Source organism: Alosa pseudoharengus, unplaced genomic scaffold (genome assembly GCF_046254945.1).
Source record: "Alosa pseudoharengus isolate Yale_2024_CS ecotype anadromous, Long Island Sound unplaced genomic scaffold, YU_APseudo_1.1 YU_APseudo_1.1_scf_9, whole genome shotgun sequence".
NCBI classification, from domain to species: Eukaryota; Metazoa; Chordata; class Actinopteri; order Clupeiformes; family Clupeidae; genus Alosa; species Alosa pseudoharengus.
The window spans coordinates 36,148,975-36,221,063 of record NW_027468881.1 but is presented as its reverse complement, the minus strand read 5'-3'; the positions used below and the strand labels follow the sequence as shown (position 1 = coordinate 36,221,063).

At 40.6% G+C, this 72,089-nt stretch overlaps 3 protein-coding genes across 7 annotated transcripts; 1 reads left to right on the top strand and 2 right to left on the bottom strand.

Annotated features, from left to right (window-relative positions):
• Nucleotides 1–9,592: 9,592 nt before the first annotated feature.
• Nucleotides 9,593–15,423, bottom strand: klf15 (Kruppel like factor 15). Its single transcript, XM_076275951.1, has 3 exons — nucleotides 15,250–15,423; nucleotides 12,963–14,205; nucleotides 9,593–9,789 (listed from the first exon to the last, which is right to left on the bottom strand). Exons 2-3 carry the CDS (start codon nucleotides 14,138–14,140, stop codon nucleotides 9,621–9,623), a joined length of 1,347 nt encoding a protein of 448 aa, XP_076132066.1. The 5' UTR covers nucleotides 14,141–14,205; nucleotides 15,250–15,423; the 3' UTR covers nucleotides 9,593–9,620.
• A 2,222-nt stretch (nucleotides 15,424–17,645) lies between these two features.
• Nucleotides 17,646–27,595, top strand: LOC143115324 (cilia- and flagella-associated protein 100-like). The gene is made up of 14 exons (XM_076277294.1): nucleotides 17,646–17,676; nucleotides 17,962–18,068; nucleotides 18,887–19,064; nucleotides 19,783–19,847; nucleotides 20,328–20,491; nucleotides 20,628–20,708; nucleotides 20,853–21,073; nucleotides 24,889–24,979; nucleotides 25,099–25,148; nucleotides 25,701–25,854; nucleotides 26,289–26,424; nucleotides 26,843–27,045; nucleotides 27,301–27,394; nucleotides 27,482–27,595. Exons 1-14 carry the CDS (start codon nucleotides 17,646–17,648, stop codon nucleotides 27,593–27,595), a joined length of 1,689 nt encoding a protein of 562 aa, XP_076133409.1.
• A 5,420-nt stretch (nucleotides 27,596–33,015) lies between these two features.
• On the bottom strand, nucleotides 33,016–67,318 carry LOC143114100 (copine-9-like). Of its 5 annotated transcripts, none has more exons than XM_076275559.1 (21): nucleotides 67,239–67,318; nucleotides 63,030–63,070; nucleotides 60,120–60,166; nucleotides 57,845–57,948; nucleotides 56,420–56,459; nucleotides 56,134–56,136; nucleotides 53,343–53,419; nucleotides 45,702–45,765; nucleotides 45,135–45,238; nucleotides 44,789–44,893; nucleotides 44,416–44,457; nucleotides 44,046–44,121; nucleotides 43,857–43,910; nucleotides 43,679–43,740; nucleotides 43,041–43,087; nucleotides 41,161–41,342; nucleotides 37,576–37,703; nucleotides 35,916–36,018; nucleotides 35,138–35,195; nucleotides 34,463–34,536; nucleotides 33,016–33,195 (listed from the first exon to the last, which is right to left on the bottom strand). In XM_076275559.1, exons 1-21 carry the CDS (start codon nucleotides 67,316–67,318, stop codon nucleotides 33,016–33,018), a joined length of 1,671 nt encoding a protein of 556 aa, XP_076131674.1. The 5 variants fall into 5 exon arrangements, with proteins under 5 accessions (XP_076131674.1, XP_076131671.1, XP_076131672.1 ...); XM_076275556.1 differs by having other exon boundaries at nucleotides 44,371–44,457; nucleotides 67,239–67,315; XM_076275557.1 differs by lacking the exon at nucleotides 56,134–56,136 and having other exon boundaries at nucleotides 56,402–56,459; nucleotides 67,239–67,315.
• Between the last annotated feature and the right edge of the window lie 4,771 nt (nucleotides 67,319–72,089).

Sequence of the window (72,089 nt, the reverse complement as noted above, 5' to 3'; positions counted from 1 at the left end):
CTTTTGTATTCTTTGAATATGATGGTAGCTTTGAATAGAGGTAACTCTGCAGTACACGTTTCCTGTGAAACATTAAAAAAAAGTTTTAACACGAAAAAAAAGAAAAAAAAAAGTAATATGTTCCACTGATCATTCTGTATTTGGGAAAATGTGCATTATGGGTAACATCTGATGTGTCAAGTCTATAATGGTAAGCATTAAAAATGATCTTCCGTGCACATTGCAAGGACACCAGTCTTTATTTTATGATAACGTCAAAGTAATATGATATCCCCCATAATTCTTTGCCCGAGTAATGTCGTACACCACAGGGGTTACAAGCACATGGCCTTAATTGTCTCTTGCGTCCTGTAATTCGTGTCACTGTCGTTTCAAGGCCTGCCACAGAGGGCGAGGGGGGTTGCAAAGGGAACATTCAAAATCTCAAGTGTTAGCCATAAACACTATGTAACAGCATGGCATGGTGGAGCTCTCTCGCGTGTGCTTCATGAAGAATGACTCAGCAAAATATCAGGGAACACATGGTTAGAGAGACTGGGACTGGGTGTGTACTGGAAGTACTGGAAGTGCAGCTGTTGAACTCATTGCAGTTGGTGTTGAAAATGAGGTACACATTATATGGCGGAGAGGAGACAGACAGAGAGAGTCGGAGGGAGAGCGAGACTAACAAAGACTGAAGACCCTACAGACCAAAGATTCTAGAGCGGAGTTCTAGAATCTTTGCTACAGACCCTGCCATTTTTACTGTCCACGATGTATTACATACTGTAGATACACTGTCAATATGAACGATTGATAAGTAAGAGTGGTGCATTAACATATGTGTTTGTGTTGTTACAGATCCAATATTTCATAACATATGCATACTTGTTCATTCTCTTCTGTCAGAATATGTATAGCCTTATTGCTGTCATAGTGACTTGAAAAAGAGGGTAATATAGCAGGGATTACAACAATCAAAACCAATCTCCAACCTCCAGTTTGATTTTCATGGGCCACTGCCCATATATCTGGATGGCAAATAACCAGTCCTCTTACATTCTCTAATGATTGTAAATACCACACTTCTTCAGAGCACACTTCCCTGAGTCTCAAACCTGCCCAGCAAGTTCAACCTCAACTTCAGCTGGATTCATCCCCTGACTAGCTTCCCTTCCCATCTCGGCTAGTTCAAACCGAAAGCCTTTTTTCAAAAAACTACCAAAAGCTACCTTTTTAAAGTAAACAACAAGTAAAAAACAAGTACTGTAAGGCAGATTATTGCCATTGTCCAGCTCCCTGCAATGGACGGGAACGACAGGTGCATAGCCTGCTTGGGAGACCAGGGGGAGGAAATCGCATCCGGCCCCAGTGCTGATGCCAGCCTCTTGGCTGACTCGTACTTCCATCAGGAGCCTGTGGCAGAAACCACCAACCACTGCCTGGATGGACGGCTGCTTCTTCGGGGCTTTCCCCATGAAGCACGATCGACCACGACTGGCCTTTCCAGATTTCGCCCAAGGAATCTGTACTCCTGGTAAAACCCACTTTTACAGTCTGAAAGTTGCTAGTACATCAGTAACCTGCTCTGTGCTCTTTGCGCCAGTGATTTTCCCTCTTGTGCCAGTGAGCTGTCATTATAGTGGATGGAATCCACTATCTTGAAATCTCCTGGCTTCTTCTTCGTCTTATAACCTTTTCTTTTTACCTTTTCAAGAATGAATGCAACTCTAACTTACGCTTAATGTACAGACATGTTGAAATAACCGTTGTGTAGGTCTGGAGTTGGACAAGAGAGTTACTTTTTTTTGATTTTCTTAAAAGTTTATACTTTTTGAGAAACAGGGGATTAAAAATGTCAAAAAGCTCATTTTTCCCCCATAGACTTGTATGGCTGTGATGTCATAATGGCCTAAAGCCAGCTGCACTCTTTAAAGTGCGTATGCCAGGTTAAAAAACATTTTTGACAAATGAAGGGACATGAAGCAAGATAGTAGTGAGTAGTGATTTTTCTTGAAAAATCAACTTTAAATACAATAGAACAATATTTACAGCTATTTTTATAACTGAATTTATGAACATTCCAGGAAACATTCCAGACACAATGATGACCTCATAAGAGGGAGTCCAGCAAAGTTGGTCAATTAAAACACATGGGATAAGGGATCACACAGTAGGTTTTTTTACACTGATGAGGCCAAAAACATGACTTCATTCCAGTATGTCATGCTAGAGTCTACTACCTGCCTGACATAAAAATATCCCGATACCTTTTTTCTTTACTGGCAACCATTATTGATATTAAAATGTGATATGGGTAAGTAGCAATGCTTGAAAATGCCAGTTGTGTCACTTGCCATCACATATAGGCCATTATATAGCCTAAACTAAGTAGAATCAGTAAGCAACTCATTAGTCTGTGTTCAGCCAACCATGGGCATATATGCTTTTCTTTAGAGACCTGACTATAAAACCATCAGTGTATATGTGCTACCACACATTTGCTCTTTATATATCTGCTTATCAACTAATGTTAGCTATTGACAGACTATTAATTTGCTTACTGATTCTACTTAACTTGTTGTATATGAAAGCCTATGTGATGGCAAATGACACAACTGCCATTTTGAAGCCATGATACATACTAATAGTGATCCGATCCTACTCACACCCCTAATCAATTTCTCACTGATGATTTGATGGCCATGATTTACCTAAATTTTGTAGCCTATCCGTCTTTACTTTGTCCCTGCCAGTCAGGCTCATGCTTATGAACCACTGGTATGTCATAGAGAACATTTTTGGCCTTATTAGTGTAAAAGAAAATGCAGTTAAAACCAGGGCTCTCAAGTTTTGAAGTTTGCAAGGAGTGAGACTTTGTTTCTCGGGGGGGGTACATGAAAGTCGAAGTATATGAAAGTCCTATGTCTGCTTGAACTACTCGTGGCGCCACGCCCCCTCCCCTGATCAACAGACCCACCCTCCCCATGTCCCATCAACCCAGCTTCATGAGAGAGCACAAATTCCATTATTTCAAACACACTGTTTTATTTATTCTAGAACCCTATAGTAAATAATAATAAATAATAATAACGCATCACTGCAAACCTCAATCTGATGCAGGTTATGTTGACCAGCCTTTCTCAAACTTCTTTGACCTGAGGCCCAGTCATGGCAGACTTTGGGGTCATAGGGCTCATCTACACGTACCCAACCCCACTCCCTCCAAATCAAATTGTCATTATCATTATCACAATCATTATTATGCCTATATTGTTATACATGCACTTTCACTTAAATGTTTTGTGACATGCACATCAGAGGACTGCTTTACTAATGTAAGATATAATTAGTTCCATTGCTTTTGCATGGTTGCATGATGCTTGCATAAGAAGAATACTTCTCAAAACAGCAACAATTATATGGGTGCTATTGTTTTGGGATGTTTCCCTCATTCCTACATTGGTAGGAAATGGAGAAAAAAATACATGTTTTTTAATGAAGTTTAATTTGAATGCCTGAATGTAAGGATTCAGGAAACACAATACCAGCTTTTTTGGCGAGCAGATAGGCGTAAATCACTGATCTGTTGATCTTTAACAGATAGAAAGAAGGCTACAGTAGCTTTTGGCCACGTTATATTCAAATTTGACTATACAATACTCAGTGCTATACAGTGTATTATACAGTCTCTGCTCTGTTTCTATGGAAGTTCCAAAAATCAACGTTGTTCTATTAAGTGTCGTTAAACAATTAAATAGCATTCAACAGGTTGAAGCGGAGCTTTGATACCAACGTTATCGATTAGTTTCAGTTTCTCTCGCGCAGACGCCTGCATTGAATGAACGCTCATACCACCACTTTATTGTAGGCTATGGCTCCATGTTTAATGACCTCGATAGCAGAAACGTTTGTTTTCTTTTTTTGTCGGTCCGCGGTATCTTGATCAACTGCGCAGCAAATTATCAGACGAAGCACCGGGCCTAATTTCACTCCACGACTCCGCGGACCATCGGTCTCCACGTTGCGGACCCACATCAAAACAAAACTATTTCCTGATTGGTTGAGAAATCCTATTTTCTGATTAGCCGATAGGTTAGTAACTGAACAGCAGCTCTCTGAGCTGAATGAGCGCACAGACAGCAACGTTGTATGACACGTTTGTAAAATATAGACCTTAGAAATTTCTGTGCAAGTTAATAATTTCTCGGAGTGAGAAATGCCATGTGTGGCGTGCGAGCGTGTGAAGTCATTGAAATGCGTGTGTCTCACGCTCAATGCATGAGACTTGAGAGGTCTGGTTAAAACCCATTCTCCCCTATGCTCAACTTTGCTGGACTCCCTCTTATGAGGTCATCACTGTGTCTGGAATGTTCATAAATTCAGTTATAAAAATAACTGTAAATATTGTTCTATTGTATTTAAAGTTGATTTTTCAAGAAAAATCACTACTCACTACTATCATGCTTCATGTCCCTTCATTTGTCAATTTTTTTTTTAACCTGACATATACACTTTAAGCTCCCAGAGAAGTTCCCGGGCTAATCAGAACACTGGCACAGGTGTCACCTGTGAATTCAACTGTCTCAGCTTCTAATGCATACAATCTGGTGCTCCCTAAAACTACAGATCCTGTTTAAGTGTTTCCCGTCAAAATAAAAGTCACAGCCATATCTCATTCTTAGCGCATTATATCTCCAGAACGGCTTGACGCATATGCTTCAAATTTGGTACAAGTGTTTGTATGGACTCAAAGATTAAGTGAGCTGATGTTGGAGGTCAAAGGTCAAATCCATGAATACTCTGAGCGTGATATCTCAAAAATGCCTTGACATACATGCCTGAAATTTGGATTGAGTGTTTGTATGGCTTTAAAGATGAAGTGAATTGATGTTGGAGGTCAAATGTCAATGTGAAAAACACCTTGAGTGTTATATCTCAAGAACGCTTTGACACACAAGGTTTTTTGGTACGAGGGTTTGTATGAACTCAAAGATTCCCAATCCCCAATTTTCATCCACTATTGTAATTCCTCTGGCATTACATTTTCTAGTTGTTCATTGAAACTCCAGTACTCATCCGTGGTCTGCCTGTGCTGCATTGTCGGCATGTATCAACCATGTGTGCCTTGAGCCTCCTGTGTGAACACCTGTCCATCATCGCCAAAGAGGCGCTGATACATTGGTTAACGTTGCGTGAACTCTGCCAAAAGAGAATGTATGGTTTAGTATAACTTCGCTCTTCTGCTCCATTGGCATTCTGGACTTGGTCTAATTGATCCCTAAATAATGTAAATGAGGACTATTTTACTACACAGAATAGAACACTGGGTTGGATTTACAGGCATAGTTATCAGCTGGCTCAAATCATATCTACAAGAAAGAAGCTTCTTGTTGCCATTGGAAGCTTGTTGCCATTGGAAACTACCTCAACACTAGCATCTTTGACCTGTGGTGTTCCAGGGGTCGATCTTGGGGCCACTATTATTCAACCTCTATATGCTCCCACTTGGACAAATCATCCAAAATAATATGATTCCATAATATGCCGATGTCACACAAATTTACTTAGCTCTGTCAGTGGTCCCCTTGAATCTATGTGTCAGTGTATAGAACAAATCAACACCTGGATGTCTCAACATTTTCTTCAGCTGAACAAAGAAAAAACTGAAGTAATTATATTTGGTAAAAAGGAGGAAAGACTTAGGGTTGCCACTGTCCTTGATACAAAAGGGTTGAAGGCAAAGGATACTGTTAAAAATCATGTTGTATTAATTGACAATGATCTAAATTTCAACAGCCACATGAAAGCGATAATTAAATCAGCTTTTTACCACCTCAAAAATATTGCCAACCTTAGAGGGCTGATGTCAAAACATGACTTAGGAAAACTCATTCATGCATTTATCTCCAGCAGGGTTGATTACTGCAATGGACTGTTCACAGGCCTTTATTAAAAGACTATTACACAGCTTCAGGTGATAAAAAAAAAAGCAGCTAGGATTCTAACAAAAACTAAAAGAACTGACAAAATTACTCCAATTCTTAAGTCCCTGCACTGGCCTCCTAGCCTGACGAGCCAGATCCAGGATCTGGGGACTCACCATTCAGTGCCCAGTCTGAGGGGGGGATAAACGGTTGTCTTTCAAATTCCATCTGCACGCAATAGGATAGCACTACAACTCATGAGTCCCATGCATTTTCCCACCAGCGGAGCTAGTTGGCTAGTTGTTCAAACTATTGCCAACTTAAAAAAAGCTCAACTCGTGTGTTCGCCAACAGCAACATTCATCTTCTTCGTTTTCGGGAATTCACGCCGAACTGTCGCAACTCTGCCATCATTATTTTAAGCCTGCTTACCGACTCTATACACGATGTGATTGGCCTGATCGAAGTTTAATTTTTCAGCTCACAAGCCAACGGAGAGTTGCTAGAGGTGCGTCTAGATTTCTCGGCTACTGGCTTCCAGTTAGTCACAGGATTGACTTTAAATCATTACTGCTTGTTTATAAATCAGTCAATGGAGCAGGACCTAAATACCTATCAGACATGCTTCAGCAGTACACACTTTCTCGTCCTCTCAGGTCCCAGGTGAAAAACCTGTTAGTGAAACCTGCTGTTAGAACTAAACATAGTGAAGCAGCTTTTAGCTTATTTGCTTATTAATTATTCTTTTTTTTAAATGATTTTACCTTGTGAGTTTTTTTTATTATGATCTTTACCTTTTGAACTATTCTTTCACTATATTGCCCTTCTATGCTTTTATTTGTTATTACTGTTTGCTTTTGTTTATGTAAAGCACATTGAATGACCTCTGTATGAAATGCGCTATATAAATAAACTTGACTTGACTTGACTTGGTTCTTTGCAATGCGAATATATAAAAGCAATGACTCATGAACAAATCCCAAAAACGGGTAGTTGGAGATTGGTTCAGATGGATGACGTCATCCGTGAATGACTTTCCATTAGTTAACATCTTGTGTATTGCACTAAAGATCAGCCCTTTCATTCTACAACAGGCATTCACATCATTCATGATGGAAACAAGAACATTTCTAAGTGACTCCAAACTTTTGAACAGTAGTGTATATAAATGCATGGAGTATATCATGCTTTGTTTACTAATTGATAGTATTTGCAAACTTGTCAGAGGCAGCACAATGAACAAGACAATAATATAGAACTTTTACATTTATTTGTAAATGTATCTTAAGAAGACCAAGGGGAAAATATATTTATAAACTGTACTGAATTATGTACACTTTTTACATTTCTCACAATTTACACTGCTGCAGATTAAGATATATTATGAGAGGAATATCTCTTCTCCTGTGACATAGCCATGGTACACATCATTCCTCTCAATTACATTCAGTGGTGGCAACCAGCCAGCTAGCACCTGCTAGTACAAGAGTTTCAAATGGATCGAAAGGAATGTGTCGCTGACTGTGCATACTGTAGCTCACACCTCACTCTAAATCACTCACTCTCATGCCTGTATTACCTTGCCCTGGTGCAAACAAGAACAAAAGGCAAAAAGGAAATGAAAAAAAGAAAACATCCCCGGTATTCATTCACAAATATCTAAAACCATAAAATGAGTGACATGAAAGCCAAGATGTGGATCAAAGTGCAGGGGAAACAGCTTACTTTAAGGCCACAGCTCTTCAGAATGAAGTTTGCATACAACTGTTTATCACCTTACACATTTGAGGGGATTTTAGAAAGTCAGTCTTGCCAGTAGCACCAGTCTTGCCACCTTGAGAAGCATGCTTGTACAATCACAGAGATTGCGCAGGGAGATCCGTTTTCCCTCTTACACAGCCAATGTTTACATCCATTACATGTTTGATAAATACACACAGGGTCGATATTTCTATGGCCTTGACATCATACATTTTAGCACACTTCAACACTTGATGAACCCCACTGGTGCAACTGTGTAATTCTTATCTGTTGTTCAGCCTTCATAGCCAAACTATTACTACATTTTCCAAAATTGCAGTCATTTATCCGTTAGCCAGGTGCGTACCAGACTTTACTTTCCTCATGTTGGGCAAGGCCAGGTGCAATCTGCTCTACAGTTCACATCTACAGACAGAGTTGGGGGATGGTATGGGGTGACATTAAGGCAGTCCAGGGGAGTTTAGCACCATATGCCTTCAGTTAATGTTGAATAAATGTGCAACGACACATCAGGCAGGACAGGACAACCGCCAGTCCTTGAAAAAAGGCTTTTAGGGCTTCCAGTAGCTTCTGTAGCCATGAGCTGAGGCAGTCGTTTGTGTGTGACATAGAGGAGCTCTTCTTTTCCATGTCTGTAGCTGCTTAGTGTTAACCAAAGATTCTAGAACAGAGCTCCGCTCTAGAATCTTTGGTGTCAACAAGTATTCCAGAAAAGAACACAACACATAATCCAGTTATGGGGCTTACTGCAGGGCTGAGTCTGTCCATGGAATCAAAATAATTATTTAACATCACTTACTATGTACTTCACTTAAGAAGTGGACATATTTAAAACTTTAGTGCCATAACAGTTTCATTGGCCCCCAATTTGGACATAGATGATATACTAAGCCCAGCATATGTATAGCATTTTTGATATTCCAAGGTGAGTCTTCAAGAAACAATGACAATCATATACAGAAAAAATATATACACAGAAATATACTCAATCACGTGTTTAGGCCAAAACAATGTACAATAGGTCATATTCCTTCATAAATGGGATAGAAATCCAAATGTCAGTACTATAGAATAAGTACAAATGTGCGTATTTCCTTTAAGGGCATCAACGGTAGTCATGAACTGACCCATAGACCTAATTGGACTTCAAGCAAATCACAGTTATCCCTCAACAAAACACAAGGCAAAGGATCTCCCTCATTTGCCAATAGCTTATAATGGCATGATCCTGACAGTGATCAGTAGTTCAAATGAACCTACATTTTTGGTTTTGAGGATCTAAATAGCACAACTACATTGGCAAAGAGAGACATTATCATAGAGTAGGATAAGGAATGTTGATGCTTTAGTTATAGGCAGGTACATCAACAATAAAACATTAAAGTACTTTGAAAATTAAATTATGATATTTATTTTGTCTAAAATTTGGAATAGAAAAAAAAGAGTAAAAAAACTACAAAAATACACTCTAAATGAAACTCAAGACATCTTAATACCATATCAAGTAACAGATTTTGTTTTTTTCATGTTTGAAATCTTTCCCTTCAGTCATTTCCTTATTCAATAAATTATCACAGTACCACATTTAAACTTCTCTTCCTGGATCACCTCATCAACACAATCACACACACTCACACTCACCCACACACACACACACACACACACACATACACACACACACACACACACACTATCACACATATTCAGTCTTCCCATTCACCTTTTCAAACTCTCTCATCCTGTTTGACCCATTCTGTCTTTAAATCTCACACACAAGCTTTTTCACAGCCCTTGTTCCTTTTTTCTTTTTCCCATTTTTGCCTCTCCTCTCTCCTTTCAACTCTCTCCACTCTCTCTTGTTCTCTCCCCCCCCTCCCACCCCACTCTGGGCCCCAGTCCCCCCCCCCCCAGCCCTCTCTGGGCCCCAGTCCAAGCCAAGGGGGTTGTCTGAGGTCAGTTTGCAGAGCGCACTGTCCTGCTGCTTCGTGGAAAGCGATGGACTTTGATGTGTTTGGACAGGTGATCGCTGCGGGCAAACTTCTTCTCACAGACGGAACACTGGTATGGCTTGACTCCTGAGTGCGAGCGTCGGTGTCGCGAGAGCTCGTCTGACCTTGAGAACCTAGCGAGAGAAAAAAAGAAAACAAGAGTCAGCCAGGCGACCTGCTTCCAAATCTCATGCCACATCAAATGCGTTTCCAAATGCATTTGACATGTTGTAATCTCCCCTGCTCCAATACAACCAGTAGCACATTTGAGAGTGAGGATGGCATGGTAGTATAAACAACCACAAGTTTACATAATTTCCAAATTTATTTTAAAAATGTATTCTAATTGAACACAAATAGAATCTTTGTGAATGAGAACAAAAATCATCATCAGGTATCTCCATGGAAAAGATTACAGTCATATTATTGCTTGTTACTAGGCAGAGTCATATGTTCCTATGGATTTTACATATGTGCTGCCAGAGGACACCATGTGCGCTATCCTGGCAAATGTCACCAGCTCGTAGCTTTTTGCCCAACCCTTATTTGAAACAGCACATGTGTACCATAAATTCAGTCCTTGTCACATCACTGAGGTTACACACATTCTGGCTGTTTGCTGTTTGGCTGACAGTCCAGTTAGGAGTTAATCCTCTCCTGCCCTGGACTCTGACTTATTCATTCACATATTTAAGTCCAGCTTTCTCTGTGCATCTCTAAACAGTAGTACTGCATTTGTTGATTTTTTCTCCAAACATAACATTTGCATATTTTTTTTATAATAAGGAGCACAATGACAACAGGTCCAGTGCTGCCATAACTCACTGCTATTGCACACCTCTCAAATACGTTGTCTTTCTTTACATTTTTGGAGATGACCATGGACTTTACTGCAGAGTCATTAAGAACAGAATCTTGTGGACTTAGAATAGAATCCTGGGCCTCTTCAAGAGACCGCAAGACATATCAGTAACAATTACATAGCAATCAAGCACTTGGCATGACATAGAGGTTCATTTCCCCAGTGAGTGTAAAGAAAGGTTGAAGAGATTACTTCCACATCCCACAGCAACATACAAAAATACTATGTTATCAATGTGATCAATGTCCTCAGCAGACCTTACACCGATAATGACTTTATCAGTGGCTTTCCTTCAAGAAAGACTAACGTCCTCTTTGGCATCTCAAAGTGCAAAAAACCCCTATGATATTTCCACCAAGGTAAGTCCCCAGCCTCCCAAGCCCCAGAACGAATGCCTTTCTTTAATGTGCTCGTTGGAGATGTTGAGTGTGTTGGAGGAGGCCCTTGGGCATGGGTGGAGTGACCCCACTGCTGGGTACTTCTGTACTCCTAGTCATCAAAGCTCTCACACTGGGCTCTTTTGTAGCTTGTTGAGCTACAGCTGTAGTTTAAACTCATTGCCCTCTAGAGCACACATGTACATAGCATCAGTGGCAACACACACACACATGGACACACACACATGGACACAAACACAGACACACACGCAAATCATTCATTTTTTCATACAGCCAAATGCATGGAACTGAATTCCACAGCCAACACAGCATTTAACATCACCATCAAGCAATCATCTACAATTATACAAGCTGCAATTGCTTTGTAATTAATCTCAGACGCAGTCTGATGCAGTGTCAGCAGCCAATTCAACAGTTTTTCAAGAGTATTTTTTTCTAAGTCAAACACATACTACAAGATATACAACAGAAGAGGAAACAAGAAACTAGATTAAATAGAAGTGTTCTCTGCAGCAAGCACCAATTCACATCATACATCATGAGCCAACTAAATTTGGTTGTGTTTAAAACTCTACTATTCTATAAGGTAAATTAACTTCACTATTCTTATCATTGACAAATGCAGAAATATGAAACTATATGAAAACACACTTCAGAAGTTGTGACATCTACACATGTGTACTTAGAAAGTATGAAGTGTGCTTGCTCCTGTCGATTTGGATGTCACTTGGCCTCTTTTGCTGTTCGTGGGGAACCAAAGGAATGTGAAACATGCTCATAGAACTACGAGACAGCCAAATTACAGACGGCCAAAGAGGCATTCTTCTTCTCCCTCACATCCATTTCCTGACCACGTAGAGGAGGTCGCGGATGCCAACTTTGAAGGCCGCATACTGTCCTGAGGCAGTGCAGCTCTCCCTGCAGAGAGGCTAACCTAGGTCACTGATAAAGACAGTGGAGCCCAGAGTGTCTATAAGTGGCAGTCTAACGCTGGCACGAGGAGATAGGGTGAGGGCATGAATGCATACTATGGCTAATGTGAGACACTCTGACCTGGGACACCGAGACAGATACCAACAGCTACCACAACACTTCTGCCACCTACACCTTAGTCTTCATATGTATCATCCATAATAAGAAGTCATATCTATATCATAGCTTAGTCTTCATATGTATCATCCATAATAAGAAGTCATATCTATATCATAGCTTAGTCTTCATATGTATCATCCATAATAAGAAGTCATATCTATATCATAGCTGTTCAGCTATCACTGCTGCATATCTGTCTATTGTTTGTGGTTCTATGTAGACAAACAAAGACATTTCTGAAAACAATGCTGTTTGTGATATCTATAGCTGCAAGCTCCTTTGCTTCATTCAATTGACAATTCAAACCCATTAGATTAGTTTAAGCGTGGTTGAAACGGTTGACAGTGACCACTGACATGAAATGTCATGCTTCATCTCCGTCATTTAAAGTGTTTGTAGCATCAGCACATTTCAAGTTTGCGAACTTGACTGCAGTTTGGCTGTGTTTTAACAGAGCATGCAGCCAAGTGCAGACGGACAGCAAACACAGCAGATGCCTGAGGGAGCAAAGTCTTTCCTTACTTCAAAGGCTTTATCTAATCTAGAGCTTTGTGAGAGAGGGACAAAAATGGAGATAGGGAAAATGTGACAAAATATGCTCATGATCTTCTACCTGCATGCAAAACTCTGTGCAATCTGTTACTTATAATGATGTATCAATGTGTAGTCGAAAGTGGACTCTGGCCAGAGAGTTGTCCAGCCGATGGGACTCCATAACTTAGTTAAAGGATGTGCAGAGAAAGAAATATCCTAATCTCATGTCTTTATTTTGTAAGATTGGGAAGCAGGAATGGGAGATTTGATGTAATATTTCAAATAAAATCTTTTGGAATTATAACTGATTGTTTGAACATGTTATTCCTACTTGTGAATCCAAAGAACAATATTGTCATATCACCAATCTCTCTCTCTCTCTCTCTCTCTCTCTCTCTCTCACTCACTCTCTCTATCTCACCTCCAGCCACATCCAGGCCAGGTGCAGGCGAAGGGCTTCTCTCCTGTGTGCCTCCGGAGGTGTGCCTTCAGATGGCTGCTTTTGGTGTACATCTTGGCACAGCCTGGGAAGGTGCATTTGTGCATTTTGATGAGGTCTGCCACAGAGCTTTTCTGGAACTTCTGGCCCCCAACTAGGAGGCCCGTGCCCTGGGAACCAGCAATGCCTCCCTCTGCCAAACCCATGGGCTTGGCTGCGATGGGAACAGGGGCAATGCGGACAAACTTTGAGGAAGAGCCGTTACGATTAGCTGGCGGTGCCACCTGAGGAACCAGTGCGAAAGTCTGACCCTGGATGTTGACCAGGAGTTGGGCAATTTTGATGTCCGAGGCTGACGGGGTGGGCTGTGGTGCCGGAGATCCATTCGGGCTTTGCTCCTGTTTGATCTGGATGGGCTGTATTTGTAAAATGACCGGTACACTTGTCCCATCCGCCACTGCTGACTTGCTGGAGGAATCCTCCTTTTTAACACCCGATGCAGCACTCACAGGGGAACCCGTCATGAGCTCTGCATTCTCACTCTCAGTGTCAACAGTGACCAAATCAACACTGGTGGAAACAGTTTGGTCTGGGTTCTGTGCAAAAGCCTCACACCCAAAGATGTGTTCTATACCCTCCAGCAAAGTCTCATCGCTGGCCTCCTGCTTGAGAGCGACCACCTCCATGTTCTCCTCCAGAAACTCCTCAATCTCCTCCAGCGTGGGCTGAAACAGCAGCCGGGCATGGTCCTCCAGATCCGCCGGAAACACCGGGAAGTCGGAAGTCTCCTCTTTGGCCGTCCGCTCCCGCCGTGACTCCCAGGCGAGCCCCATGGGCAGAAGGGGAGGGACCGTGCTGGGGGCGCTGGCGGCGGAAGAGGAGGTTCTGCTCAGCGTGGCCTGCGAGAGCAGGAAGTCCAGGAGCCCATCCTGGCTCTCACCGCTGCTGCTGCTGCTGCCGTAGCTGGACCCCAGCACCTGGGACTCGGGGCTGGAGCAGGAGCGCAGGCTGGAGGTGTCGCTCTGGTCGTCCTCAGAGAAGGGCGAGGGCAGCATGTGATAGACACCCTCGTCTGTAACCATAGCTAAGTGGCTGTAGCCTGGTGGGGAACAAGAGAAAGGCAGGGAGGTCTCTTCTCTGGTAAGCAAGTGATCCACCATTCCCTGCTCCCTCCCACTAAAACCCAGCAGTTTCCTTTTGGGAGGCTTCAACAAGGTCCTTTTTCCTACAACGAGCATAAACAATACATTATTGTCAATACCACATGTAAAACACACACTAACACAGACACAGGCACACAGACACACACACACACACGCACACGCACACACACACACACACACAAATGTGGATCTCATCATTGGAAACTGAAACCCTAACCAACTTCTATAGTTTGTCAGGCACAAGGGGTATGACAGAGAGAACATATGTAACAAAGCTACAGCCTCACTACAGAATGGAAAAATGTACAACCTTGGGCTTGCTTCACCATTTATAATGAACTTACCTATTTATAAAATAATAACATTTAAATTGCAGGGAAAGCAAACTATATTTATTCTACTTTGGAACTTATAATTCTGATACAAACTGCATTAAACTGATCCTTGTAATGTGTCAAAGAACTTAACTGTAATATCGTTAAACCCTATGTGATCTTAACTAATAAACAATCCCATACTACTGTAACTACACACAGTCCACAGAATAAGCCTATGAAGAGCTTCGGGCGCCCAAATCCGCGTTGACAATTAACCGAGAATAACCCAACCTTCAAAGGGCAATGTCACCAGAACAGCATTGATGTGGATTACAGATATAGGACATATTTTTTTATATATTTGAAATATATTCAAATTATCTTACAAAAGTGAAAAACCTACAGTCGTATTATGTAATCAGGCAAGGTGCAGGAGCTAGCTATATCCTAAGTTGTAATAACTTTGATCCGTTGCATACATCTTGAACCTTTGCGCTGTTGTAATAACATGAATAACTTGCATACATCCTTTAAATCTTTATAGCGTCTTCGGAAGAAATAAGCAGCAAGCTTCTCAATGCAACCGGCGAGGACAACGAGTTGTTTCTGCATAGTTTCATTATGCCATTTGGAGGAACACTGAAATGCACTAAACTGTTCCACAAATGCATTAAACCCAGATATAAACCCAGATATGACCACCATTGTGGTCTCGTAAACAAACGCCTCCCCAGACTTAACATATGCAAAATAAATCTAGCAATAAATAACAAAATGAATCAAACTTACCTTTCAATTTAAAGTCTGGTATCCTATCTACAATCAAGTCCTATTCTTTCACCTACAGCGTCTTCTTAAATTCTGTACCAGTCGACGAGTGTGTGTGTGTGTGTGTGACCTTCCGTCAAGCTTCACATTGCAACACTGAGCACAGTGACGATCATGCGGTCTTTGCCTGTTGTAGACTTGGCTACTACTACATTACCATCACATGATTACTGCCGAGTAAGTTCAGAGAAAACTATGGGTAGGTTGTGAAGGCTCGTCTGCTGCCCTCTCAGGGATTGGTCGGATTTGTCAGAGGCTGGACTGTCGTCTGTGTGTCGTCAATGGAACAATTGCTGTTCAACAGCCGACAGCCACACCAAAGTTGCGCACAACTGGCTAACAAAAATGATTAAGTTTTACTATGGAAACTATCTATAATAGTCAATATTGGAAAACATTCCCCCCATGAGAACCAGAACATGTCCTTCCAATATGGCTGAGACACATGTTGTAGCCTATAGGCCTACATGTTGCCTAGACAGCTGGTATCGACTTTGGTGACCGTCTTGGCAAAGGATCTTCCTATTCAGATCTTCACAGTTCACAGCTGGTGCCATCGCTGTTGAGCCATTAGACAAGATCAAATGCATCATAGATTCTCAATGACATGCCATTTTGTAATGGCAGCAACAAAAAAAAAAAACACATCCAACAAATGACTCTACTTCAGATTAAAGAAAGTAATTCTAACACATTTACAATTTTAAACGTTCTTTTTTGGCATCAGTATTCATTACAGCACTCAACATAGCAGACAACATCTCCAGTAAAGTTGTGGGCAAAGTCAGTGAGGTATAGCCTACTGAGTAGCCTAAGTCAGTCAGTCATATTATCTATTAGCCACCTGGGCCTACCCATACTGATTAAAGTGTGACAAGAGAGGAGCTGACCTGCTGGTGAGGTTTGTGCCCTTCCCCAGCACACCAGCACATGCCTCTGACCCTGGGTTATCTGCAGCAGGGCTACTCTTTGTTTGTTAAATCCTTTAAAAACATGACAAGGTCAAAGGCTGCATGTTCTTTCACTACACTCAAGGGCATCTTCTACCAACAAATACTTCTTCTTGTTTTGGCCAGAGTTCAAAAAACAGGTCACTGGGATTATGTTTGTTCCATTTTGACTCAGTGGTATTCAATTGAGTTCGGAGGTCCACGTTACTCAGTGAGTTAAGCAATAATATCATCATTAGGCTAATGGCTATGGAAATGTTTTGTATGGTTAATTTTGTATTGTTTTATTGTCAATTTGGACAAAGGCTTTTGCTAAATTCCATAACCATAACCATACACATAAAACAATGTGTATAAAACTAGCCTAATTAATGGCGTTTTTTTCCCTTTCTCATAATAACCCATAACCTCAAGTAGGTCACATAACTGACTGTCTGGTCAAAGTTTCTATAGTTTAGTTAAAATCAATTTAGTTTGGTTCAAATTCATCATGCTTCAACAATAATGCAGTAGGACCTACCAATTAATGGAAACGTTTCACTGAGTCTTTTAATGAGAAAAATACACTTGCAAAGTCATCCCACTGCTCATTCAAAATTTCAGACAGTAGCTCTTCTCTTTCTGTGGAGAAACTGTGTCTTCATCGCCATCTGTCGGCTATGCAAGTAGGCCTACTAAATGTTTGAAGTTCAATTATGACGTTCCCGCCACTCATACTACAGAGCAAAGATTCTATATGATTCTAGAGCGCTCGGCTACAGAGCCAGATTTATTACACATTTATGACGCAGTATTGATTTGACGAGGAGGGTGTCAAGCAACATTCCTCAGAGATTATCCAGGATTAGGCCTATTTTATCCGCGATGATATTAGGGTAAATTCTCGTCATTTTGTTGATCAACTCTACCTGGTGTTCGTAGTACCTTCATAAATAAAACAACCTCAAACTGTAAGCTAACACTTTGTTTCTGACATTTTCAGACAACGTCTACATAGGCTAGATTAAATCAAAGATCGTTTTCATTCATGTGACTGGGTTTGTGAAATGCAAGCGTTGGTGAATCCATCTGACAAAGTAAGTAGGCCTAATTTTAGCCATGTAATTTGATGTTGCTTTAGTTTTTAATATAATTACCCAAATGTGAAGCCATGTAGGCTACCAGGAAAGAATGGAAGAAACAGTGCAATGTACAAATTATGAAAATTATATTGAAATAATGGAAACGGATAGGAAACAAAAACATGTGTTTGATCAACTGATTCTGAGCCATTTTTATAACATAGGCTACTTTAGATTAAAAAGCTGAGGCCTTTTCATGAATGTATTGATACTATATTCCATCTGTCTCTTCACATCACTTGTTTTCACTGCTGCAGAAAGACAAACTGCCCTGATGAATATGAAGATGGGAGGCAAAGCAGAGTCTCCACAGTCAGGTGACAAGCTATCACCACACCTTTAAAAGAGACAGTTATTTATCAATATCTGAATGAAAATGATTATGTCTTTGCTAGGCTATATCATATGTATTTGTGTGTGTCTTCCCTGGGCTTAGTTGCACCCTTTCACCACTGACATTTCTCTCCCAAACCTCCAAATAAAAGCTGCTGTGCCAATATAACACCACTTCATCCACACCTCATTATACACTCGAAGCACTGCACGTGAGGGCATCTAAAGCCATGTTTTTATTGTATGTATTCTCTATGATATTCATGCAGGTGGCGCTGGAAATAATGACTCAAGCATTTCACTGAGAAACCCCTTCAAACTCCCCGAAGAAGACATCTTTCTCCTCAGAAACAAACAGAATAAGAAAAAGAGGCAGGTGAGTGTCCACATTCATTACAGAAACTCTTGGTGATTACAGACCACACCTAATTGATCTATGAAATCTTTTGCTGTGTACATAACTGGCTATGCTATGTAGCAACCCAATTTTACTAATACAGATGAAATTCCTTGTGCTATTGGGGGCTTCCCACAGTGCTTGATGAACAGCTAAATGAATACTACAACATGACACAGGTGTCACGCCATATGGGCCTGTGGGCAGATTTGGACCCCAAAGCAGACACGGATGCAGTGGATAAGGCAAACAAAGTATTTTATTGCAACAAAGTCTCTAACGAAAGATACAGTAGTAAGCATAATTTCAAATAGTCCAATGTCGTTACACGGGGCAGGCAGGTACAGAATAAATCCAAGAACAGTCCGAGGTCGTTACACAGTGCAGGCAGGCAGGTAAACAATCAATCCAAGAAACAGTCCGAGGTCCTTACCAGTGAGCCGAGCGATAAGCGAATCTGTAATCCAAAAAGCAATCAAGGTCGTGCACAGGTAGGGCAGTGAGATGACAGGTAGCAGGACAGGGAAAACTCAGCTCAGGATCTAGAAGAGCCGGGTTGGCCTGTGACAGCAGGATACAGCATCAATGCAAAATTGGCTTGATACAGCCACAACATGTGCCGCAGGCTGTACCTAGAATCTGTAAAGGCATTTCTTCACTGTACAGCAATCACTGTCCATAGCCAATCACCAACCTAGGTTAATCAAACACCAGGGTGCAGGATACAACAATAAACAACTGGCTGGTGGCATGCCACAGCACATTTAGTTATGACACTGTTCTCTATGATCCCATAGGAGCTGGAGCACCAGAAGGAGCTGAAGGTCCACCAGAAGAGCACATATTTGGGGAAAATCCAGGACAAACGGGTGGAATTTCGCCAGGCTCTGAAGAGGGGGGAGAATGAAGCTGATTTCAAGACAGCCAATACCTCCCTCAGAAGTGGTCCTTCCTGGAGGAAAGCTGCTATCCAAGGTTTGTAGAGCATACAACAAATCAGTTTGCCTCGTAAATCCTAGTTCGCTAAATGACCCTTTGTTTTCAGTAAATTATTAAAAGGGGAAGTATCGGGGCACCCAGTTGCCTTTTCAGAGAAAAACCCTAACTGCAATCGGTGAAACTGTGATGATGGTCATGAGCAGTAAACAGCGTCCAGACTATCTACAGTAGTTGAGGTTTAATCTGTGCAGATATAAGGATTTGACAGACATGCTATGTCTATGTTAAGCTACAGTGCATACCTAGTTTCCAAAGAGCAATAATATGTGCCCTCTCTGTCTTTCATGCAGAGCATGTTCAATCCATGCCATATATTGAAGATTTCAGTTGATTTGTATTCCTTTCATAGAGTACTCTTCTACTTCACTGGAGTCAGTTTTCTTGGGGCAACTGAGGGCTATACCTGTGAACCAAGGTTTCTGGGCTTATTCAAGTAACTTCAGAAGGAACCACTGATCTCAAAAGAGCATGTCACATTTAGATGTTCAGTGCAGTGTTGTTCAGTGATCAACCTTCTCCTGAGGTTACCTAGATAAACCAGTAGTCTCACTTTGTAGTGAACCCCTCAGGCGTTTGTTTTAATGTTTGATTAACATTTTATTAATAATGTTCTATTGACACCACTTAAGGCCTGATTATCAAATTTATTAAAAAGTTACCATCCATACAAATATTTTTCTCAATCTCATTTTAGAACAAAATGACAAAGAAAAAATCCGTGACTACATCAGCAAAAAGAAGGACATGTTTCTGCTTGAGGTAAGGGAAAAGATCAGTGAAGTTTAAAATATTTTACTTCTCTCATATACAGTAGCTACTTTCTCAAATCAATATTTTGGTAAAACACTTCCTGTAAATGAAAACAGGGTAACACTTTATTTTAAGGTTCACATGTTAGCCACTAATACATACCTAATTAATGCCTGTATTAGTGACGTGTAAGGCATGTGTTAGGCAACATTAATCATTTGTTAGGCGTGTATTCGCAAATTTCTTGTTCATGACGAATTAGGCCTTTATTCTTGATATAATCTTAATAATGACCTAGTAAGCCTTGATCTCTACTTACTAATTAGTAGTAAGTACCAAAAGAGAATGTGTATAACCCACTAGTATACTGTCTGAATAAATTCCAAATAGTGGGAGATGTAGAATAAGACATCTGAGATGACTGGGAGAATCCAGCTCAAAAGGTTTGTCTCTTTTTTCCTTTTTTTTGGGGATAACTCCCAATGGTAGTACTCACTGGCAGTGAAGCAAGAGGTGATGACCAATCTAACTGAGGTGGCCAAGGCAGAAGAGACCAAGCTACAGCGGGCCTTGCACTTCCTGGACGAAGATGCAGTCATGTTTGATGAGTTCCTCAAGGAGAATGACAAGAGCTCTGTGCAGGCCATAAAAATGTATTTACGTTTGATAATCATCTCACAGATATGTAGACTCTGACAAATAATTTATATTATGTAGATGTATAGATATATATGATAATATGATTTTTGGACTGTGATTAAACATGTATTCCATATACTTCCACCACAGTGCTGAACAAGAGACTAAAGCCAGGCTAGAGAAAATTGCAGATATCAAAAAGATTACAGGGAAAATAGTGGCAGTGAAAAGGTACAGACACAGAGAAAGATTATCACTTAACCTATCAAAAACATTCCAAATGGTGACTGCATTTGTGCAGTGTGTTTATGATCTCGTATTTCTAATTGTTTCTACTGCACATGTGATTCTTTCTCTGGGTGTTGAAATGCACAGTGATATCTCCAAGTATGAGGACATTTTGAAGGAGTACACCAACTACAAAGAGTTCCTGCTGAAACTGTCCCCGCCGGAGTGGCAGGAGAGGCAGCAGTGGCGGAGGGAGATGGCCGAGAGCATCCACCAGCAGCAGCAAACAGCAGCCGAGAGCATCCACCAGCAGCAGCAAACAGCAGCCACGGCAGTGCAGGGGCCATCTGTCACTACAGCAAGCAAACGTACACTCCCCAAATCTCTAGCCCTTTCACATTGATCGCTATAATTGAAAAACTCAAAAGGATATTCTGGATGTATTTGGTAAAATCAAACATCAAAATCTCTAGCCCTTTCACATTGATCACTATAATTGAAAAACTCAAAAGGATATTCTGGATGTATTTGGTAAAATCAAACATCAAAATCTCTAGCCCTTTCACATTGATTGCTATAATTGAAAAACTCAAAAGGATATTCTGGATGTATTTGGTAAAATCAAACATCAAAATCTCTAGCCCTTTCACATTGATTGCTATAATTGAAAAACTCAAAAGGATATTCTGGATGTATTTGGTAAAATCAAACATCAAAATCTCTAGCCCTTTCACATTGATTGCTATAATTGAAAAACTCAAAAGGATATTCTGGATGTATTTGGTAAAATCAAACATCAAAATCTCTAGCCCTTTCACCTTGATTGCTATAATTGAAAAACTCAAAAGGATATTCTGGATGTATTTGGTAAAATCAAACATCAAAATCTCTAGCCCTTTCACATTGATTGCTATAATTGAAAAACTCAAAAGGATATTCTGGATGTATTTGGTAAAATCAAACATCAAAATCTCTAGCCCTTTCACATTGATCGCTATAATTGAAAAACTCAAAAGGATATTCTGGATGTATTTGGTAAAATCAAACATCAAAATCTCTAGCCCTTTCACCTTGATCGCTATAATTGAAAAACTCAAAAGGATATTCTGGATGTATTTGGTAAAATCAAACATCAAAATCTCTAGCCCTTTCACCTTGATTGCTATAATTGAAAAACTCAAAAGGATATTCTGGATGTATTTGGTAAAATCAAACATCAAAATCTCTAGCCCTTTCACCTTGATTGCTATAATTGAAAAACTCAAAAGGATATTCTGGATGTATTTGGTAAAATCAAACATCAAAATCTCTAGCCCTTTCACATTGATTGCTATAATTGAAAAACTCAAAAGGATATTCTGGATGTATTTGGTAAAATCAAACATCAAAATCTCTAGCCCTTTCACCTTGATTGCTATAATTGAAAAACTCAAAAGGATATTCTGGATGTATTTGGTAAAATCAAACATCAAAATCTCTAGCCCTTTCACATTGATTGCTATAATTGAAAAACTCAAAAGGATATTCTGGATGTATTTGGTAAAATCAAACATATCTGTTGGTCCTTTAGTGGACATTTAATAGAATAGCGGCAAATCAGTGAAATTCCTTTAATTTAATAATTTAAGGAATAAAGTAATTTAATAGTGGCAATTCAGCCGAGGGGCAGCCGTGGCCTACTGGTTAGCCCTTCGGACTTGTAAGCCGGTTCGAACCCCGACCAGTAGGCACGGCTGAAGTGCCCTTGAGCAAGGCACCTAACCCCTCACTGCTCCCCGAGCGCCGCTGTTGTTGCAGGCAGCTCACTGCGCCGGGATTAGTGTGTGCTTCACTTCACTGTGTGCTGAGTGTGTTTCACTAATTCACGGATTGGGATAAATGCAGAGACCAAATTTCCCTCACTGGATCAAAAAAGTATATATACTTACTTATATATTTATATATACTTATATAAATCAGTGAAAATCCTTTTATATAATCATGCAAAAATGTTGTACATATGCACACACATACTTCATATAGCATCACAGAAGCAGGTCTATTTGCCATAGCCCAGGGCCACTTTCAACCCAACGGGCGTGTCAATTAAAGAAATAGGTGTGGTCAGGCGCAGGATCCAAAAATCGCTATCTTACACCCACTACAAATCATACGCCACTGACCAAGAAAAACCTGGTCTAGTGAAAGGTGCATATAAAGCACAGACGCATTGTGACAAGATAAGCCCTTGGCAACAAGGGCTACGAGTCCCAGGCAACAACTAATTTTCAGGATGAATAGGCTATCCGTAGGATTTTTATTCAGTCATGTGAACATTATTGGGGTAAGTGTTGCTTTTTTTTTCAGTTTTTCGACTGTAACCCCTTGTCAGTCAATAGTGAAAGTAAACTAGATGTATCGCAAAGCGGTACAAAATATGACTGTCCCTCAGTCCTGCACATTCTCTCCGCAAAAATAAATCACGCTTGTCAATTTGTCTCCATCTCCTACTCCATTCCCTACTCTTGCAACTTTTGTGTATGTAAATGAGTGTGTGCATGTGTGCATTTGCTTTTGTTTATATGTGTGCTTCTGTGTGTGTGTGTGTTTGAATTCGCTTTCGAGTGTGTGTGTGGGAGTAATGGTGTGTGTGTGTGTGTGTGTGTCTGCTTGCCTGCATGTGTGTGTGTGTTTTATGTTTGTGTGTGTTCGGTTGTGAATGTGTATGTGTGGGGGTAATGGTGTGTGTGTGTGTTTACTTCCGTGTAGTAGGCTACAACGTGATCTGATTGATTCTACATACCGGTAGGCCAGTCATTAAGTAGTATAAGTAGAAGTATATATACTCTTTTGATCCCGTGAGGGAAATTTGGTCTCTGCATTTATCCCAATCCATGAATTAGTGAAACAGACACAGCACACAGTGTACACACAGTGAGGTAAAGCACACACTAATCCCGGCGCAGTAAGCTGCCTGCAACAACAGCGGTGCTCGGGGAGCAGTGAGGGGTGAGGTGCCTTGCTCAAGGGCACTTCAGCCGTGCCTACTGGTCGGGGTTCGAACCGGCAACCCTCCGGTTACAGGTCCGAAGTGCTAACCAGTAGGCCACGGCTGCCCCATTACTTTTATAATCGCCGGGAAACATAGCAATGCATTCTGAAGCCCTGTTAATTTTCTCCCACGCTGTTGTACACCGAGGGAGAGGTGCGCTTTTATCTCTCGAGATACTTTCTCCTCCGATAATAAACTTGTACTTGTAACAAAAGGCACAATTGAATATGTAGCGAAGTAAAGACTAGATTACTGGCTCAAAAATGTACTTGAGTAAAAGTAGAAGTACCGTTTTGAAAAAGGAATATGGAAAGTTGCCGTTCCACAAAAAAAATACTTTTTTACTTATGTGCGTTACTTGTAGCGTGTTACTACCCACCCCTGATTATTAGTAAATGGGTTGTTCATCATTGTATTGCTCATACATTATTTCTCATTAGTAAAGCATTTGTACACACAGTTATAAATGGTTAAAATAACTGCCTCAAAATTTTTTGTAAATAGATGTTTTATACTTAGTTAATGTCATTTTGTGAGCTCATCTAAAGTGAGGACTTTTTATGCCCTGCAACGCATTTACAAATGAGTTATAAAGGTTACATTTGCATGTATTAATTTAGCAGACACTTTTATCCAAAGCGAGTATGAGTTTAGTTGACGTTACGACATATAAAGTTAAGCTTGCCAAACCTATCCACAGGTACAGTAGGTTGACTGCGACTTTGTTGGTGACGAAGCTAAAAAAAAAAGCTAAAAGAAATGTAATGGTCGCCTAAATCACATACACACTGATAACTCTCACAGCAACCTTATTTTGCTTTTATTCACGTTTGCTTATATAAGTATAAGCTTATTAAAGATGCACTGACTGTCAAAATACTGACATGCTGTTTGATGTTGCGCTCCTTGCCTTTAAAGGTATGACAGATGTCACTCTCATTGGTTTAATGGATGTTACACCCAAAACACACCCATGATTGATTAAGAAACATAAGAACAACCCTTTTGAACAATGCGCTTGGCGTCTGGCGAACTTATTACACCGTTAAGATAACGATTTTGGACTCACCACACCATAAACGTCTATAAACCATCCGCTTCAGACCGTGCGTTTCAGATTGCTAAAATATAGCCCATGATATGTCTTCACAGGAAAGGATAGCAATGCGAGAGAACTGCCCCCTGTGGTTGACCCCAAAAGTCATCGCAAAGGAGCGATGCCCACAATAAAGGAGAGCAAGACGTAAGTGCAATTTTGTTTATCCATGCTATACAAATCATCTGCATTTGATGTGTATAGCACTGAAGTAAATGTCATTTTTTTGAAATTGAGAGGAATTTGTTTGGTTTTTTTTGTCTCAGGAAGGAACTACCGTCTCCCATAATTGAGGCTGATCTCTCTGAGTATAAGGCAAGGCACATATTCGTTCTCTAGTTTCATGGCTTTTGATTCAGGAACTGTAGATAGACAAAGTGCTATGGTCATGGTTATACAGTGTGCCAAAAAGAATGAGGTGTATGAATTTTTTCTTATGCCATTCTATTGTATTGTTATTCGTTGCATGCAGTGTGATACCTTGATCAGTTGTAGGTGCATGTGAAGATGCTGACTACATCTTCCCTGTTTTAGGACACTGTTTTAATTGAATGCGCTTTTGCACATGGCCTGTCGGACTATTAACTGCTAATTGTCTACAGGTGGGGTAATGGGTTAATTGGGCGACACCCACTCTGGTGCCTTACAAAAGGTCCAGGATTTTGGTGTGTGGAGGCAGACCGATGTAGATGAGCAAGTTGTATGTGTAACAGCCATTTTAAAACAGTTTGTTAAATTAAAAAAGACTGTTTTCTACAAACACATAGCTGGACGGTGTTTAATCTTTTAAAAATGCAAGATGAAGGTCCATATTTTTCACAGTGCATGTGTGCCTTTCATTATGTTATATTAATTTGTGCGTGTGTGCAGGACCCTCAGCTGTTCTTCACGGATCCACAGCAGCTGCTGGACCTGCTGACGGAGCTGGAGAAGCAGAATCTGAACCTGATTCAGAACTCCCAGGACACTGAGGAGTCTCTGGAGGAGTTCCGCATCACCATGCTCAACACCCGCAAAAAGATGTCAGGGGCCTCACTACTGATGCTGCATTAGCTTAGGCTAATGTCCACACATAGTATATAGTATTATTAGCTTAGGCTAATGTCCACGCATAGTATATAGTATTATTAGCTTAGGCTAATGTCCGCGCATAGTATAGGATTAGCTTAGGCTAATGTCCACACATAGTATAGTATTAGCTTAGGCTAATGTCCACACATAGTATATAGTATTATTAGCTTAGGCTAATGTCCACGCATAGTATAGTATTAGCTTAGGCTAATGTCCACACATAGTATAGTATTAGCTTAGGCTAATGTCCACACATAGTATAGTATTAGCATAAACATTCTGCTGTATATGATATCAGGTATTTGTGCCTTGTTTAATTGTAAATGATATTGGATAAAGAGTTAAACCAAACATTGTGTGTGTGTGTGTGTGTGTGTCCGTGCAGGGAGCAGGAGACTGAGCAGCTGGCTCAGCAGGTTGAAATCATCAGTTGTGCCATTGAGAGGGTGAAAGAGAACAAAGCTGAGCTGGAGCTGAAAGCTCGCCTCTTCTCTTTCGGAGAATACAAAGCAGATCATCAGGTTTGTATTGCTACACACACACACACACACACACACACACACACACACACACACAAACACAATTACAAATCACAGAGATTTGCTGAAATCATTACCTGCCATTATTCTCTCTCGCTCTGAATGAATGCTTCTCCTTAAGAAATGTAAGAAATTAATAAATTGTTCAACCAAAACTGTTACAATATGTGAAGTAATCTCACAATTGCATAGAATTGCCGAGGGAAATGAGTTGTGTTTGGTTGTTAAAAGCTGTGTCCTGGGAATAGCTAGAAAGCATGAAAGGTTGCAGGAGCCAAAAGCCTAATCATACAGTTGCAGCATATCATTATAATGTACCTTGTAATCCATTTGAAGGGATTGAACTTTCCTCCTTTGCTCCATCCTCCATTTCTCCCCCTGGCTGCTTGCTCCCTTGCAGGACCGCATGCTGGAGTCCCTGGGCAAGACGGTGGGGGAGGTGTACCATCTCTGCGTAGGCGAGACGGAGGCCAACCTCACCACGCTGCAGATGCTCACCAGCATTGAAAGCCGCATTGAGGAGCTTCTGGAGGCCTTGGAGTTGGTGCCTCGCGAGCGGCTACTCATGGTGGAGAGGGTCCGAGAGAAGGAGCGAAGGAGCCGGTCAGGGTCACTTGCCAGGCATCGCCTCTGATGGGTTCATGCCCCTCATATGTGAACTCATGCTCTTTTCAGCCCAGCCAGTGTTTTCATCTTTTCATCTATATTTGAATTGAACCACAAAATGATATATGGAAATACTGGGAAGCACCATCTAACTACCAATGTAGTTAAAAATGATTCAAATGTAAATAAATATGTTTGGAAGTCCCCCTGTGACTCTTCCGCACTCCTAACCTTTCTGCTGTGCTGCCACAGGCAAAGGGAGGAGAAGGTGTGTCAGCAGAAGAAGCAGCAGGAGGAGCGTCTCCGTAAGGCCTTGGAGAGGGCCCAGGCCGACATCAAGAAACCTGTGAGTGAGCCCACACACACTTTCATTCCATCATGGACCTGTGTAATGTCAGTGCTGTGCTGACTGTGAGTGGTGCTGTGCTTTCAGATGGGCAGGAAACTCATGCCGCGCTCACAGCCGCCCATGCACGAAAACCTGCAGTACGAGGTGGACGAGAGTGCTGATCTAGAGATGGACAAACATCAGTACTTTTTTACTTAGCTCTGCAAGCTGCAAATCCCCTTGGCTTCAAGTCTTGTGCAATATGAAGCATCATTGAAAATAATAAAATATATGTGAACATTGTTTGTTTCTATGATCATTACATTACATTTGGCTGACACATTTTAAACCAAAGCGACTAACAACATGGTAAACAGTTTAAGCTTTTTAAAGCAATTCTCTCAACAATTCTAGGACAATTTAAAAAGAATAAGTGCATCAGTGAGTGCTGTTTTTAAACATTCAAGAGTCAGTTCTAGTCAGGTGGTAAGTGCTAGGATCAGCAAGACTAGTAAGTAGTGCTACGAGAGGAGATGTTCTCTGAAGAGCTGGGTCTTCAGGAGTTTTTTGAAGATGGAGAGGGATGTCCCTGCTCTAGTAAGAACTGGTAGTATGTTCCACCAACGAGGAACAACAGATGAAAAAAGTTTGGATTGGCCTGAGCGTACCGGTGGCAGATCTAGACGTCGTTTGTCTGTGGAGCGCAACGGTCTGGAGGTAGCATATGCCTGTATGAGGGCATTCAAGTAAGTGGGAGCAGAACCAGAGACTACTTATAGGCAAGCATTAGAGACTTGAATTTGATGCGGGCCGCCATAGGTAGCCAGTGTAGCTGGATGAGCAGCGGGGTAACGTGTGCCCTTTTGGGTTGGTTGTAGACAAGGCGCGCTGCCGTGTTCTGGATCATATGAAGGGGTTTCACTGTGCAGGCTGGGAGACCTGTCAGGAGGGCGTTACAGTAGTCAAGTCATGAGATGACTATTGCCTGTACCAGGAGTTGGGTAGCATCTTGAGTCAAGTAAGTCCTGATTTTCTGTATGTTCATATGATCATATATTATTGATAACCATAATGATAAATACAGTTAAGTTTGTAACATGAATGAGGTCCATCTTAGAGCCTGGTTTAGTATTACATTGTGAAAATGTCTGCATGTAGTTTCTTTTTCTTGATTTAAAGAAATATACTATACATTACATATTTTGTATGTACAGAGGTATAATTATTGAGTCTGCAAACTTTTAGTGCCCTATCGTACACCCGGCGCAAAGCGTGATGCAAGGCTTGTTCTTATCTTACACCCAATTCAGTGATGAATTTTTCACCATGTGCTCCACATTCATTAAACATTGCGCCCAAGGGTGTGTCAATTAACGAAACAGGTGTGGTCTGGCGCATGATTCAAAAAAACGCTGTCTTACACCCTCTAAAAGTCATTACGCCACTGACCAAAAAAAACCTGGTCAAAAGCGAAAGGCACTGCCACGAGATGTAAGCAGCCCTTAGCAACAAGTCCCAAACAACTCGTCTGCACAATAAATATCCTTAGGATTTGTATTCAGTCATTTGAACATTATTGGGGTAAGTGTTGCTTTTTTTCAGGCTATACACTCTGCTAGTCACACACAGGTAGTAAAGCAAGGTTTAGTGGAATCCCTGTGTTGCATACATGGTGTCGCTTGGAAGCAGATTCCAAATGCACTGACTGTCAAAATACCAACGTGGCTTTTGATGTTGTGCTGCTTGCTGTTAAAAGGAATGACAGATGTCACTCTCATTGGTTTAAAGCAACACAAAAGAGTTTTTTGAACCTTAAAATAATGTTTCCAAAATCGTTTCAGTGGTTCATCAACTTGTAACAGTGTGAACGGCACTTCTGCATTCGCTTCGCAGCCCTCTATCGGCTATAACCGCACTATGTAAGTTTGCCAGATCGGGTAGCGGATCTGTAGTTCGATGGAATGAGACATAAGAAACTACAAATTTGACTTGCATTTGATGTCGCAATACATCGTACTTTCATAAATCATGCAACATATTCTACCTTGCCTGTGGACATTGTTATTTGTAAAGCCGGTGCTGGATAAACAAACAGCGTGCGTGCGACAGAGGGAAAGTTCTTTGGTGTTGCTTTAAAGGATGTTACGCCCAAAACAGCCATGACTGATTAAGAAACATAAGAACAACCCTTTTGTATGTGCCAGGCCTCTGATCACAAAATCACAGCGTTTAATTAGCGAATGTGGACGGGACACACCTTAAACTTTGCATCTCTGACCAGGCGTTTCCAATCACTAAAATAGAGCCCTTAAACTTGCACCTTGCATTTTAGTTGGTGTAAATGTCCTGCTCAGCATCAACCATTTGGTGTCACTAAAGTACCATTTATCCCAGACATACAGAACACACACACAGAGAAAGGGATATATAAAGACAAACACCACAGTATGAGAGAACCTCTTGGCTTCAGCTGTGGTAGTATTTATGTTGCATTGCATTGCTTACTGAAAACCCAATACTAACCTTTAATATGTCTGACCTGTGATAGATATACACACGTGCACACACATACACACACAAAGAGAGAGAGAGAGAGAGGTTAGCAGGTTAGTATAGTATACACCACCAGAGAACTGTGAGTCTCAAACTATCAGGATGTATATTATATTAGTCTGATGTCTTTTGCACATGGTCAGTTAAATGTAAGCAAATGTAAGAATATCTGTATCTGTCTAACAGGGTTGAATTAGTAACTATCTCTATTTTTGTCTATGAACACATACACTGACTTTCTTTATTTCAGATATTTAGTCCAGTTAGAAAACACAAGATATAATTTCAGATTGAGTTTATCAATTTTATTATTATTTGGCAGTGTTCACACTGTAGTCTAATTAAATACATACAGTGCAGGGTATATTGCATACATAAAGTCTATAAACAAAAACAAAGTTCACAAAAACCATGGTCAAGGTGTAAAACTATAATTCTGTAAACTCCATTAATGGAGTTTATGCAATGGTACTACCAATGGTAACTGGGTAGAACAGACACAGAATGAAGGAAGGGTTTTCCATGCAGACTGAAATACATTACTCTTCAGTAGGCTTCACATACAGACAGTGCTTTACAGTGCCCATTGTTGACCCTATGACAACAGCCACACAGAGAAACACAATATGAATACAGGGTGGGGGCACAAGTCTTCCAAATTCCTTTTTTTTCCCAATCACAGTGGATCAGTGCATGTGCCTTTAAGCTGTAAACATTTCTTAGTCAATGATCATCTTCTTTCACTGCCCCTTTATATAACTTGAATAAGCAGCCAGCAGCCCTAAATAAAAATTGAATTTACACTTTATACAAGATGCGGTACAAGCCCAAGCATGACCAGTTGAGACAGGTAGCACTGGGGATCAGAACGGCACAGACAAGTCACTGTACAAAGAGGAACACTTGGAGTTCTTTCAGCAACCACAGGCACCACAAGTAGATTTAGAACAATTTCACCTTTTCCACAGATCTTACCACAATGGCAAGGAAGAAAAAAAGAGACATCTATAACAATGACCATGCTCTATACTACTACTTGTGTGTTTATTGTAATTAATTTTGTGTTATCAGCCAGGATGGAAAGTTCTCTGCACTGCATGTGGAGGTGTTCTTCTGACAAGCTTACAAATGCTCAGGGATGGCACAGAATGGGTCACTTCACACGGAGCGGCGTTGGGACGGAGCACATGATGCTACATGATGTTCAGTGGCGTTGGGACAGAGCGCATGACGCCACATGATGTTCAGTGGCGTTGGGACAGAGCACATGATGCTACATGATGTTCAGTGGCGTTGGGACAGAGCACATGACGCCATATGATGTTCAGTGGCGTTGGGACAGAGCACATGACGCTACATGATGTTCAGTGGCGTTGGGACAGAGCACATGATGCTACATGATGTTCAGTGGCATTGGGACAGAGCACATGATGCTACATGATGTTCAGTGGCATTGGGATGGAGCACATGATGCTACATGATGTTCAGTGGCGTTGGGATGGAGCACATGATGCCACATGATGTTCAGTGGCGTTGACGGAGCACATGACGCCACATGATGTTCAGTGACACAGGCTTCCGTTCTCAGGAGGATGCTCTTGGCAGCAGGGCAGTGGTTTGGTTTTGACACGCAAACTCTCTGCCTGTCAACACACTCCCTCTCACAGCCAATGCACACCCACTAATGTATCACATTACCTCTGATTCCTCCTGCACCCTCCGCATCCTGCCTTCTCTCTCTCTCTCCTCTCTCTCTCTCTCCCTCCCTCTCCCTCTCTCTCTCTCCTCTCTCTCTCTCTCTCTCCTCTCTCTCCCTCTCCCTCTCTCTCTCTCCTCTCTCTCTCTCCCTCCCTCTCTCTCTCTCTCCTCTCTCTCCCTCCCTCTCCCTCTCTCTCTCCTCTCTCTCTCTCCCTCCCTCTCCTCTCTCTCTCTCTCTCTCTCCCTCCCTCTCCTCTCTCTCCCTCCCTCTCTCTCTCCTCTCTCTCCCTCCCTCTCTCCCTCCCTCTCTCTCTCTCTCTCTCTCTCCTCTCTCTCTCTCTCTCCCTGTGGGGATACCACAGACTGGCATTTCTGTAGCAGCGGGTGAGAAGCTGTGCCCAGCGCTCCGTGCGCCCTGTGGAGCAGGTAGACTGTCAGGGAGCCAGTGGGAGGGTGACTGGCACTAATGAACATGTGACCTGGACCCCACAGCTCCACTCCTTACTCGTCTGACAAACTGTCACGCTCAGAGGTCAAACACAGTATAGGGAAACCCATTAGGAGGTTGAAGTTAGCATAGTTAATGTGCTATTACATTATGCTTATTGACATAATATAACATCACAAGGCAGAATTATGGCCTTACCCATTACCCCCTCAAAGTATGTTGTCGTATTGGTATATTACTGTAAAAACTGAAACCTGATATGCTGAAACAGCACAAGAATACAAACTGGCATAGCTGGTTCCTGGGGTTAGTCTCTTTTGCATTTCTGTGTAATGGCAATGAAGAGGGGAAGTTGTCATACTTCACAGTCACTCCAGCCATGTCTACATACAGACACCTACAGCATGTGTGTGCAGTCATGCCTTCTGTGAAAGAAGAATTGAGAAAAGACAGAAAGGCAGACATACAGAGAGGGAGCGAGGGAGAGAGAGGGAGAGTGAGGGAGAGTGAAGGAGAGAGAGGGAGAGTGAGGGAGAGGTTGCATGTGTGACAGAAGTATGTTTTCAACATCTTTGCATTGTCATATCCATTTCAAACAAAACCACACAGTGACATAATGTACTGTCAAAAACCACACAGTGACATAATGTACTGTCAAAACCACACAGTGACATAATGTACTGTCAAAAACCACACAGTGACATAATGTACTGTCAAAAACAGACAGAGCAGAAGAGACACAGGGACAGAAAGTGTGTGTGAGTGTTTGAGTGTGTGTGTGTGTGTGTGTGTGTGTGAGTGTGTGTGTGTGTGTGTGTGTGTGTGTGAGTGTGTGTGTGATTGTTTAGAATTGTAGTGTGTGTGTGTGTGTGTGTGAGTGTGTGTGTGTGTGGGGGGGGGCTGCAGAGCTATGTGACATGTGACCTCTCCTTCCTCTCCATCACACTTCCTGGTGTATTTGTGGTGAGGAGGAGCAGAGTGCCGTCCGTGGCTCGAAGCCCCTGCTCTTCATGAAGGACAGCAGCTGGTCCGGAATCTCTGCCAGAACATCCTTAGCCAAGCGTGCCATACTCAGCACCTGGTTCCCTGACCGGTCAATGTAGTCCCGGAAGGGCACGAACTGCAGGATACACAGCCTGTTAGCTCAGCTAAGACACTTCAATTTTGAAAAACATAAACATCCATTAAGACTGAAAATATGCAAAGATAAACCAGGTTTCTCGGCAAGATGCAGTTGGACTGATGTCTGGGCTATCTGTAGCTGCACCTGGGCCCGGTTCCCCGATAACGATGGATACATGCAATTACGAGGGGTTTCTACGATTCATCTTAAGAACTGTTTCCTGAACATGCCTGCAGCGTGAACGCGCGTGCACTGCTCTGCTCTTAAGAGGAGCTGTCCACGTTAATAGTTCTGAAATATCTAATTTGGTGATGTCAGGTGACTGCACATCACAGCTACCATTTAAACTTCGGATATACACATTAAATAACTTCAATACGAAAGTAGAGAAGCTTTGAGATCTGCATGTAAGCATCCCCAGTGTAGGCTATATACCACACACAGACATAAATAATAATAATTATTTAAGATTAGCCTAGATTGTTGCACTGTTTTCATGTTTGTTGCAAGATGTAGCCTATGACCATATTAGGCTTAGGATAGCCTATTTGTCATGACTGTTCTTTGCTACTTGTGAGAGTCCCACTGTGTGTGCTTCCTGAGCAATAGTGTTTTGGAGTGTCACTGAAGAAAGTGTTTAAAGATGAGGAAGAGGTCGAGTTAGAAGGTGAGGAAATGTGTAGGCTTAAATAACATAGCCTAGGCTTACATTTTGACGCACCATGTTCCTTACTCTGCTCTTACCTTATATAGGTCTAATAAAAGATAGCCTACACTTACTGTAGACAAAGAGAATCAGAAACTAGTCTGTCAATGTATCGTTTCATAAAATCTGATTCATTCAAATAAATATAATAAAGAATGGTAACGTAAAGTTGGATAATTATTTATATTCTTAGTTGTAATTTTCTTGTATGTCCCGCTGGTGACCTCAGTGAAACAATACCTGTTACGACGTTCTTTGACATTAACAGTAGGCCTACACTCTTAGAACAAAAGGTTCTAAATGGAACCTTTAAGGGTTCTATAACTTGGCACCCTCAAAAGGTTCCATATAGAACCATTCCAGAGGGTTCAATATAAAGAACCCTTAAGGTTCTAAAGGCTGCTCTGGACCACTCATAGGTCTGCGAGTGTTTTCATGACGTTCTTAAGCAACAATGGTTTCGGGAAACAGTCCACAAATCTTAAGACATTCATAAGAGGGGCTTTGCGACCTTCTTTAGGCTTACTATGCTTTCGGGAAACCGGGCCCTGGCCCTACCTGAACAATGTCACGTTCAGCAAACCGCCCCCTAGAGGACACTCTCACTTCATCACCATCCAGCTCCTCCATGGCTACAAAGAAGGAAGAGACAGCAACAAAGTAGCCTAATGTCAGTCAAGAGATTTGGATAAACACATTGATAAAGCGATGCAAAGCGATGAAAAAACGATGCCATATACCTCATTAAAATGTAACTATGCTTAGTGAATAACAAAATGCAACTTTATCCGTAATACACTACAGCATAATCGAAAAAAGTAATTAGCCTACCTGGTCATATGGATAAAACATGATTAAATTCAAAGCATTACATACTGTATAGGAAACAAAGTGTACTATGAAAACAATAAACCCCTTAGCTGAACTAACAGTGATGTATCCTTCCAAATAAGCCCCTGAATCAGTATACTGTACTCCAGCACTAGCTTACATCTAGTACTGAATTGTTTTGTATTCATTACACACAAATAACATTTACTTTTTAATTTTATTTGTCTATCATTTACAGCGATCAACTGAACATTTAAATAATGAAATGTTCAGTTTGCATTTCCTTTATTAAAACAAACTGGATAATTGACTGATAATTAGTCAATCACTACATTGAAATGAAATGACATATTGGTACTTTAGAAGTGGTGGCCAACAGGTTAATTAAACACAGCAAGTTACCATCAAACTCAGCTGGTCCAACTCCTACAATTATAATGGACATTGGCAAGCTAGCAGCCTAAAGGCAAAAAGAGAGAGAGGGAGAGAGAGAGAGAGATGGTAGAGTTTCATTGATGATAATAATTGTTCTTGTGCTTTAAGTTACAGAAAAAATGGTAACACTTGCCTTGACAGGTGAATGTGGAAGACAGAACGACGACAACTTGTCAAAATAAAAGTCCAACAATCACAAAGCAGCATTGCCATTTTTGTTCCAAACCGCTTACCTGATCACGTCACATCTATGTCAATGGGCTAAATATTTCTTGATACAATATTGTTATAGGATACAATATAATGTGTACCATGTGGGTGCCATCTATGGCAGCGGGGAACATACAGTATGCTCCATGTGAGAAAAATTGTGACGACAATAATTATTTTAGGACACGCATATAGTAAAAGGTCAAGGGATAGTGCCACAGTAAATGACAAGGGTATAGAGCCCATAGGCACAGTGTCACACCCGGGCCTAGTGTGAAGTTGTTACACCACTGAGGGAGCATGCAGGCACTTCTAACTACTGCACCAACCACCGTTCCAACCACCCAACTTACCGACAATATTTGTGATTGACCATTAGACCTACTCTTTCTAGAAACACCAAATGCATGAAAGACTGAGAAGGAGGTTAGCCAAAGACCCTTTCTTGAAATGCACCCCAGAGAAGAATAAAAAGAATATAATTACAGCAAATGTACAAACAAAATGTCAACCCTCTTAAAATGTAGGCACTCACATTAACCACAGCCTCTTTGGTCTGGACCATGTCTGATATGACCCCATCTGTGATGATTAGCAGGACAAAATATTGTGATCCTTCCATCTCATGTGCTGCCATCCTGAGAAAATAACAGCAGTCGCCTGGGTGACAAGTCTGCATTGGCACTAGTCACCATGCCACTAGTCAAAGCATGTGTGTGTGTGTGTGTCTGTGTGCGTGTGCATGCATGCATGTATGTGTGTGTGTGTGTGTGTGTTTTGGCATGACTACAGGTAATGAATGACCTATGACCCCTTTCCAATTCATCCTGTACATGAAGCAGGACTATATGCCTGAGGGAGGGAGGTCTCTCAGTGTCAGGCCACCCACCATCCAGTAGATGCCGGACATTTACCTTGACCATGTCAGTTCACCCGTCAATTTAGGCATTGTGAAAAGGTAGTTATAAAGGTTATGAGGATGAGCAACAAAACGTTTCAAAATGTATTCACAACAAATGGTCCTCTGAATGATGCTGCCATTGAATGTTCTACAAATCAGATTGTGAGACCAGTCTCCATTTGTGCTGTTGACAATGGCACTGCCACTCTACCGGATTACTCACCCAAAAATGCTCTGCTATGTCCTATGCCTCCAAGGCAATCTTAGAGTGCTGTGAAAGGTTTGATGACTCAGACTAGGAGTGAGAACTAAGCAAGCGTTCTGGCACCTGATGTGTCCTTGTTGTGCTTAATGCTGTTGGTTATGAACAGCTGCATACTGCAGTACCGGCGTTTCCCTTCAAAACAAACTCTTCCAAATAAATAAAGAAGACAACTGGAGACAGATGCGGTATGTGCTCTGAAATAAAATAAATAAATAAATAAAACAAAAACAAGTCTACTCCAGTAAAGTATGCTCCAGCAGAGCATGCATGCAAGTCTTAATATCCAATAGCGGCCAGAACTAAAACATGTGGGTAGTTATTATAAATGGGCAGGAGAGAAAATGGGGCCAAAATAACATTGTTAAAAACCTAAGTCATCAAGTCATTAATCATTAAGTGTATTGAGCCGCAGCAGTGGTACCAAGTAAACAAAACAGTGAAACCATTTGGGTCAAGGTAAGATTCAAATCTAATCAGCATTCCCAGTGCCTCTGCCAGCATATGTGGGAGACATTTGAGACCAATATATTTGGAAACCTCTGGAAGGAATAACAAATAGTAAGCTTGTTAGACTGGCAGTTTTCACCCCATAGGGTGAAGATGGAGAGAGTAGGGAAGGGAGATATTTTGAGAGAACAGTTCTGAACACATTGTCTGGGGAGTCAGCAATGTTACCATGTCTAGGTCTGTGTGTTTTATTTGAAATCGGAATTTGAAAGGTAATGGAGATGGCTCTTCAGGGAGGTTTGTAAGAATGAAGTTTGAAATGTGTGTTAGGGTGGATGGTGGATGTATAAGTTAGTATAAGTATAGTGGGGGGAGCAGTGAGGGATTAGGTGCCTTGCTCAAGGGCACATCAGCCATGGATGTGGGCCCGCGAGAGCGGTGCTCAACCACTTCCCCCGCCCATATTTTTCCTACTGGTTGGGGATCGAACCGGCAACCCTTCGGTTACAAGCCCATAGCCCTTACCACGGCTGCCCCTACACTACAGTATAGGATTTAATATACCAAATATAAAAAACTTACTGAGCCACAAGGTTGATGATTGGTGCAAAGTTGGTGGGTCCATACAGCTGTGCTGTTCTAAGGCTCTCGAAATAAGCCTCTAGAACCCCCTCTATACCCACACAGTTGGCATCTTCACTGTCTCTGTTCTGCAGGAGCAAACACAGCGGACATATGAACAAAACATTCAAATAATTACATAAAATACTGCAACCTTTAAATAATTACATACAATACTGCAACCTTCAAATAATTACATAAAATACTGCAACCTTTAAATAATTACATACAATACTGCAACCTTCAAATAATTACATAAAATATTGACATTGATAACTTATACGTATATCATTTATAAAGTCATCATGACTCGTCACTTGTCCAGGCACATCTCTCAGTAGCCATGAAGGGCAACACTTGCAATCAGTCTGGATCACCGGAATCACCTTATTCTCACTTCCCCATTGCATTTATGGGAGTCCCAGGTCCCAGGTTATTTCTTATCTTGTATCATGTAAATAATTTACAGCCAGAAATGTTTCAATATTTTGGAAGAAACATTCAGGATTGTGATCAGTGTAGAGTTGTGGTCACTGGAGTTTGTGTGTCTCCAAATGTCTAAGGCCAAGTCCGAGCTGTGTGTGAGGAAGAACTTCAGCTGAGAGGTGTGCTGGAGCCTGCCTGATATACGCAGATGAAGAGCCTCCGTGATTGGATGAGACAAAGCAGACAGTGGTCAGACGGCTGATGCAGCCAGCCGCCCGCAGAGCAGCATAATGAAGGGAGAAACAGCTGTCAACACCAACTGTAACACCCAACCTGAGCTGCGCTGATGAACACCTTTTTTTCCTCTCACCTGGCAGGGTGACTGATTGTGTTGTTTTTGACTTATGAGTATTGATGGTCTGAGGGATAATACACTGCATCTGAACGAAGCAACTTTATGAGCCTAACCTCTCATTTGAATTATATTATCTTCCAAAGCTCTACATATGCTGTGCCATAATGTGTGTAAGATTTTTTATTTTGGTAAACAGCTTTTGTCCTTAACATAACATAAATAACAATAGCATAAATGATGAGCTTAGGTAACTGGACTTCAACAATGCCAGGGTTGCTAATTGTTCCAGGATTGGTGAGCATTCCCAGTGGGTTTGGGGGCTGGACTGTATACAGCCCTGCACTTACTGTTTCCCAAATACCGTACAAACACACACAAGCACTCACAAACAACTCACAAGTCACACATATATCTATATTTACAGTAATTTAGGGGAGTGAATGAGTGGCCCTTCACCAAGGGGCACAGCCCTGGTTTGAAAAACTCTCAAGTGTGCAGGTTCGTAATAAAAGCCCTTGAAAAGCCCTTGAAAATAATATGATGCCATGCAAGAGTGTTTTGGGTATCTATCTGTCATCTACACAGCAGATCTAATGCTATTTTACAATACTTGGTACCCAAGGTTTTAGTGGACAGGAGAGAAATTGTGCATACTGTAGGTTACAGAGCTTGTCACTTTTGGCCTCTGATAGAAGCTAACTATGGATAAGAAACATTTTAAAAGGTAACAAGGAAGAGGTGTAAGGTGTAACAATAACAACTAACAAACATTTCAAGCTAGCATCAGGTCATTATGTAGTTACTTCTACTGTATACAGTATAATCCATATAAAGTGACTATTATTATTAGTCAATTATTATATTAGGGCGGTGAAGGTTAGTCTCGTAACCTCCTATCCCATTGCAAACTATCTGGACAAGAGCAAAATGGAAATGAACTGTATAGACTCATTTATCCCCACCATCCTCTCACATCCTCTCTTTCTCACAGATAGTGTGGTAGTCTAGGTGATGTATTTGAGTGACACTTCTGACCAACTGAACTATGCTACTGTAAATGCACAGCATCCAAAGCATTAAGCACTATAGGCCTATACACTCAATCATATTTCTGCCTAACCTGTTGGGTTGCACCCCAATCAAAACTCAGCATGTGTTTATTTCTATTAATTATATTTAGGAGTATGTTTTAAACGTTGTTAATATAACAGGTATAACATGAGTAAACACATATCAGTGTGTAGCTATGCTGACAATTTAGTTAATTTTCTAACCTTGATTACACTGCTGAAGACATGTAGTCTTTTGAAATATCAGCTCTCTTTTGAAATATCATCTCTTTTAACACTGCTGACAAAAGCCATGAATCAGAGACCTCGTCATGACAGAGATGTATGGTAAATTAAGGAAGTGACTGTCAAAGTCTCCTTTCATATGCTTTTGGTCCCAACACATTCTGCTGCACATGCTAAAATAATGTGTTTCAGTAAAAAAAGCAGTTCTTAAACTGAGTTCTTTAACTGAATCATGCCCCTCATTCCCATATGTTCACTCTGTCATCTGCATCCACACATGCACACAAATACACACAGGCACACATACACATAAACACACACTGAATGTATAATGGGTAGAATTATTTCAGGGACATACAAGAAAGCGAATGACAATGGCATAGACGTTCATTTGTCACAAGAAAACACACACACACACACACACACACACACATGAACAATTCTATTACATTTGTGTAACCCAGTGGTCCCCAAACTTTTTCTTCCGAGGGCCAGCTCACTATGCCTGGCTCTAAGAGAGGGCCAGAGACTCGGAGTATATCAGTAACCATAAATAGCTTAGTGCTGTGAACAACAGCAGTCTATCTTAGTTTAATATTCCATTACATTTAATCTACTGCAATTTAATACCATTGTTAGCTGTGTTTATGTTGCCATCATGCCATATCAGTGTATAATGTAGCTCAAATGAAATAATGCTGATAAAAAGACTTTAGCATTCCCAAAAGTGTTAGCAGGGAGTCCCAAAAATAGGCCTATATTTTATTCAAAATGTGTGAACTCTGAACTCTGTGTCTTTGCATACACAGCTCATGTTGTGAACAAGTAATATCCTACAAATAATTCAAATAACTCAAACTATGAGAGTTTTATGAAGTGCTGGCAAAAATATCTGAAATGACCACCATTCTAACTTAACGAGTGAATAAAAAATAGAAATAATTATCCCAGAAAGTCCCAGAAATATGACTTAAATAGAAGTTAGTTAGTTATTAACAATTAATTGATAAACTTTTAGAATACTTTGAGCACTGATGCAGTCAGCATAGGCCTCTTACATGTTTGCAGGTAGGCCTACATTTCATTCTGTTTTCAACGGCAAACGCAAAACAGCGCCAAAACAACCACCAGTGGACAAAAAGAGTATTACATGTGTACTGTTAAGACTCGAAATAGAGAATGAATGGGAGAAATTGCGTAGGTCATAGTTTGACGATGTCATACTCCCGTGCGGGCCAGATGCTATATACCACGGACATGATTTGGGGGGCCACCCAAAATGAGGTGGCGGGCCGTATCCGGCCGTAGTTTGGGGACCACTGGTGTAACCTATTCTGGGGTGTAAATCAAATAGCACACACACACACACACACACACACACACACACACATTTCTTCTTAGTCAATGCATAAAAGATACAAAAATACTTTGATGCCTTTGGTCAGGCCATGCACCGAGGTCAACCCTCACCAGGGGAAAAGCATGTGAGATTTTTCCATCTGGGGGCAGCTTGGCTCCGAAGCCATAAGCAGGGAAGAGTTTGTCACTGTCATAGTCCTGTATGATCTCGCCCACTGCCTTCAGTGCCATGGCATAGGCATTCATTTGGTAGGGGCTCATGTAGTGCAGAGAGGAGGGCTGAGACGGGTTACCTGAGACACACAAGCACCAGACAAACACATCAACACACAGGGCCCTATTCTGGCCATCACAAACAAACACATCAACACACAGGGCCCTATTCTGGCCATCACAAACAAACACATCATAACAAACAAACACATCACAAACAAACACTGGCCATCACAAACAAACACATTGTAACACACAGGGCCCTATTCTGGCCATCAGAAACACCTGGTCAGAGGCGCAAAGTTTATAGACATTAGAGGCGTGGCCAGTCCACAATGACTAATTTAATGGCCTGATTTTGTGATCAAACGCTGGGCGCAGGGCACAAAAGGGTTGTTGTTGTGACTTAATCAGTCATGGGTGTGTTTTGGGCGTAACATTAAACCAATGAGAATGGCATCTGTCATTTGCTTTAACAGCGAGCAGCGCAACTTCAAACAGCGCATCGGTATTTTGATAGTCAGCGGCGCATTTGAAGGAATCTGCTTGCATGCGAGACCGTATGGAACAGGGATTCCACTAAACCTTGCTTTACTAAAACCTGTTGGTGACTAGCAGAGTATAGCCTATATGCATCTGCACTATCTGCCTATTATTATGACCGCCGCGCAGCGAATTTTTTTTTTTTTCGCATGCCCAAATTTCCGTCAATGATTCCCGGGACACTGAAAGACCGGGGTACACGAAACTTGGTGGGCATGTAACCCCACATGGATAGCATGGAACCATCGTTTTTCGTTTTGACCGTACACCAACAAGGATTCCCGGGACACTGAAAGACCGGGGTACACAAAACTTGGTGGGCATGTAACCCCACATGGATAGCATGGAACCGTCATTTTTCGTTTTGATCTGTAGCCCCCCCGCTGTACTGGACCCCCCGAAAGGAGGGTAGGGCAGACACAGTTTTCTGTGAATATCTTGAGAACCGTAGGGCCTAGGATGACCAATTTTTTCCGTATATGTTTGCCTCCAGGGGTCATGTTAACCCATTCCATGTGCACACATGTGCACAAACAGTTACACACACACACACATACATTCACAGTAATCATACGTATGGCACATACTCACACAGTAGACATATGTACGCTTGCACAGGCACATACACAGGCACACACACAAGCACGCACGCACACACACACACACACACACACACACACACACACACACACACACACACACACACACACACACAAACACACACACACACATAACATAAACATGTACATGCACACATGCACACAATTCAATAATTTCTCAGAATTATGAACAGCCAAGATGGAGGTGGGGTTGTATAAAATGAATTTTACATGTGAAATCTATGAACTAATCATGTTTTGGTACTTGTTGTCTAGCAGATATCAGTGAGAATTGAGTGTGGATAATGCAATTTAGTGAGACAGTTAGAATCATATAGGCCTTTCAGCGTGATTTATTTTTGTGGAAAAAATGTGCTGGACTGGGCGGCGGTCATATTTTGTACCGCTCTGCGGTACATCTAGTTTTGTTAATTGCCACACCTCTGGGTGCAAGGTTTAATAAAAGTGGAGCGTATGTCGAAAAATTCCTCACTTCATTGAGTGTAAGATAAGAATAAGCCTTGCGTCTCGCTTTGCGCCACCTTGCGCCGGGTGCATGATAGGGCCGACAGGGGTGAGGTGACAACAAAGAGACTAGTTTTCTGGTCAACTATGTTTTTAAATATTCCCACTCACCATTGGAAGCAGTGAAGTCTATGGCCACTGTGAAGTTAAGCTGTGTCCTGTTAGAACAGAAATCCAGTTATTAGTTAGAAATCTGGGGGCGGTGGTAGTTCAGTGGTTAAGGAGCTGGGCTAGCGTGCTGTGCAGTAGCCTGAAAGTTGTCGGTTCAACTCCCAGCTTCCACCATTTTGCCCTTGAGCAAGGCACTTAACCCCAAGTTGCTCTGGGGACAATGTAATCCCTTGTAATATAGTTGACATATGTAAGTCACTTTGGACAAAAAGTGTCTGCTAAATGTAATGTAATGTAATGTAATGTAATGTAATGTAAATCAAGTTAGTAAGGCGACTTGGATTAACTGGAGAACATGCACACATTCACTGGAGTCACATACAATGCAACCACAACCCTTCCATAGAAATAAAAGGGAAAAGCACAATCCAAAAGATTTACTTGGTTTACTCGATAAGGTTTACTTGAACCTTCAAGTTTAATTTTAATAGGTAAATAGCTGCTTGGTGTGAGGACAATAACAAATAACCGGTAATAAAGAAATCATTAGGATGGAAGTAGGTCAGAGACCAATAAAGAGGAAAAGGTATCATCTAACAGAAACTGAGATAGGCAACATTAAGTAAGTAAGTACTCACCCGCCCCGAATAAAATCCACAAAGGTGTACTCAGACTCCACATTGAAGGAGAGAAGCGTTACCTGGATATATTAGAGACACAAAGCGGTTTAACATGGGGGTAGCTAATACAAAGACAATAAACGCAAGAGCACTAAGCTCTCAGAATATCATGGGTGCAGTGTGCAATGGTGCCTACCGTTCCAGAGTTTATATATTTTTTCTTTTTGCCTTTCTTTTTAGGATTTAAAACCTAAGAAAAAAGACAGAAGATTACTCTGAGTAGACTGATTTCCAATGTGACATATTTATTATGGTAATTCATAAAATGTCCAAAGCCTCAATGTGTGAATATATGAAGACAGATGTGAACAACAGTGTGTCTCACCTCATACACATTAAACTGGTTCTGACCACGAGACAGTTCCCTGTAGCTGGTTGTAAACTCGCCAATAAAGTCATGGCTATTGACCGAGAGGGGGAAATAGATTCAGTTCTGTTCAGACAATATTTAAACATAATGTTGCCCAATGTCTCTGTATGATCAAAGGTTTTTCCACTCAAGTCCTGCATTTAGGAAGTGTTAGGTGTTTAGAGGTTTTCAAATACCATTTGTTCAATAATTGCTCCACCCACTGATACTAATAATATGTACTGTAATTTATTGTTTAATGTCTGTAAATTCTAGATGAATATTTAACATGCTTAATGACATAACTATTGTTGTTTGAAACAAACAAGAAGCAGTAACACAATACCTCCCATCTCGATCCCAATCATAAACATCCACTTTGACAGTTCTGAGTAAACCCATAGAAAAAGAAGAATAAGAACAGGTTGAAAAAACATTTGAAAAATAATAATAAACTCAAGCAGCATGTCTTATCAACTTGGTTAGTTAAAAAAATAGAAAGAGCAGCTCAAAATTGTAACCATCAAAAACCATATGATACAACTGCAAATAGCACTAAAATACATATTGCCACATATTCCTGATGTATAAGCTGCTTTGTATGATGGTTTAATATTTCTCTTTTAAATTTCAAATATTTCTCCAAAAGGTAAATATACTCAGACCGAAGACAATGCTGAATTTGAAGCATTATTCTGTTATCTGTTCATGCGTCTCACCTGTCATAGTCACCGTTACACAGAGCCCGCACTGGAATTGTGAAGGGTTGCCATACCGGATTTAATGTGTTCTTTATCACTTCTGTTTTGTGACTTATGGTGAACCTAAAAAAAGTATAATTTAATATAATTCAGCATTTTATAAAGAAAAGGTTTTTCATTTGTTTAAATAGAAAACAGATATCAAATTGTCTGCCAAAATAATTTCCTTATCAGAAAATAAGGTCAAAGCTCCACTTTTCTGTTAACATGCTCTGGGGAATATGAGCAGAATATTAGTGTAGGATACTATGAGGAGAAAGCATAGGACATAGGGCACAATTATAATGACAGTTCTGACACTTACGTGCCATCCTCATTACTGCGGTAGAACACAAGGAAGGGATCAGACTTCCCAAAAAAATCCTTTTTGTCCAGCTTATTGGCACAGAGTTGCATTGTAGCAATATCCTGGAGAATAACCACATCTGTCAATGGCAATTCAAATAAATCTAAAGCAGAAAAGTGACATTCTACCCAGAAGGAAGCTACAATATAACTTACCATATAACTCTTTGTTTTCATGGTTTTTGGTTATTTTTACCCATAAGTGGCAGTTATTTAATTAAGGAGAAGTTTACATAGAGATCCCTGCTATGTCTATGAAAGGACATAATCGGATAGGACATTGACTGGGGTAGTAGGCTAGGCTCTTTCATAGAGGGCAGAAGAAGTGGTCACCACCAGCAAAGATATTTAATGAGGAAAGACTGGCAGTCATGTCTGTCAGGAGGATATTGAGGAAATTCACAAAAAAAATGCATAGCAAAAAGACTTCATGTTCAAAAATATCAAATAAACTGAAAACAAAATTCAGTCAAGACTGGTTTTCATAAGGTGTATGTGAGCTGCTTGTGCAGGGAGCTTTACTAACCCTACAGTTACTGAGTTCCTCAGCTGTGAAAATAATGATTCCACACTTCTTTCCTGGAATCCCCCTGCAAGAGAGAGACAGAGTGCATAAGTGAGCAGATAGAGGGGGAAGAGTGAGTGAGTGACTATTGGCACCTCTTCAGAAGGAGGGCATTCCTAGTTCTTCGTCCTGTGCTTTCTGTTTACGTGTGTGATGGCTCTGCTCATGCAGTTATACAGCATGTTCCACATCCTTACATGAGGAGGTGCTTTGCACAGTGCCTCCCCTGCCAGGGTATCTGCCAGGCAGGGCCCTGAGCTCAGCATTACAGATTATTAGACCTGCTTGACAAGGGACCTGTCCACAGAGCCATGCTTCTCCTGGCAAGCTTGCTCTCACTCATTAAAAGAAAGAGCTAGCTAGCTCAGTGTGATTGACAGCTAGAGCCATCATCCTACTTCCCTTTTCTCCAGGTATCCATCTAATTCTTGGGGAAAATTGCCCACCCTTTATACCTGATATAAGAAATGGTACAAGGTAAAATGAAAACTGAAAACAACTGACACAAACATTCAAAAGACATAATGTTAGTATTGTGTTTGGTGATATGGTTAGTAATGTTAATATTTCCAGGTTAATTTTCCTTCTCTAATTACCCCAAACCTGCCTTGACATTTCAGACCCCCCAGCAGACTGCCTCTATTTTGACAATCTAAGCGCATAATCTGAAGCACGATGTGCATACGAAGGGCCCTAACATGACATTCTAAAGCGCATCGTCACTCGTCATAGTTTATTCAAATTTAGTAGGATGTCCAGTTCACATTGGGAGGGGTTTCGTTATCAAACGTGGAGCGCATGGCGCAACAAGGTGTTCCTAGGTTTTTTAATCAGTCATATGGGTGTGTTTGGGGTGTAACATCATTTAAACCAATGAGAATGACATCTGTCATTCCCTTTAACGGCGCAAAGCGCGATATGTCAAATAAATGCATCGGTATTTTGGCATTCAACGGCGCATTTGAAGGAGGCTGCTTGCGAGACTGTATGGAATAGTCATTCCTAAACCATGCTTTACTAAAACCTAGCATAGCCTTCACGCATTTGCACTCGTCTATTATTTGAACTCATTGGCAAAGTGAAACTAACTTCACCAAGGTGTCAGTCAACGACAAGACAGTTATATGCAGTTACTTTCACTATTGACTGACAATGGGTTACCATCGAAAACATAGGCTGGAAAAAGCAACACTTACCTTAATATTGCTCAAATGACTTAATAAAACAACATTTATCCTGCAGAGGAGTTGCTTATATCTCGTGACAGTGCGTCTTCAGCTGTGCTCCATACGTGTCTCTCGCCTCTCCCCTAATCACTTTTAATCGTCATTACCAATTTGCAAATGATGGTGAATAACTACTCATCATGAGATGTACAGTATTTCGTAATATCTTTATTCTAATTATGTTTCCCATTGTAATCGTGCAATTTGTAATGTTTTGCATGGACTTGCGCTGGTGTGCGTTCATGAATGATAGAAGGATGGTGCGGCACCTGCCAATATGACTGTTCTTAAACAGCTCTTAAAATAACATATAAACAACTCGCCATAGACTTCTGACCAGGTGTACAATAGCGATTTTTAGACAATGCGCCAGGCCCCTCCCTAGGTTGTTAATTGCCACACCCCTGGGCGCATTGTTTTAACGAGTTTTAGGCCATGCGCCAGTGTGCAAAATACAGCCCGAAGTGTCTGACTTCTCATTCCTTATTTTGGGAACGAGAAAGTTGGTCTCTGCCCCAGGCGCATTGTTTAAAAGGGTTGTTCTTATGTTTCTTAGTCAGTCATGGGTGTGTTTTTGACCCAAGGTTCGATAAGAATTTCGATTTTTTTTTTTTTTTGGGGGGGGGCAAGACATTTTATTAAATAACATTTTAATAGCCTCCCTTAGAACACCAGAGGATCACAATATAATATATCTATTCTATTATATCCTGATATAAAAATATTTTTCTGAATGACTGATATTTATGACAGCACACTTTATGCAGATTATCCTATAGCCTAGGCCTACTATTTTTTATTACAACTCTACCTCTTTAATTCAGCTGTCTGGTTGAAGCCTGGAAATATTGTAAACAAAGTAGCATAGTTAGCTAGCTTAGCCTATCATAGTCTACTGATTGGACTGTTCAGTTTCCCCATGTGTGTTTAAGTTTCAAGGTAATACTTGTTCTCCTTGGGACAGGCCCTTTTGGGAAACGTTGGTATTGAGATGATCAGTCAACTTCAATGCAAGAGTTTTAAACAAATATGTGCAGCATGCTAATGATGCTAAGGGGATTTAATAGTTATTTAGCTAGTCGTATTCTATGCGTCCTTGCTTTCACGATTGTGAATGTTTTATTTAAGTCGCGCGTGTTCATTGAGCAGGAGAGGGAGGGAGAGTGAGAGGGAGGGAGCGCGAGAGAGAGCGGGGCAAGGAGAGGGGGTTTACTTCTATACTGTTTGGTAAAGTTGCACACATAGTCTACAATGAAAGCAAGGAGAGGTATGAAATTATTATTTATTTATCTACGTTTTGGACAACGTAGGCTACCGATAAGTAAAGCGGGAAATGTGGGTTGCTTTTGCGGCCGCGTAAACTGCAAAGCACTGCGTGAAACACTAGAAAGGGTGTGTCGCGATTCTGCCTTTTCACACTGCGACACAGTATCGTGGATATGAATGTCGCGATTTCGGTTTCGAATCGTATATTGTTACAGCCCTACTGATCAAATATTGGTTTTAGGTAACCACCTTAAAATAACGAGACAGGAACACCTCTGTTGATAGCTTTTCTTGTAAAACTCTGTTTTAATACTGTAAGAGTTGGAATCTTTCACCTAGAACAGGGATTCCCAAACTGTGGTACGCGTACCCCCGGTGGTACGCGAGCTGCTTCTAGGGGGTACGCGAGATGAAAAGGGCTATGGCGGACAGGTGTAAAATGAAAATTTTAAATCTTTTGTAATTAATTTATGAATAAATACATAATTTCGAATCAGGTCATAATGATATAGAAACATGAAATTAAAGGATATCATTTATAAACTCTGTATGTGTTCATCAAAAAAAGGGCAGCTTATTAAACATGACGCCTGGAATAGCTAATAGAATGCGTTACTTTTGAATGCGTTGGATGGTCCGTGGTCCATGGGGGGGACGTTTTGCGGATATAACAGGTTTTTGAAAACAACAAAAACAGAAAGGAGGGAAGGAGCAAAGCTAGGAGTTATTTCAGATGGGCAAGAAAGGTAACATTAAGCTAGGCTTTACATTTAACAAACTAAAGGTAGCCTAAATTTAGCCTTTCTAGGCTGTATAGCCTAATGTTGTCCAAACGAATACATCCTTGTCAGGCGTTGTTGTAGGCCTATTATAAGATATTGTATGTGGATGTAGTTAGGCTACTATGCAGGCTACTTTTCATAACTTTTTAACTGACCAAATGCACGCACCTAAAACCGGGAAACGGACAAATATTATGGGTGGGCACTGGCGCCTTAATGCAGGGGCTTACCTGGGCTTCAGCCCAGGGGCCTCGACCAATGAGGGGCCTCCTAATAATAATAATGATAATCAATAATAATAAACGGCGTGTCCGTATTCACGGCGTCATTAGCCTACTCTGGAGGTAGCCTAAATAATTGAGCACATCGTACTGCTCTACATCTACATCCATGCAGAGGCCCCCTTTGTCTTCTCCAATTCTAGAGTGTAACAAAATGTAACAAAACGTAATAAATCCTAACGGGTGTAGAGGAGCTAGAGGAGAGGCTGAAACTGACTGACAAACTTATCATACAAACTCTGGAGAGTTGAAGCAACGATAAACGAATGACGTGGATTCCTGTAACTGTCCATGAAAACAGAAGGCATAGCAGGTAAATATCGTAGCAAATTGCCTGGAAATGAAACGGCTTTAAAAACATGTATTTCACTTGTCTCATTGCAGTGAACGCAGAACATAGGCTGTGGCGCAAATAAATGAATTAGTGATCTGCATCTCCGTTCACCAAAATCTAAGTTTGTGCTAACCCATTCGCACATATAATAGTCTATGTTATGTTTTCTCCATTGTTAACGTGAGATATGTTTCCATGTAGTGTAGTGATAATGCATAAGGTAGCCATGTTCACGTCACATGAGCCAGCTTGTTCTGTAGGCTAAAAGTATTTCTGTCCCTCCCAAACTGCGTTAAACTGGTGTGTTAAGTAGACAGAATTTCAAAAAAACTCCTGGGAACCCCCCGACACGACAAACACATGCACTTTTGAAAAGCTTTTAAATGTGTATATATGTGTACCCATCTTTTAACTTAGCCTACAGCCAGTGTTGTACAAGTTCAACGCTTGTTTTCGTGCAGTAGGCTAGCCTTTTTGATAAGCGAGGTCATGGGTAGGCGGACGTGATTCGAGGGCTTTCTGTTCACACTGCATGTTATTAACCAAAAGCGCACGCTATGTGTCGGGTCAGATCGCGGGCCAGGTATCATTTAATCATAATTAATATTTGCGGTGGGGAAGGGGGGGCCTTACAAAACATATAGCCCAGGGGCCTCGGGTGGTATTAAGGCGCCCCTGTGGGTGGGGGGGGGGGGGATATAGAACACGGCAAAAATGAAGCACGTCTTGGACACGCGCAAATGTGACGCACGACCATACCAGAGCCTACGTTTTTATGTGTTTATGTGTCGGATGGTGGGGGTACGCGAGCCGAGTCGGAATGTAGCCGGTGGTACGCGGGGGGAAAAGTTTGGGAACCGCTGACCTAGAAGAAGAGTCAGCCCAATGGCTTTCATTTAAGAAATTAACTTAAGACATAAAAGTAGGCGTAGGCCTACAATAGATGTACAGTCATTCCCAAACAAAGGACGTGAGCAGATGTTGCTATCAAATCTCACGTCAAGTCTCAACTCGTGTACGGACGTTTCTGACTCAGCATGGGCTTGCAGTGCAGTATAGTAAATCTAGCAGAGAATTGTAAAGTCAGAAGTCAGAATTGTAAAACATTCATCTTTTCCTTTAACCCATATATTGACAGTCATGTTGGAAAATCCCACATTTCTTGCCTGCTGAACTGCTCTTTTCTAAAATTAGGTATACTAAATACCGGATACCATGGAAAGGAGGCTATGCACACCGGTGAGACCAATACCATTAAAGCAACACCAAAGAACTTTTCATCTGTCGCACGCACTATTTGTTTATCCAGCACCGGCTTTGCAAATAACAATGTCCACAGACAAGGTAGAATAAGTTGCATGATTTTATGAAAGTACGATGTATTGCGACATCAGATGCAAGTTAAATTTGTAGTTTCTCATGTCTCATTCCATCGAACTACAGATCCGCTACCCGATGCAGCAAACTTACATAGTGCGGTAATAGCCGATAGAGGGCCGCGAAGCGAATGCAGAAAGTGCAGTTCACCCTGTTACGAGTTGATGAACCACTCAAACGATTTTGGAAACATTATTTTAAGGTACAAAAAACTCTTTGGTGTTGCTTTAACAGTTACTCAGGGGGCAACAAATAATATGATTATATTTTTTCTTCACGCATACTGGGACCTTGTGGACAGATGACAAGTGACGATTTCACTGGGCCAATAAAATTACAGGATAGCCATATGGGATACCAGCATGAGCCACAACATTCATCTTTCTTGACTGTCAACTACAAAACATAACTATTTCAAAACGTGTTTTCACAGTTAGATACTATCAGTCTGTCTGACTTTCTTTTTTTATCTCCAGTCACACGCTTTTAACAAGTGTGGTGGCTGACAATTTCCAGGAAAAAAATATCTATTTACCTACAGCCCTCACTGATATTTTATCTATTATAGCAAAAGAGCAGCAGATCTATATTCTCCATTCGTGTGTGGGTATGTACACAAGGAAGGACAAATTACAGAGAACTGTGTCATATCTAGACAGGGTGTTTTCAACATAGTTTTGATCTTTAGAACATAGGGGCAAATTATAAGCATTTTCCTAAATTTGCCTTTCCGAGCTGAAAGGTTACCATAGAAACCTCCAGGTGAAATAGAAGCAGTGCTTCTTTCATTCACAGCTTGAGATGTGCTTGGGTAAAGGAAGACAAAAAAGTAAGTCCAAAAAGCTCCAATTGCCCTTCTTAACCATTTCTTCAAGGACGCACAGCATGGTGCCTGCACTGTATGAGGAATATGTGGCATTCTGGCAGCAAAAGCTAAAAAAGGTTAACAAACACATTGAAAGCTAAAAAAGGTTTGTTTCAACAGGCACTCTCCAGGACTCTCATCATATGCACTGCTCACTACTAAAAAGCATCTGTGACAAAAGGAGCAGTTGCCTCTATGGGTGGGTAGAGAAGCGTCAAGCTACTCCTCAAAGTCATTACATGCAACACATGCTCTTGAGCCAAATAACATGTTTGAGTAAGAACCAGATTGTTCTGAAATGTACTGTAGCTATCATATCATAACATGAAAGTCCACTAAATGGGAATATGTTACTATGTTACATACTAACACTTGCATTTGTTCTATTCTCGGCAACGCGGTCATGTAATTTCCTCTTGAGATGAAGCACAGTCTATTGGCTGCTGTTTGTGAAAACAAAACCATGAGGTTGTATTTGTTCATTAAAATTTAATAGAACTATGCTGATGAGCTAAATAATAATAATAATAATAATAAGTTTATTTTATATAGCGCCTTTCTCAAACCCAAGGTCGCTTTACATAGTAGGAAGGCAGGAAAACACAATAACAAACAAACAAAACAATACAACAAAGACAAGTTATCTGTATGGAACTACAGTATGTGTTGGGTGTGGAGGAGAAGTGATCATTAAACAAAAAGGTCTTGAGATGTGCTTTGAAGAAAGAAAGAGAAGGACAGGCACGAAGAGGTTGGGGGAGGGAGTTCCAGAGTTTGGGGGCCAAGGCACTGAAGGACCTGCCACCCAGAGTGGAGAGTCTGGAGCGGGGGATAGCCAAGAGTTTTTGGTCAGAGGATCTGAGTGAGCGGGAAGGAGTGTAAGGGGTCAGGAGGTCGCAGATGTAGGGGGAAGCAAGGTTGTGGAGGGCTTTGAAGGTGAGTAGTAGTACTTGGTATTTGATCCGGGACGGAACTGGTAGCCAATAGAGTTGATGGAAATGGGGGTGATGTGTGCTGAACCGCACACACAGATAGAACCGCAAAAGCATTACAGTCTGAAGTTGACAACAGCTGGATTGAGTGAGTGCCCCTACAGATTACCAGCTTTCTCATAGAAAAATGATCTGACTAAATGGCCGAATATTTGATTAATTCACTTCAGTTGTCATGGATGGATGGAAGTTGCCGGAAGTGGAATTTCAGAATACAAGGGCAGTTAAAGCACTGTTAAGCAGTCATGCAACACAAGCAGTCATGGTATGGCACTTCAGCCAGTCATTTACCACATACAGTATAAACAGCTAAAGACAAATGAGTGTTTAGTCTTTGAACACATGGTTGGTTTCAGATACAAATGAGGGGCCAGAGAGACATTATGCTTTTCCAAACAAGACATTTTGTATCAGGCTCCTTCAGAGACTACCTGACCTGTGTCTGGTGAAGTGATTGATGACCAGAATGGAATACTCACGAGAGGGTCCTCTCCAGCCGACTGCCCTTGGAGCCGATGATCTCCCCCAGGGTGCAAAATGTCTGGCCAAGAAAGGACTGAAAGGCAACACAAGAGATTCAGACAATAACATAATTACATTGTACAACATAAAATGTATTGACTGATCAGTAACTAGATAATTTAATTGAATCCACATCATGAACATAAGCAAAAAAAGTGTGAATAACATTGAACTAATCTAGGAGACACTATTTTCTTGAGATGCCATTGATGCTGTTAACAAGACATAACAGGCTAATGAAATAAAACTGATCCCAAAATGATTTTAGAGTTTCAAAAAGAACAATGTATGAATGAATTGAAACAATGCTTATACAGTACTCTGACCATTGAGTTCTTATACTGATAAGATGAATTCAAATTGAGATGAATACAAATGTAATGGACTCATAGATTATGACTACTGGTCATGTGCAAGTTGAAGTGAATTTCCATGGTTACTGTAAATGAGTAAAAGAAATAAGAAACTTTGCTTTACATTCTCTGACAGTGCTGTACAGTACTGAGAACATGGGGAAGGACATACTAGATTTTTCAACATTCCTCTTTTACACTTTTTTAAACCTGAAGATTATAAGCCATTTTAGAGGGATTGATACTGTATATACTTTATATTTTTAAATATATATTTTTTTAAATATTTTTTTTCTTGAAGGCAAATTGCTTAAATAGATCGATAACAACACTGAAAGAAATAAAGAAAATACAAGGCAGATGGAACAGACAATGCATTATAGTATGTTTTACCAACCCTCTGCAAGTCCATGGTGGAAAGAACAACAGAAGAACATTAAACAGGCTATTAATGATTATGTAAATGGTTTATGTAAATTCCAATAATAATTAAGAATCTCGACTGAGTCTATTGCAGTGGTTCTCAACCTGGAGATTTCTGGAGGTTGCCAGATTTTGTGGAAAAAAAAAGAAATTATTCTAATTCTACATTAAACCATTACTTCTGATTCATTTTGTTTCATTTCCATTACCATTTTTAACACACATGCTAACAGCATTGATGCTCATACACATTGATGCTCACACTAAGCAGCCTATAAATTAGCAGTAGACCAATATTGCCAATATTGCAGCCTTTGTGGGGTATTCATTTGTGTGGCTGTGTTGTTCCATTAGCTGTGCATTGTTGTTATAATAGATAGGTCAGGAATAGTTGAACATGATAATGTTGTCCGTTTCATAACAGTTGGAAAAGTAGATCCAAAAGCCTCATCCACTGCCTATGAGATGGCTTCTCAGAAAAAAGTAACATTATTTCAACTCAAGACTCCAATCTAAATCTAATCTAAAAGCACAGCAGTAAAGCTGAAATTGAATTTATTATTATATGTGCAGAAAAGTGCAGAGAACTTGAAGGTGGAAGGTAGGATGTGAGGTTCCGAAAATCAACCAGGTAACTCTAGGGGTCGTGATTCTTAAAAGGTTGAGAACCACTGGTCTATTGTTTATGACCAAACTCTTACTTGCAGTTCAATACATGTAATTAATTCAGTAACACTTTACTTGAAGGTATCTACATAAGACATGACATGACACCCTACTAACCCTAACTTGTCATGACAAAAACCGAATGGCACTTGACAGAAGCAAGTGACAGAAGCGGTATGTCATCAACTGGCTCTGTAGTGGGAGCTGAACTGGAGTGGGAGCTGAACTGTAGTGGGAGCTGAACTGTAGTGGGAGCTGAACTGGAGTGGGAGCTGAACTGGAGTGGGAGCTGAACTGTAGTGGGAGCTGAACTGGAGTGGGAGCTGAACTGTAGTGGGAGCTGAACTGTAGTGGGAGCTGAACTGGAGTGGGAGCTGAACTGGAGTGGGAGCTGAACTGTAGTGGGAGCTGAACTGGAGTGGGAGCTGAACTGGAGTGGGAGCTGAACTGGAGTGGGAGCTGAACTGGAGTGGGAGCTGAACTGTAGTGGGAGCTGAACTGGAGTGGGAGCTGAACTGTAGTGGGAGCTGAACTGGAGTGGGAGCTGAACTGGAGTGGGAGCTGAACTGGAGTGGGAGCTGAACTGGAGTGCATCACCTCAATATCTGACAAAAGGACCCTGAACAAACTGATCAACATCTTGGACAATGAGTGTCATCCACTCCACAACATTATTGTTAAGCAGACGAGCCTGATCAGCTGGAGACTTCGCTCACTGCCTTGCACAACAGACAGACTGAGGAAGTCATTTGTCCCCAGGGCCATTGAACTGTTCAATGCTTCACTTAAGGGAAGAGGGGAAATAGACTTCTCCGCATAGTCTGTCTGCCTCTTCACCACCTCCATGTCTTGAACTGTCTGTCCACTATAGCCACTTTTTACCACTGTCTTCTGCCTCACTGTTTGCGTGTTATATTAGCACATATGCACAACCCCTCAATCAATGCCACAGCCGAACTGTGACCACACTTATACCTTCCTTAATATAGTTATAGATATATAGACTTTATTCTTGCACTGTTGCACTGTTTGACTTACTCATTTGCACCATCACCATGACACTCATTCACACAGAGCACCTTACCTTACCTTACCTTATGCACAGAGAATCACAGGCTCAGTCCCTGCCTCAGTCATTGCGACCTCATCTTGTTTGATTAATCACCCACTATGTGGATACTGTTTTTTTTTAGAATTGTGTTATTTAGTATAATTTGTATTTTAGTATATTTAGTATTTAGTATAGATTTATCTTCTACTGTCCTTATTGCTTAGTTGTGTTTTTATATTATATACTTTTAATTACTTTCTGCTGTTAGTGAATGTGTGTGTGTTGTCTGTATGCTACTGTGACCTTGGAGATCAATAAAGTTTCCCCTGGAGTTTTCCCTGGAGATCAATAAAGTATCTATCTATCTATCTATCTATCTATCTCTATCTATCAACGTTTATGACTTGGTTATAATGTTTATGACACATTAATGACAGTGTCATGTAACTGTTATGTAAATACCTTAAAGTAAAGTTTAACCATTAATTCAATAATTACAAAAACAGTAGCCTATATGAAAAACAAAAATGCCAGAACTTACATGTTTAGAAATATTTGAGCTTTTGGAGTCCACACTATAACTATAGAACAGGACAGAAGACAGGGGTTGGATGGTGACACAGGGGCAATGCATTCTCACTTCAAGATCTACCTACAAGCATTGTAGGGAATGTACTGCGGTTTAAACATGTGTGAGAGGCCATTGGGTCTGAAGCATTATAATGGTGATAGAACTTTTTCATTTAGCTACTTTCAGTTCGGAAAATAACTAAATGAAAAAGTTCTATTGTGTTCTCCAAAGGGAAATAAGGAGAATAAGACCAGTAATGGCCTCTATTGAGAAAAAAGTTCACAGTGACCTCTTGCATACAGACATTGCTAACGCACAGAGACTCCCATATACAGCTACAGATATGTGAATACAGAACTGTGCTTCCCTTTGATGAATAACTCAAATACATTTTCAGCAAAGTTCAAAGAATTATTTTTAGAAAATGATCAATTACAGCTAGAGCCACAAGTAATTGGTATTTCTATTAGCTGTGGATTACATGTTGGAACTGTGGAGCAGATTAACATGAGGCCTAAATCATTATATAACATTATAACATTGATTAAATGTAGCGCATCTTGAAATTCACAACTTAAAGCCCTGTGGTAAAAAAAAATCAAGTGTTTAACATTTTTGATCCACATGGTGTATTTGTGTGTTTCATATCATCAGAAATATGGCTAAAGATTTCTCCTTTCCATTCAACGTTTCGCATGCAGATTTTGTTTTTTGTATTTTCAGGCTCTTAGTGTGGTTGCTACAGGTCAGCAGCTGTGGCAATAGAGGCAAGGCTAACCTGCTCCACGAATAGCAAATGAGGCTAGTTGCTAGCCATTGTAAGGCCATGAAGGGATTTTTTTTTTTATTAAAAAACCCTTTTGCAGCCAGTCTCAGAATCTCATTTAAGACAGACTTCGGCAGTTTATTACCCCCCTAAATTTCTTCTCTGGTCCTCTAAAATATACAATACTCTTTTTTCATGAAAAAAGTCACCTCATAGCCCCTAAAATGTACTTAAATGTAACTTTACACTTCCTTCCTCATTTCAGGAATTGGGATCTATCTGGCCTCTACACTGTTCGCCTGCTACAGGCTGCTGCAGCTACTTAGGATTGGTTCAGGTTCAGTCATAAAATACTGCATTTTGAATTATACTGAGGCTGTGATTGGTCGACTGGAGATCCAAAGCAGAAATCCTCAGTCATGACATTGACTGCTTGAATTCGCTCATGATATGTCTTGTAAAACTGCAGACACCATATGGGCATGTTAACAAGGTTGACTTGATTTTCATCGGAGGTGGTCTTTAACAATTTAATACCACTTTAGAACGCTACTATTTCAACAATATAAAGTGATAACTTGGTGTAAGACAAAATATCTATATAAAAAAAATAATTCTGAAAGACTCACACATCAAATCGGAGATTTTGTTTTTCCTCAAAGAAGTAATCCAGTACAAACTTTCTCACAAAATCTGGGTTCAGTGTATTGTCAATCATCTCAGTTCTTCCAAACTGTTAGGTTAAACAAAAACAGTCAAATGTCAAACATGAAAAAAACATGCCATCATATTCACTCATACATCTTCATTTGACAAAATAAGAAACTATAATATCTTGCCAAGTCTTTCCAAATTATCATCTTAGGTTTTTTTTATGCCTTTAATGACAGGACAGTGGAGAATGACAGGAAGTGAGTGGGAGAGAGAGTCGGGATGGGATCCGGTAAGGACCACGGGGCGGGAATCGAACCCGGGTCGCCGGCATACGGTACAGGTGCCCCAGCCAGTCACACCACGGCCGGGGTGCCAAATTATCATCTTAGCACACAACCTATCCATGGGTGTTATGTTTAAAACTCAATATGAGGGACCACAAAGTCCAAAGCTGTTGACCTCATTGGAAGCCTCTCCAAGTGGCCAGCAGACCAGACTAGTGTGGTGGAGCCTCAGTGGTACCGCTAGAGATCCTCAGCCTATCTCACAGTGGTACCGCTAGAGATCCTCAGCCTATCTCACAGTGGTACCGCTAGAGATCCTCAGCCTATCTCTCAGTGGTACCGCTAGAGATCCTCAGCCTATCTCACAGTGGTACTGCTAGAGATCCTCTGCCTATCTCACAGTGGTACCGCTAGAGATCCTCAGCCTATCTCACTGGCTGCTTAGCTGCCACCTTTCTGGCAGTCAGACAGTAATCACAACAGGGAACGTTCTTTTGTGGATGGAACTTTGGCAGAGGGAGTAATGAGCTATTGATCCCTGCCAGCACTGCCGTGTGGCGGACTCAGCAGGAGTCCACTTCTAACCCTGAGTTTCTTCCAAGTCGTCTGCTTTGGGTAAATCTGATTTTAAAATGCAGGGAGTCCTGGGCACTCAGCAATGGCAAAGCCTCTTAAGGATGTCATGCAGTCCCAATAATATGGATTATTAGAAGTAATATGTTATTACATTCTGCAGCAAAAAGAGAATGGCATTCAGGACAATCCTCTTTTACAGTCGGAATCGGCATTATCTGTGGTATCCACATCCAATACATTTGCATAGAACTACAAGCATCTTCACAACTAATAAGCCTCGGCAAAATTTTACAATAAGAAATGATGCAGTTAACAAATAGATACGAAAATGAGATGTCCACTCTGCCTAAACTGGGTGGACACAGAGGTGGGTGGAGACAGGCTGATGCTCTCTTTTTGTATTTTCATTGTAGATGGCTTTTCAAATGTCCTATACAGCCAGCAATCCACCACCCATCTCTTAAATTACCGATATGGGTTAGTGTATGATTAAGCTTTTTATAATACCCCAGAATTTGCACTTTGTTCAGTATCAGTTTCCAATTTGTTCTGATTAGATCCTAATGTGTTTTAAATGACAGGTCAGCAGGAGCTACATTTTCTTTTGAAACTATACAGTGCAATCTCATTTTAAACTACCTCCTCATTCTATTTTGCAAAATGGCAAACTTGATTTAACAGTTTTCTCAAACACACTGAAACCCTTGGCTCAAAAATTACTTCAACATCATTTGATTGACTAGAGACCCTGGCATTGCAGGTCTGGTCTGGAGACTGCATAGTAAAGGTATGTACCCCCACAGTAGACTGTATTTCTGATGACATAAAAGCTGGTCGCACCAGCGTCAGAGGTAGGAGTGTGCAGTAAATATGTGAATAATTTATCATGTTCTCTGGAGGCCAGTGACTAATTCTCTTGAGAGCATCACTAACTCTGGCGCTGTCCTTGGTAATGCTTTCTACAGCATTTTCCAACACCTTCTCCTAATCTAAACCATTAGAGAATCCATGCTCCCAGTCATAAAATGCATTTAGTGAAGGATTCCATGTGATAACTCACAAACTAATGGAGGCACAGATATCATATGATGAATAAGGACAAGATTCAATCGCACTGAATATCAAAATCATCACAGTGGTAGCAAAAGAATGAAATGAATATTCATTATTTTAAACACAAAGTTAGGTACTCTTTAGAAATGTTCTTATAGGTTTAAAAAATGGTTTTCCAGTCTGCATCTAAATAAACACAATGTACATTTGGGATAAATACACTGGAATAAATGTATTTCAACTTTGCTCATTTTGACCATTTTGAATGTCTCTCAAAAAAGAAGCATCTAATGACAGTGTTTTTAAGAGTTTGATTGTTTTGATGAAATTAACTTACCTCTCGCCATTCTTTGGTCCCAATGCCCTGTACATAAAGCACAACAACTAAAAGAAAAAGACAAGGGAGTTTAAACCGATATGAAAACCACCTATATATATATATATATATTCCTAAACTAATTTGTCTCTCTAATGACAATCTGAATGTAACTTTATAAGGTACAGTTCTGTATCAAAAATACAGTTCTGTTTACGCAAAACAGACCAAATGTCTGTGTCCAGATCAAGCCATTTTAAACACATTGCCTTAGGAGCAGAGGAGGGAGGAGAGTGATTTGTTTGGCCTTTGGGCAAAATATCAACTACACTGCATCTTTAATAGAAATATCAACTAGCACACTGCATCTTTAATAGAAATGGCTTGATAATTACTTCAGTGAAGCTTGCATACGCTGATGAGTAAGCAAGCCCATTTGGGTCTGAATAGATGTTAATGAGTAGGCACTGATGGATCACCCAGATGAGGTTTAAGGGTATTTCTTTAGGAAACATCTGTTGATACTTAAGTAATATACAATAAGCCTTTAACAAAACCTATGTCAGCAACCATCTCAGAACCTCAAGTTTGTCGAGTAGTAGTACATGTATAACACTAAGACTGAATTCACATCCAAATTCAGTCATAGAACAAAAAATAAATGTAACATTTAACAGAATATTTCATTTTTCAGTGTAGCTCAATTCAGGTGGAGAGTCTGTTCAGGCAGACATAGGTTGGGTGGAGTCCTGACAAGAACTGGAAAATGATGAGATTGTGTGATGAAAGTTTGGCAGATAGACACAGCACAGGTTGCAACCAGAGATAGCATGATGGAGATTAATTGAGTTCCTGATTAATGTTGATTGTCTAGCACTTGATTTCAATTGTACACTCTTTTTGCATTCCAATTACAGTGCTGTTGAGTAAAGTATGTCATCCTTTTTAATAGTTCAATGTTAGGCCATATCCTTGATTTCTCTAACCTGGCATAGCCATGGTAACACGCCAATGGGATTTTATTATGGGCCATAATTCAACGTAGCCAAGAAGCCAGCCCGAATTTACCACAAAAATTTCACAAAAATTGATAATGTCAAATGCCTAAATCACTGTTTTCTGTTTGTCTTATTTTTTTTTAAAGTTATTGCACTGTAAATATCTTGTATAACAGACGTGAAATGTAAACATCTCGATTGTCAAGGGGCAGCAATTTTGTTGAAAATCAAAATCAACTCAAGTGCCCTCAGGTGATGTGAATGGCTGCTTCACTGTTACTCTTCCAACTATCATTGTATAAAGCCTGCTCAAATAATTTATATTCCTCTCACCAACAAGAGAATACCATCAGATTAAGATTATTAATTTAAATTTAAATTATTTAATTTAAAGCACAAGGATTTTTCCCCGTGCAGGTTAGTAGCACAGCAGTTACTAATTCATTGAAGGAAAGGCCATTTGTTTTGCTCATGAAAACACAAAATCTTCAGGGATCCCTGAATATTTTTGCACATTGTTGGCTTTTATGTGTAGGCTATGTATGTATGTATCAATATTAGCAAAACTGGCTATAGGTGAGATACCATTTCAATATCTTGTCTAATAGCTACTGCCACATCATTACCACACTATGACAGAGAGCAAAACAATGATGGTCATTTTAAACTATTGTGAGAAAAACATCAGGTTGTGACAACAAATAAAGCTCTTGTGAGTGACGAAATGTAGTCCACTATCGTTTCTACATGTAAAAGATAATTACGACTCAGATGAGGTGAGCTAAAGACCACACAGGCAAATGTAAGTACATGAAAAAGGCAGGGAGACACAGCGAGGCACACATTAGGCTTACAGTAATTACTTTAATTGCTTTCAGGCTGTCATCTGCACTTGCAGAGAATGGATTGGAGGTGTGGCTCAGTGCAGAATGCAGAAATTAACATATATACAGTACCTCTCTTTCCCCTCACTCTCATAAGAATCACAAATTAACATGTATACCTCTCTTTCCCCTCACTCTCATACGAATCAGGTGTGAGTGAAATAAACATGTATACATCTCTTTCCCCTTACTCTCATAAGAATCAGGTGTGCTGAGAATGCCAGTGGACACAATCTCTCTGCCAAACAAGGGAAATGAGCTGTTGCAAATGCAAATTGGTCTAAATATTTACCAGCAAATGCATTCAGTAACAGTTTTACTCTATCTGTTTCTGTCCTCCTCATGTGTACACAGTAGGCCAAATTCTGCACATATTAAAACAAGGAAAAGTCAACTGAACCCAAGTTATGAATGCTGACTAATGAATGAATGAATGTGAATGATTGAATGAACAAATACCAGACCAATAAATTAAAGGTGCTCTAAGCGACGCCAGACGCTTTTTAGGCTAAAACATTTTATGTCACTTACTGCAAACATCTAACACCTAACCAACCGCTAGCTGTCTGTGTCCTGAATACACTGTAAAAAAACGCGATCTCTGTGGACAGCTTGGGAAAGTTCAGAAAGATAAAAAAAATTCAGATCAAAGCCTCGCAGACCATCAGGGAAGATAAAAACATTACTAGAGAGTGTGTATTTGTGTGTGTGTGTTTCCCATCAGGGAAGATAAAAATATTACTAGTCTCCAGATTAAACACATGACTAGTCTCCAGATTAAACACATGTCTAGTCTCCAGATTAAAAACATAACTAGTCTCCAGATTAGTCTCCAAACATATCAAACTGTTCCAGCAAATCACAGACGAGATGCGCGTTTAGGAGAGTTTCAATTGCACGGGAGCAGCACGGGAGGGAGGGGGAGGAAGTAGCGAGCTAGCTCTCTGTTTTGTTTGAAAGTCAACACAGGTGAAGTTACCCAGCATCGCTTAGAGCACCTTTAATTGATTATTCCAAACTGGACAAATTACGTTATATAATGCACATACCTGGATCAGACTTTGAGAATGTATCTATGTCCAACAAATTCCTGTGAAAATAAGTCACAATTTAAGCAAATAAGCATTTTCATTATTCTGGAACATGAAATCAGGACACCATCATAAGAATTACCAGCACTTTCGGTTACACTTTACTTGACAGTATCGACATAAGAGTGACATGACACTGTCATGAATGTGTCATAAACAAGTCATAAACACTTTCATGGGCCAACATTTTAACGAAACTGTCTAACGCTACACCAAAATGTTTATAGTCGCCAACTAGATGTACCGCAGAGTGGTACAAAATATGACCGCCATCCAGTCCTGCACATTCGCTCCTCAAAAATAAATCACGCTTGTCAATTTGTCTCCATCTCCTACTCCATCCCCTACTCTTGCAATTTTGTGGATGTAAATGAGTATGTGCATGTGTGTGTTTGCTTCTGTATGTGCGGGTGTGTGTGTGTGTGTGTGTGGGTGAGAGGGGGGGTAATGGTGTGTGTGTGTGTGTCTATCTTTATGTGAGTGTGGGTGCAGGTTACAGAAACATCATTATGCATTAACTTTACTGTTCTACAACTGACAATACTGTACTTCTCGCATGGAAAAAATGGAAATACATTTTTTATGGGATAAAAATGACATCAGGCACATGCAGATGACAAATATAGTTAGAGTCATAGTTAGTACCTGTGGTCCAGAAGAGGCCCGGGACTGAATTAGCTGTATGTATAAACAGGGGTGCTGTTGATTACATCAGACCTTTCCACTGATTTAGGTATGCAAATGGCTGGCCTTACAGCAGTCAATGCATTTCATGGCTGTTTTGATAAATGTATGTGTTTATAAAATTGCATCATGTTGTCTTTCTGCTCAGAAGACCTCATTTTGGAGCCACTCTGAAGCTGGATAAATTGTGGTGAAAACTGAATGGTATTTACTGTTACCCAATTTTCCTTTAAAGCACAACTGCACAACTGTCCACATTTAAACCTCCTTCTTAAATTTGAAATGTAAAGGGTATTCTACCTCAAGACAAAAAGAGACAGAAGGCAGAAATAAGGGAATCCTGACAATGTGATACCTCACACAGCAGTATGCATATGAGCTGTCCACCAGATTGAGCAATGAATTCCAACTCCATGCTGTCTGACGAACCCCTGCTCTACAGGAGGCTAGTGTCAGCCATCAGGTGCCAAGTCTGAGGAGATATGACGCATTCAGCCTTAGTACCTGTAGAGCAGCGTAGTTTCCCTAACTACCGGGTACCATCCATTGAAATCTGAAATCTGGCATCCATAACTGGTTCGGCCAGTGAGGCAGTAATCAGTATCACTAGCGCAGCAATGAGACCTGGTGTACACAGTGCATCAGTATCACTAGCGCAGCAATGAGACCTGGTGTACACAGTGCATCACAAGCGTAAGTGTGTCAAAAAAACGGGTACGTCCACTTACCACTTGAGTGTCAGCTTGACTATCATGCGCTTGGAGCTGAGCTTGAGTCCAACGAACATCTGCCACTAAACCATTTCCTCTGCAAACTGAGGCAGCTGAGGTGACAGAGAGTAGCTGCTAAGTGATGCAGGATTGCTGGAGAGCTGGACAGCAGCATCCAGTCATCCAAAAAATTCTAAATGCGAATTCTGTCCTGGTTCTAAATATTCTAAAGGAGAGCCAGTGCCACATCTATGCACCACAACAATGTTTAGGGAGAGAGGGAGAACCCAAACGGAAGGACAGTGAACTGCCACACCTTGTTTTCAAACACAAAGTATAGATACTTGCTCTGCGTGGCCGTTATCACAAAGTGAACTAACCAGTCTCCCTGTCGGACACTGGACTGAATTCTGTATGCCATTTGTTTCATGCTTGACATCCGGAAATGCAGGAAGTGGATGGTCACGCTTTGCGAGGCAAACCCCCAAAATGTAGCCATCCATCCTGGTCTTAGCCACTGGTGGTGGTTCCAGCCAAGGCATGTGGAGCTCAAATCAGCATGGTGGGCTATCATCGGCACTGGGGCCAACCACAGCTTCCTCCACCTACCCTTCTGCCCCACCGAGGATTGGAACAAAATGACTTTGTCACGGTGACCAGGTCTAAACATGTCCACTGGGAGCTCACCCCTCTCTACACTCTGGGATTCTGGCAAGCGCATGGGTGAAGAGGGAGAGGAGCGTCAAAATGTGGGCAGCATCGCACACTGGAGAGCGAGAATGGCTTGGTGGCAAATGCTGCTAGTCAGGGAGGATGGAGATCTCCAACGCTTAAGTGGAATATTGCCTCATTGAGAAGGCCTTCTTCCACCTTCTTTCTTGCTTTGTTTCAGCCACAGACCAACCAATAGGCACCCGTCCTATTTCTAGCATGCAATGTGGCTCGAGCCGCACCTGAGACATGCATGTCACCAGTGTACATGCTCTAACCTGGGCGCCAAAATGAAAATGGACAAGTAATGCAGCTGCGTTAGTCACATAGTCGCCATGCATGCGGTGTGAATCAGCCGTGAGAATGACTCCACTTGGTTAACATTGAGTGAACTTGACTGAAAGAGACCTACTGCTTTCCCATGTATATAAAAGGGTTATGTGGTTGCCTCTCTTCTTATAATACATTATGTGCACCAGGGGCTCCTGCAGGAATGAATGCTATGGTACGCACACACATCTATAGACCACCCCTCCCCCATCCCTTTTTTGCTGTTTCTCTGTTTCGTTCGTGCATTGGTCACCTAAAAAGCGTTGTTATTCTCTCTCCTGCTCAAACAAAAGGTGTGCGTGCATTAAGTTGATTTTGATAACGTGTTTAAAAACGTTACTTTACAGAAAATTGTAAATAGCCTGCTGTCACAGAGTTAATGGGATACTGTGCAGAGTTGGGAAGTTATTGTGAAGCTACTTTGGAAAATGTAAATACTGGCGAAAGTGGGATGGGCATGAAGCAAGGATCCATCTGCTGACTTCACCTTTCCTAGAGTGGTTATGTGATAAAGACTTACATAAACTTTAAATGACACCCTGTTATCAGCCTGACTGAGGAGGCTCCAAAAGATGTGGTGATGATTCATAAACAAGAGCACAGGCCACATGGTAAACCTGCAAACACAAGTGTTCCAGTGGTAACATTAAGTTTATTCAAGTAGGGTGTTTAGGATGTTGATGTTTCAGAGCCAACTGGAATCAATCTCATTATATCACCACAGTAAGTTGTACAACTATTGACTATTGATCGTTTTGGACAAAAGCGGCTGCTAAATCATATATAACCATATAAATCATATAACTATTTTACAACTTTTTCTTGTTTTCACTCTTTACTCATTCAGTCAGTGTATAAGCATAAGCATTCTCTCATAAGCATTCTCTCAGACTTTGTCAAGGCATTCAAAACAAGGCATAGAAATGGTTTCTTTCGACCTTAAAAAGTAGGCTATGTCCTCTATTATTAATTTTTAATAAAAAACTATTTTAAAATGTAATTTCAGAAAGAAAGAGATAGGAATCTACTGAGAAGAAATATCCCACTTCATGTAAGCTAATACAAAATAGAAGCTTCTGATCTACAAGCTTCTGAAGCTTCTATAGTTTTCTAATTTGCTGATAACATTTAAGCTAAGCATCATTCTTTCATGCTGTCATATTTCATGATGATAATTTCTTCTTTTATGCTAGTAATATTTTACAACAAAAAGGAATCAAAATGGACATGGTGGTAGAGTAAAAATGATTTCTAATGGATAAGCAATGGACGTTGTCAGTGAGCAACAGCAAGAGAAAAGCTTCAGTTTTTAAAACATTCTTTCTTCCGTCAGATTCCTTCACAGAAATGTATATCCATTGATGCTGCTATGATTTTGGACCTAACAAATACTTTCAAAATACTCTACGGTAATTCATCTCCAACACGACAACTACGAACTGCCTGAGTATAAAAACATTACACGTTTTATTCTGAACGTTGTGATTCTCAAATATGGGGTTATAGCAGTTAAAAACACACAACTTCGTCGGCTACCGCACAAGGTCACTGAGGTTAACCTGACTGAGCCGTTAAGGAGCGGTATTCGAGTACCACTTTGATTACTCTAATATTAACACCAGTGACTCTCTTCCTCAATGAGGAAACATATTGTAATTCACTATTAATCGTCGCTTACCTTATAAGTTAATGTAGCCTATTCGTTTGAAGTTACATCGAAGTAGGTACTAACCTGCACGAGACGGTAACTTCAATTTTGGTTGCGGGTACATTCGAGTGCAATGGGTCACATTGTCCAACCGATGCCATCATCTCATTTGTTGAGCTGACTTGCCTTCCTTTCAACATTTGGAATGCTCACAGAATCCGGTAAAAGCGATATAGCAAGTTGTTACCAGTTTATGTCATGTCCATTCACAATGTTCATTTGTGACAGTAGACAACCACGGTGAAATAAGTCATATGCGACATCTGGATGTTGTGCCACTCGTGGTATCACAGGAAAGCGCGCGCGCCTCTCCAACACAGATTCTCCCCCCGTTCTGTTTTCCAGCGCCTTCGACAGGAGTTGGAGCAGTTGATTGCCTCTGAAGCACATGCATAGCCAACTGATAGAGAAGGGAGGGCTAATGAAATCTCTGGTCTTCTAGAACATATTTTTAATTGGAAAGGTTGAGTTGAGAATGTTTAATGATTTTATTTCTAGCCTACTGAACCCAAGCATACCATAGAAAAAGAGCCATGGCCATTTTGAGATTATGAGATTAATTAAAAATAGATTTTATCAAAGATTTTATAGGAAATCAAACAGAATTTCAGAGGTTGCATGTAAAGAGTCTTCATTGTCCTTTGTAAATGGCTGTTAATACAGTTGTCTGAGCCCTGCCAAATAAAGACTGATGTTTTTTATTTGTTATTTGTTCGCCATGTCCACTGCTCTCTATTTGGTGGCCTTGTTTTTGGTTGAAATTGAAATATGTATGAAGGTCGAAAAGTAAGCCAGTGAAAGGCAGAGTAATCTCTCCCAGCTTTTTCTTCCACATAGTCCCTGTATCTGAGGGTGCACAGGTGACAGAATGATAAAACTCCTCCCTGGTCTCACTGCACCCATTCACTGGGAGACTTTATTATCCCCAGGGCAAACGTCTGTTTAGATTTCCTGTCACAAGAATGGACTTGAAGAGAGAAAAGGAATGAGAAAGTACAGTGTTACACCTGCATACAAAATCCTTCCTGTGTCCTCAATATCCTTGAGATGCTCATTGTGCCCCACTGCTGGTGATTGCCGGTGCCTAATGCATCCAAGGTCCTAGATTAAAATGCAGCCTGCATCTGGATGCTGTTCACATTCCAGTATAATCCCTTTTAAAAGCAGATGTGTCAGATGTGATCATGTGCAGAAACACCTGCCATAGGCGCACACTGCAAAAAATGAAATCTAACCAAATGTTAATAATCTTATATTAAGATCAAAAAATCTATTTGGTATTGTTTTTGGTATGAAAAGACTTACCTAAGCTCTCTCGAAAGATCATTTTCATTTAATTTTAGAAGACTTTGACTTATTTTAAGGAGATTTATCAAGACAAATTTACTCAACGCACTGGCAGACAAATTTGCTTAACTCACTGGCAGACAAATTTGCTTGTTTTCAGGATGAGATTTGACTTATTTTAAGTCAAATGATTTCATCAGAAAGTGCTAGGTAAGTGTCTTTAAAAAATACCAACTTTTTTTTTATGTTGATATAAGATTAATAACACTTGGTTAGATTTTGTTAGATAAGCAGTTTTTGCAGGCTCAGTCAGCCCTTTTTGTTTGCATTCTGCCGCTACATTTCTGACTGGACCTGGAGACACAGAAGAAGAGAACTCACACCTGTTTTAAGGGCTGAATTTGCAGTATGCTGGTGCCGACATTTGAACAGAAGTGGGCTTTACTTCAGGTGTATCCGGAGCATCTATGCTATAAATATGAACCACTCTAAAGCCATCTCCATCCCCCTCTCTATTGTCAAGTGTGTGCTCATCATAACAACACAGACACACACACACACACACACACTGACACACACACACACACACACACACACACACACACACACACACACACACACACCTACATGAAGTATAATAAGGCAAGGGCAAAATAGTCTACACAGTGGGAAGTGTATCTAAGAACCTGAATGTGAGTGTATTCAGTAAACTGAACCCAGTAGCACAATTGACACACATATGCATTGAAGTTAGGCTACTAAATCCTCATTGAATAGCTGGAGTACATTGCTTAGGCATTTATTGTTGATAAATACCTTCGGCAAGTCTGTTTTTATGTATTTATTTATCATTTATTGTTGATAAATACCCTCACACATGGCAAGTCTGTTTTTGCAACCTGAGAGTTCAGTAGAAGACTTGTATCAGAGACATTGCCCTTTAATGTGAGACTAGGATAGCAAACTGGAATATAAGTATGCAGAGCTGGATTTGGGTCCTTGTTACTAGTTCAGTAGCTGTGCTCTTATTATTCAGTGTATTCATACCAAACAAAAGAAAACACAAGAAACATTTGCCTTGTGGTGTGTGTGCCCTGTAGAGTAAAGTCATGTCATAATGGCTTATGAACTAGGGGGATGAATGGTGGCAAATATGAATATGTTTTTCATCTATTTCATCTCAAGTGTCAGTAAAACTGTGGCATATTTAACATTTAACAGAATACTGCCATCTAGTCATCAAAAAGTAAAGTCGCAGGTTAACTATTGTAAATAAAAATCACATGACAATTATTGCTCATTGCTTACACACTAAAAAAGAATGCTTAGACCAAAGCTTCAATACCTAAACTTCTTGTAGCATACACTACCGGTCAAAAGTTTTGGGTCACCTAGAAATTTCTATTCCACTCCATTATAGACAGAATACCAGCTGAAATCAGTTGTATTGTTTTTTTTAATCAGGCCAGCATTTTTCTCAGTTAGTCTTTCAAAATAATATCAGATTAGTAAACAGAATGTGCCTTTGGAACATTTGATGAATGGTTGCTGATAATGGGCAATGTAAATATTGCATTAAAGACCAGCCATTTCTATCTACAACAGTTTTCAGAAAAGACTGATTTGAATTACATTTTTAGAAAGGATTGTTAAGTTTTGATTGCAGTGTTTAATTTTTGGCATAGACATGAGTTGTTTATCTCCAAGTGCCTGTCTTATTTGCTTATGTGTAGTTTTGACAAAAAGTGTGCAATAGGCAAAAACTGTAATACAGTTCATATTTACATTATAAACATTTTACATGTATTTTGTCTCAATATCTCTGTAATACACTTTTGCTTTACACTACGATGAATGCTGCCGTCAGAGACACATAAACATAACACATAAATGTCAAACTGAAATAACACTTTAGTACTGTAGGTTTTGCCGTTTCAGACAATTATTCAGTCTATTGTTTGGTCAACAGCGTGCCTGGAAAGTTCTGACTCAACTGAGGGAGGCTTTAGAATGGATTACTCTGTGATATTATAAAAGGATGTTTCATGACTACACATGGGAGACACCTATTTTGCAGTGAAGCATTGGAAACCACATACACAGTGGCTTGATTGCACCCCACTGGTCCTCAACTCTTAAGGGCCGTTCACACCAAGAACTATAAAAATAACGATATGAAGAATGATATCTTTCGCCTCCATGAAAACCAGCCATGCAACTTCAAGAACGGCGGCCCGACAAATCTCGTGAGAATCGTGAAACATTACCTTGTCATAAATGTTAAACTGAAATAACTGTTATTTGACAGTTTAGGTTTTGCTGTTTCAGTGACATTTAAATGAAATTAAGTTGAATTGATGGCCTTGTAACTACATGAGACATTGTACAAATATAGTGGTAGTGCTGCACACATTCACCATAGATTGAAACATGGTTTAAAGGGAAACTTGGCAGGATTTCCCCCTCTGCTGGAGAAATTGTGCATTATGCTATTTCAAACTGGAAAAAGGTAAAGATAAAGCACATGGATTTGATACAAGCTAGCAAAACGGTTAGCATAAGTTCGGCAGACAATGTGGATGTTACAAGGTAAGAAACACGATTTAAAACGAGTTTCTTGTTTCTCACTTCTCTTTCCGGGATGGTAGTCTCAATGTTGCAAGGTTGGTTTTCCGCCTGGGGACGCTAGGGGCAGCGGGAAAAGTCACCATTTTCACCGGAACAGGTCATTTAACCATCCAAATGATTTCTAAACGAGTTTATTACATTGAAATAGTTGCCAAGTACCCCTTTAACCCTTTATCAGAAAAAGTGGTATTACTACAGTCTCTCATCTTAGAGCTCTACTGGATACAAAGTGCTCTTCGTGCTCAGTGCTTCTGAAGGAGAGTTATTAAAGACCAGATGACCTTGAAGTTTTACAACTGGTCAAAGCATCACGCCTCTGAAGACAGTCAGATGAAGTTGTCACTAATAGATTGTAAAGGGACATGACATCACAGCACTGCTGAGCATGCATCTGCCTCCATGTCAAAGGTAAAAAACAATCAATCAATTAGCCTGTAATTCCTGTCTAAAGAATGGTTTTTGTTTGGGTAATTTACGAGCACCTCTTGCTCCTGCAAATGGGAGCCTTCTGTTCTGCACAGTTGATTGTATTTACATCCACATCAATATCCCCGGCTTACCGTTTTTGGTCATATTTGGGATACAACATTTACATGAATACTGGCTATTTACCTGGTAATTCATATTGCCATACTGTAGATGATTAATAAAGGTTGGCCTATCCTTGTAACTGATCACTGCATTATTAGCTCAGTCGCCGTGGTATTTAGTATTTGGGTTACAGTAGGTGTATGCATGGATTCAGTATTCTTCTCTCTTTCAGAGTACCCTGTCTGACATGAACATGTTTCTTAAAACCAGGGTCAACCTTCAGCCAGTCATCAGCCTTAACCACCCTTCTCAACAACCTTAACCAAAAGTTTAAATATTTTTTATTATTTAGGTCATAGAAGGTATTTTACTCCATCTGCCTGTTCTTGGATATTTTGAAATTGTAAAATGATTGTGTAGGCCTATTGT

Coding starts and splice junctions, on each gene's coding strand:
- klf15 (XM_076275951.1), bottom strand. CDS start 14,140: ATGGTGGATCACTTGCTTACCAGAGAAGAGACCTCCCTGCCTTTCTCT. Junction 9,790..12,962: donor TGGCCTGGATGTGGCTGGAG/GTGAGATAGAGA, acceptor TTCTCTCGCTAG/GTTCTCAAGGTCAGACGAGC.
- LOC143115324 (XM_076277294.1), top strand. CDS start 17,646: ATGGGAGGCAAAGCAGAGTCTCCACAGTCAG. Junction 18,069..18,886: donor AGAATAAGAAAAAGAGGCAG/GTGAGTGTCCAC, acceptor ATGATCCCATAG/GAGCTGGAGCACCAGAAGGA. Junction 27,046..27,300: donor GAGAAGGAGCGAAGGAGCCG/GTCAGGGTCACT, acceptor GTGCTGCCACAG/GCAAAGGGAGGAGAAGGTGT.
- LOC143114100 (XM_076275556.1), bottom strand. CDS start 67,315: ATGGCATCGGTTGGACAATGTGACCCATTGCACTCGAATGTACCCGCA. Junction 45,239..45,701: donor AGGAACTCAGTAACTGTAGG/GTTAGTAAAGCT, acceptor GTTATTCTCCAG/GATATTGCTACAATGCAACT. Junction 43,741..43,856: donor AATATATAAACTCTGGAACG/GTAGGCACCATT, acceptor TAATATATCCAG/GTAACGCTTCTCTCCTTCAA.